Source organism: Chroicocephalus ridibundus, chromosome 1, assembly GCF_963924245.1.
Source record: "Chroicocephalus ridibundus chromosome 1, bChrRid1.1, whole genome shotgun sequence".
NCBI classification, from domain to species: Eukaryota; Metazoa; Chordata; class Aves; order Charadriiformes; family Laridae; genus Chroicocephalus; species Chroicocephalus ridibundus.
This window is the reverse complement of record NC_086284.1, coordinates 85486135-85556942: the sequence shown is the minus strand read 5'-3', so window position 1 is coordinate 85556942 and position 70808 is coordinate 85486135. Positions and strand designations below refer to the sequence as shown.

The 70808-nt window shown below is 48.5% G+C and overlaps 2 protein-coding genes across 2 annotated transcripts in view; both read left to right on the top strand.

Moving 5' to 3' along the window:
• Positions 1 to 13266, top strand: part of ASB11 (ankyrin repeat and SOCS box containing 11) — a 19411-nt gene extending 6145 nt beyond the window's left edge. The window contains exons 3-7 of the mRNA XM_063342177.1: positions 191 to 298; positions 3286 to 3436; positions 3637 to 3771; positions 4682 to 4873; positions 7893 to 13266. Coding sequence (XP_063198247.1) covers positions 191 to 298; positions 3286 to 3436; positions 3637 to 3771; positions 4682 to 4873; positions 7893 to 8017 — 711 coding nt within the window. The 3' untranslated portion in view covers positions 8018 to 13266. The remainder of the gene's footprint in view (positions 1 to 190; positions 299 to 3285; positions 3437 to 3636; positions 3772 to 4681; positions 4874 to 7892) is intronic.
• A 10349-nt stretch (positions 13267 to 23615) lies between these two features.
• On the top strand, positions 23616 to 44430 carry ASB9 (ankyrin repeat and SOCS box containing 9). Its single transcript, XM_063342164.1, has 8 exons — positions 23616 to 24478; positions 31818 to 31897; positions 33070 to 33177; positions 34097 to 34247; positions 34808 to 34942; positions 36321 to 36512; positions 39944 to 40109; positions 41349 to 44430. The coding sequence occupies exons 1-7, from the start codon at positions 24385 to 24387 to the stop codon at positions 40066 to 40068; spliced, it is 885 nt and encodes a 294-aa protein (XP_063198234.1). The 5' UTR covers positions 23616 to 24384; the 3' UTR covers positions 40069 to 40109; positions 41349 to 44430.
• The last annotated feature ends 26378 nt before the right edge of the window (positions 44431 to 70808 follow it).

The window sequence follows — 70808 nt, the reverse complement described above, 5'->3', positions numbered from 1 at the left end:
AAGGCACAACTTGTCCTTGCTTCCTCTTTAATGCCATGACCAGCTGCCGTCTTTGGGGACGAGCATTAGTCCAGCCTGTGACCTCCGCTGGACACGCACCCAGCGGCACGGCTCTCCCCCACCACGGTCCTGGGGGAGACGCGTTGTTCGGGCAGGGCTTTTCCCTCATGCCTGTCACCCTGCGTTTCAGGGTTTCAATGTGAACCTGGTGACGACGGACCGTGTGTCGGCTCTCCACGAGGCCTGCCTGGGTGGCCACGTCGCCTGCGCGAAGGTGCTGCTGGAGAACGGTGCTCAGGTGAGTCCTGGGGACGCCGGCGGGGACGTGGGCGCCTGGAGCATGGGTGGTCCCTGCATCAGCGGGGATGTTGGATGGGCTGCTCTTGTGGCATGGCCAGGCTGCGGATGGACAGGAGCATCTCAGGCAGAAACGGGGAGAAATAAAATGGTGCTTTGTTTCCGTGGGTGATGGATTTGCCTTCCCCCAGGGGGTGGTTGGGTCACCCCATTATTCTGTTTTGTTTTCCCTCTGGATGTGTAATGTAGTCATGATTGATGGAAAAGGAATGAGAGACGCTAGGTGAAAGTGACCTTGAAGAAAATGATTTATCCCTTTCCCCCACCACCACAATGATCACTGGAATTGCCCCTGGTTTTCCATGGCATAGTTTGTGAGTCTCACATAAGTAAAAATAGATGTGCTTGAAGCAATGAAACATTTTATATCCTAATAAAATAGCATTTTCCCCAGTCGGACCTAAGGTAGAATACATGTTAAAAATGGAAATACAGGAATGGATTAAATGTATAAGAATATATTTAATTCAGCTGGGTTTTCAAGTACAATTTATATGGCAAGAAGCTGAGAAACATCAAAACAGGAATTCAGGCTATTGTCTGCAGAAGAAAAAGCTTTTGTTAACTTCCTAAACTGTATGCCAAACTTAAATCCCTTAGAAAGATGAAAATAAAACCCCTTTCTGCTCAGTTTTACTTGATTTTGCTCTATTAATGGCATTGCCTTTTATAACTCAGAGAATCATCGCTGAACTACCTGTTGCTTTCCTAAGAAATCAACCTATAGGTATACTATATAGCTCCGATGTTTTCTGTTTTTTTCTTTCCCCCCACTTTCTGTTCATACATAAACTCAATAGGCTGTTGTCTAACTTCTGGGAGAAAAAGCGTCACTCTGCTGCCCTCTTTTATTACTGTGCTCTTCTTTATTTCCTTTTTTTACCAAACCATTTACTCCACAACAGCTGTTTTAGAATTCTTTCCTCTTTTACCAGTTAAACCAATGCCCAGTGGAGAGGGAAACCAACTAAGTCATTTTTCTTCTTCGCTTATCTCCTTGCTTACCCTTGTTTATCAGCTTGCCTGAATCGCTGGCCCTGTTGTGAAATGATGCAGATTGATAGACCCCCAGTGCCTCCAGCAGCTCCAGCCACCTCTGCCCGATGAGACTGGGGAGGGGCGGAGGGCAAGCGCCGGGCTGCAGGGCTGCACCATGTGCTCTGTCTGAAATACAGATACCTCCAAAGTATCTCTATTTCTTTCCTTTTGCTGTTTTGGAAGCTGTGCAGGATGAAGGATAATTTAGCTCAGCAATTAAGCAGGAGGGGAGGCAGACTGAGGAAGAGGCTGGGATCTGTAGTGATGCTACTGTTGAAACAGAGTCTTAGTTGGAGCCTTGCAATTTCAGGAAGATCAAGCTGCATTTTGGGCTCCAAAATCTGAGCACACAGATGTCCCCCATGCTGCGGTACCTGGTACGTCCCCGTACCATGCTGGCTTGCCCACCTTCTGGCCCTGTCATGATTATTTTCCATCCAGCTCTGTTCCCCTCACTGGTTTTCCACGAAGGTGAGCAAGCAGAGGAGGCACCAAGCAGCAGGGGCTGCCTCCTCCAGTGTACCTGCCTAATCTGCGAGTGTGGCTTCACGTGGGGGAGCGTGGCCTTGCACTGGCTGCTGCACGGTTGGAGCCTGCTGAAGGCTGCAAGGACTGAAACACTGGAAATGACAAGGACTGGCTTGTAATGGTGGGAAAAGCACCTTGTGAGAAAAGGAGTTAACTCATACAGCATCGTAAACAAGTCAAATCATAGAATCAAAGAATGGTTAGAGTTGGAAGGGATCTTAAAGATCACCTAGTTGCAACCCCCCTGCCATGGGCAGGGACACCTCCCACTAGACCAGGCTGCTCAAAGCCCCATCCAGCCTGGCCTTGAACACTGAACAAGGACAAATGATATCTCGGAAGGTATCAACTGCAGATGATCTGCTGCTGAATTACCCAGAATAAATCAATAGGTTCTTAAACATCACTGCCTTTCTCCACTTTAAAGGCAAAATATCTTGCAGCTTAAGTTGTGTGAGCTAAGGCATTTCTATCCTGGTGCTCCGACCCTTGGCGATGCAGTTCCTGTGCTTGAACTGGTGGCTGTCCTCCAACTTCCCCAGTGTCCTGGGACTTCTCCAGCCCTTTCCCTCCCATCTCTTTCCTCTTCTCGATGATTTGGAAATCACACAAGTTACCATGTGCTTGCATAATCCATTACTCTTCTCCAGTGTGCCACAGAACTAAAGACATGCAGATCTGCTGCATAAATTGCCTCTGAGTGTTTGCTGTGTGGTTAAATGTAGCAGCTCCGGCGCTGTGCACAACACAAGCCAGGGGCTGTGCTGTCCCCGTGGAGAATGATGGACGGGGGTTCTTGCCAGGTCTTTACATTGGAGACGGAGGAAGGAAACTCTATCTTATACACATACACACACATGCATATGAACACAAACTCTTTCAAGCTCCTTTTCTGTTTGGGATTAAGACTGTATTTCCATGAAAATTTCTTTTGCTGGAAATGTGTTTTCATGTGAAAGTATTAAACATGAAGTAAATGGTTTTTTTAAAAGCAAAGCTGTTTTCATCTGTGTGTATTGTGGCTTTGGGTTGGTGCAAACTAGGCGGTCATGAAGACACTCAAGTTCTCCCCATAAAAAGAATAAATAAAATCTGCATTTTCTGAGCAACTCTAGGAGGAGCATTCATAGCAGGCAGCGTCACTGCCTTATGGCACTAGCTATCTGGGAAAGAGGGCACACCTCAAAGGAGAATGTTATATATGCTGTGCCACAACATATAACTCTGAAAATTGTTAAAATCAATTCTGAAATTAAACAAGACAACCGTCTTTTTCTGGTGCATTTCTGGTGTGCACATGAGGCATGCTGCAAGGGCGTTCCTCTTAAATCTGATTATGCTGAGCATGTCTTGCTGTTCCAGGTCAATGCAGTCACCATCGATGGGATCACTCCTCTATTTAACGCCTGCTGCAGCGGCAGTGTGGCCTGTGTCAACATGCTGCTCGAATTTGGAGCCAAACCGCAGCTCAGGAACCACCTTGCTTCGCCCATTCATGAAGCGGTCAAGAGAGGTAACGTTCAGGCTGTGAGTGAAGCTAACAATAACTGAGGAATACATCTTCTATTGAAGTTAAAATAGTTAAAAAAAAACCCAAACTTGTCTGTACTGGTACGGATAAATAGCTTATTCCCAGCTCTTCTGCCTCTTTGGTCGTACCTGGGTGTATTCTGCTCTGCAGCACTTCGGTGACAGCTTTTCTTCTCTTCACAGGTCACAGGGAGTGCATGGAGATCCTTCTAGCCCATGAGGTTGACATTGACCAAGAAGACCTGCAGCACGGGACCCCGCTCTACGTGGCTTGCATGTACCAGAGGACAGACTGTGTCAAAAAGCTTTTGGAGCTAGGTACACCTGGAAAAAGGGGCCGGGGGAGAGCTGTGGTGGTGTGAGCCAGCTGGTCTGTTTGGGCTACCTCTCCACTCCAAAAATCATGGGTTATTTCCACAAGAGGTGTTTGGGCACACCGAGTCTGTGACATTCGTTTCAGACTATTAAAAATTTCACCTGCATTCATGAAGAACTTATGATTTCCTCAGTAAAAAAAAAGACCTAATGACAGAGACCTCCCTGAGACAGTCTGAGTGTGAAAATAAAATATTTTTAGTTTTCTAGAATCATGACAGGAAGCGCAGACAATGCCAGCTAATATTGGTGACCGAAATCAACTCTTGATTATGATAAACTGCCATACTAAGCATTAACTTCAGCTGCTTCTCAGTGGATGATGAAGACAGCAGTAAAGCTGCTTGTAAGAATAATCACTGCAGGGCTAGCATAAATTTTTGCTGTCAGTGTATATTAGCTGACTTACACCTGCTCGAAGTGTGGCCCTGCTGTGCCTGGTCAGCCCAGGGCAAGCCTTTGGCTTGCGGTGCTCCCAGAGTTATTACAATGAGATACCTGAAGGGTTTGTTTTTTCATGCCGGTAATTGAATTAACATAATCTAGGTCAGATTCTACATTATTAAGACATTTACAGAGCATATGGTAGGCTTTGAACGTTTATTGGGCTGAAGGTCAAGCAGCTCAGTTCTGCCCATCGCAGACAGGGTTCGGTGGCTCAGAGGACGTTGACACAGGAGGTATTTGACCTGCTGAGTTTCACGCTGCTGCTATTGAGAGAAATGAGGGAGGCCTGCGTGCTATCCATCCCCTTCATTTATTGAGGCTACTGGTGGAAACCAGCCTATGTGGTATGGGTTCAGCCCGTTCCTGCTGCCCCCCAGATCTAACCGTGCACTCTTGTTCACTCAAGGAGCCAACGTTAACATAGGGAAACGATTAGACACCCCGCTCCATGCGGCAGCAAGGAAATCCAGCGTGGAGGTAGTCGTCTTGCTGACAGACTATGGTGCTAACACGAAATGCAGAAATGCTGAACTCAAATGTCCCCTGGATCTCGCCGTACCCAAAAGCAAAGTGGAGCAGGCGCTTCTGCTTCGGGAAGGTAATGGATTCCTTTCTTCTTCTCTTTTTTTAAGTATTTGTTTCCCTTAGCTAAGTACGTTTTCTTAACTGCTTTTATAAGTAATGCTCGATATAAATTCCCTTGGCTTCTCTACTGATTTCAAGCCTGCAGCACATGACACAGAAATGAGTGAGAGGTCTCTGTTTTTTTGCTAGATATGCCACCAAGTGATAAGGTTTTAGTGGGTAAATTGGTCAGTTGTTGTGCTTTCTTTTCCTGTCTAGTGAAGGAAAACTATACATATTTACTTATCACGACGCTAAGGATTAAAAACTGGTGTGTGAGTTTATTCATAAATAATAAATAATAGTTTGTGTTCAAGCTAGCACCATGGCTCAATGTCCCGCTTCCTGCAGAAAAAGCAACACCAGTGTCTGTGCCCTTGGTCCCCAGGAGAAAGCAGAGCTATTTGCCGGGTGGCTATTCAGCTCCATGGCACGCAGCTCTTCCATGTGGTTCATGGGGCTGTGATCCCAGCACAGACCAGCAGTGTCCTTTGCAGTTTACTTTCAGCCTTCCTACAATTAATTATCTTTCCAGTTGACTGGAAGAAACTACTGAGCAGAAATGAACCTAGATCCTCTTGTGCCATTTTCACCTGCAATACATACAGCCAAAACTCGATGCATCCAGCAACAATATCGCTGGCATATGGACAGGCTGAATTAAGTCCCCCCTCTCCTCTAACCAGTGTGTTCTCAGCTCACTGGTACCCTGTTAGTCGGCCTATACTCCCCGGGGCCTTGCTGAGACAGAGGGTGAATGGTGGTCCTCCATGCAGGCAGCCTGCCCCCTTCCCAAGCCTGCTCGCTCCTTACCAAGGAGCAAAGCATGATGCGCGCAGAGAGCCCGCTCCCAGCTGCAAAATAGCTCTTGGATGGTAAATTAATATTGTCAATGCTGCACACAGGCTTTGTGCTGGCCCTCTGCACAGAGGTGAGTTTTATGGAGGAAATGAAACATTGGCTTAATATCCTTCTGTCCTGCTTCCTTTCTCCATGGCTTTTCATGCAGAGCTTTAATTTGTCATGTCTAAAACCTTCTGGGAGGATGTTTGCTTGAATGCTTCTCACCTCTTGTGACTTCTGTCCCCGCATCTGAGAAGTTCAGGGCTCAGCAGCAGCAGGCTGTGTGAGCAAAGGCACTGCTCGCAGTTGTCCTGCTCCAGTAGCCCTGTATGAATAAGAGTTTGCATACAAAAAGAAATATCCCAATATTAATAATTTTTTCTTCCTGAACTTTCTTTTTAATTTCCACTTTCGGCTTGTCACCGTCTCCTCCCTTACAGTCAGAGGGACTATAGGGGCACTTCAGTTCCTGCTGGCTCTTCGCTTTTAAGAAATGAAGTTTCCTCAGTTTCCTCACCTTTCCATTTAGTCCCGCTTTCAGATATTTTGCTGTATTTAAAATCTACAACTGCCCTTTTCACCTACTTCTTCTGTGTTTTCTGAGGTCCTTCTGTTTGAAATAAGCACCCCAGGGAACTATCCTAACGAGTTTTCTTTATACTCCCTGACATTTCTGCTGTGGTTACTTAGATGTCTCCCTTTAATTGCTCCTTTTCCTAGCTCTTAAGTCATGTGAAATATAAAATATTTCTGTTTTCCTAACTGTATGGGGAGATGGGAGCGTCTTTCTTCACTTCCAGTGACAGTAGTACAAGTGCTCTTTTCTATATATCCCATATTTTTCTATTAATTTCGTCTCAGAGGGGACATTATCAGGCTGTTTAGGCTCCTAAATTTTCATCTAGTAAAAGCACAGTTTATGAAGCTTACCTGGAAGATATAAGGATGGGCTTTTAAGCACACATCTCTACCCATTGCTTGCCAAACGTTGCTACTCATCGTTACAGTTTGGCTGGGAACTGCTCCTGGCCAGGGGCAGGGCTGAGACAGGGCTCAAAAACTGAGCACCTCTGAGCAGGTGTGAAGGTTCAACCTGGAGCAGCTCCAGCAAGAGGAGAGCGAAGGGGAGGCAGGGGCACGTTCACTAGCAAGCTGCTTTTGCATGTGCAAGGATGCGGTTGCAGAGGCTATGGAGCCTCATTTCCAGTGGTTTTGTGCCTGGTGTGCCCTTCACCTGACCCGTGGTGGGGTGGGCTGGGGGCATCTGGATGGTCACCCTGTGGGGAAACCATTGGGGCAGCATCACCCTGTGCGTTCCCCTGCAAGCCACTGCCCAAGCGGGCCTCACTATTTTCCCAGTGAGTCCTCCAACAGCTTTCCTATCAGTGGACTCTGATATTTAACGAGAATTTTTTACATGCAGCAACCTTTCCCCCAAGGCAAGAGAAGGGCAAGAAGGCCGCTCATCTTTTTATTCTTTTTATTTTTTTTTATTTTATTTTTTAACCTCGATGCCTTTTCGTGCAAAACTTTTGGAGACTTTCTATCTTTGAGATGTTTTCCTTTCAGTCAGACTTAATTAAAATTGGATGACACACATTAAGAAATTCTTTTGAGGAGCACTGATAGACTGACTGGCATATGTAAATATCCAGAGACAGTGTGGTAGGTGCCTGTGCAGGTACCTGCTGAGACACCAGTGGAACAGCTGACTGTATTTGCCATATCCACCCAATTATGGCTGGTCTACACTGAGCATCTCTGCAGCTCCCCGTAATCCCTTTTGCCTTTATCCTCGCAACACCTCTGGGAGCTGTCTTATATCCTGAGCAAGGACTATATGTCCCGACGCTCTCTCTCCAGTGAAGACACCTTTATAGTATTTTAAGTATATGCTCAAGAAAAGATGTAGAAAAGTCTAACTGTGCATGCAGAAAAAGGTTTTTAGTGCTCATAGTTTTCAAATCACCGAACCAACTTTGACAAAGTAAATGAAATACGAAGAATAATGTATGTAGCTCTCCCTGACTGCAGCAAGTCATTGTGTAGTGCTTGATCTGATTTGCAAATCTTGCGTGGTGTTTGCTGCTTTCTGACTTACACCAGTGGTGGGGTTGGGGGTGCTTGTTCTTGCCTTTTTTTCCCCCCAGGTCCTGCTAGCCTTGCCCAGCTGTGCCGGTTGTGCATCAGAAAGCATCTGGGTCGGTCGTGCCTATATGCAGTCCACAAGCTGCACCTGCCTGAGCCACTTGAGAACTTTCTTCTTTATCGATAAGTCTGTGACTATCTTTACACTGGAAAAGAAAGAGGAACAAATGGTTTTTTTACTCCAAAATTATTATATCACATAAAAAAAATCAAAGACATCATTTACTGTCTACTGTGGATAACAAACATTAGCTGCTACGTGACAGTGCAAATTCAAAACGCCTTTTCATTGTGAATGATATTATGGATACAGTTCCTTCAGTCTATTTCCAAATCCACTTACGCCATCTTGAGAAGCTGTAGTACGTGAACAGCACACTTGACTTGTGTTTGCAGGTGCACAAGCAACATCCACCCCCACACAGATACACAGAGATTTCCCCTGCATTTAGTGTTGTATTTATTGGTGTAGTATCTCTGCAGCTTCTTCCTCTTGTCTGTCCGATCTCACTGTCAAAGTCAAGGCAGCGGCTGTTATTCTTCCACTGGTGTGAGAATGAAAGCCTTCAGTGCCCAGCATCGGTCCTGTATAGTATATTGCACGTCTTTTGTCAGCTTTGACTTTGCACCCTGCCATCTCTTTCCTATAGCCTAGTGGAGTCATAGCAACTTCCATCAGTCTCTGGCTGTCCAGCCACTCTATGTCCCCTCAGCCCCGCTGCCCCCAGCGCTAGCAAATCTTGTCCTCTGAAGTGCAAGTGATGTTACCAACGCAGGTGCAGGAGTTTGGAGTAAGCCTACAAAAATGTGTGAAAGTCTTAAAAAAACCTTCATCTCTTCTAAAAAAAAAATCCCTCCTAAGCTATATCACGTGAGGTCTGGCTGTGTTCATTACATGAATAATTTTTCTTAGCTTAATTCCAGGACAGAACTGCGAATGTTTTGATGGGCACAGGAGGTCAGCTTTCAATGTCTGTCCTTTGCAAGGTTTAAAGAAAAGCAAAGGAAGGAGTTGCTGCTTTTTTGGGCTTTGCATGCTTTGATATTTCTCGAGGTAAGTCCTCGCACTGTAGAGCTGGAGAGAAGCAGGGCCCCTAAGGATGGCTGTGCATCACCCAAATGTTCTCCTGGTCGGATATTGCTCACCGGGAGAAGTTTGCAGGCTGGTCGGCTCCCTCGTCCCGTACTCTAGAGGCTTTCATTACCTCCCTGGGAGAAGGGATTTTTAGAATGATATGACTTTGCCCGTTGTGGTATTAGTTTAAATATCATCAGGGTTATTCGCTTGGACACAGAAGACCTAAAAAATATGCACCTCTTTTTGCTGAGAAACGTGGGACACAGTGGCTAGTGCCATGCCTGCGTGGCTCCGTAAAGGCTTGTTTGTTTTTCCTGTGGCATTTGTTCTGAGGCAAGAAATGTTTCTTCAGAGCTGAGTTTTGGTAAACTTCTGCCGTGAGACAGGCAATGGTGTTTCACTAGTTGTAGAGAAATGGGAAGCAGAGTTAAAAGGGGGAGTCTGTCTCCATTTATCTCAACTTCACAGGTCCAAGAGGCTGATGACGCAATTTCAGGCTATGAGGTGTAGTGGTTTCCTCATGAGCTATGCATGCTGGTACCAATTTTCACGGCTCACACATCTTAAGTCAGGGGTAACTGACCTGCTGGAGCCTGAATATGGGACTGGCTTCCAGCAGCCTTTGAGCTCCTGTTCCTGCTCCAGCAGCAGCAGCCTCTCTGGTTCAATGCTAATCCCTTAATTTCAGCATGACAGCTTCCCTCTCGGAGACAGAGGTCTAACATTTCCCGCACTTTCTTAAGATTTATTCAGTACAAGTAAGATAAATTGTGCTCCCAGCACTTCATGAGACTGGACCTGCAATGTTACAGCCAAAAATTAATGTAGCTGTCAGCCTGTGTTTGCACATATTGAATGCTATCTGACGGCAAGAGCTATTGCCCATAAAGTCGTTAGTGACATGAATGACCTTGTATAGTACGGTACATCATGAATCTCAGAGATTTGAACTCCATATTCCCAAGAGCCTCTGAAAATCAAATACTAGCAAGAAAGAAATGTCTATATCAATCTGATGTCAGGAGATCTGTCTCAGTCTTATCTTTTCTGCCAGCTCACCTGCTCTGTTTATAAGGTGGCAGTCAGAATACCATCCACTATCTAAACAGAGAGACAGAGCCTCAGCTGTGGGGGTTGTCAGAACTTGCATTGCAATCAAGGAGCTAAGGCAATTTATGGGATCTATTTCAGAATGTGTAACACTGAATTGATTTCCTACTGCGATCATGAATGAAAGCAGTATTTCACTTGCATAGGACTTTAAATTGAAAAAATGTATCTCCATTAAGGAAAAGCAGAGTCTGTGCAGCCTCTCAGAAAGGTTTATGTTAAGAAGCAGCAGAAGTTGCCCTATATTTATTGCTGATATTAGCTTCCCATCAAAAAATCACTTCACCTTTGCTTCCTCCTGGAGACATCATTCTTCCTGAAATTCTGTATATCAGAGAGTCTGTAGGGAACAGAGCCTTAATAAATCAGAAGAGAAGCTCAGAAGTCCTGATGGTAAGAAATTTCATTAGAAATTTTCTTGCTCTTATCTCAAAAGATTAAGCTACCCATTTAATTTTCATTGACTGTGCTTTGTGTTCTAACAATGCACGGAAATATTACTGAGGAAATAACTGGAGGAGTTATTTCTTTTATTTTTTTTGCAAATATGCTGTCTCATGTGACGATAGAGAAAGACTGGGACAATTTTCTAGGAGACTACTGAATCTTGTTGGTGATTTTTCAGGATGAGTTTGAAAATCATCTCTCAGATGTGGATACAACAGCTTTTCCCTAGGCAGGAGGAGGCCTGACTAAGCTCTGAAGGTCTCTTTCCTTCAAATAGGTGGCATCTTCTCTGTTGTTCTATGATCATGGACAGAAAGCAGTTATTTGGGTAAAAAATGGTTTTCCTGGGAACAAAGACATTTTTGTGTGCTGCAATGTCCATTGCTATACCACATTTGTATGAGTTTACTCCCAGCAACTGCCGGTACTATCTGCTTCAGTGAGAAGTGCTGCAAGTCTCAACAGGAATAATTACACAATATCCTGGCTATTGGAAAAGTTTTTCTGAACCACAAACACTTACGGATTCTGGGTACAGACACTGACTTGCAGCATAAAGTGTGAGCTTGGGCTCTGACCACCCGCTAGCCATAAAGTCCTTCGTCCTGGGTATATTTTGCAGGAGTGGCTTATATGGGTTACTGATGTACAGTATAAAACTAAAATACTTCCTTTTATCATTCTCAATCTGTCGATTCACTTTTCTTTTTTCTTTTCCATCTATTATGAGAGATCCAGTGTGGACTCAGAAATGCCAGTGATGAGGACTTCACAGATCTCAGCCTAATGAAATGTTGACTTCAAGGCATCATTCATTACTCAGTATATCTCTATCATTGCTCATGATCCAAAGTGAAACAAAATTAAATGGGCTTCGTGTCAGCTCTGTCTTTATCTTTACTCTAAAATAAGCAGTCTTCATATCTACATTCCTTTTACCAGTAGATGCATTCCCATGTCTCAAAACATCTTTGCAATCCTTTTTTATTGCCCCCACTGTATCTTTTCTCACACCACTAAGGTCCTGTTCATAGGCATGTCTTTCCTGATCATCTTTGTCCTGCATTCACATATTTCTCCTCTGTCACTAAGAAAATAGTTTTTAGTTTCCTCTTTGAGGAGCCTATCTCTTCAATAGCAGGCCTTTTAGCCAAGGTCAACCTGTCTCCTTGTTGTCTGTGTTATTTCTCTTGCTCACCAGGCTGCTGTGTTGGGATGTCCCCCCTCTGAATTTGCACATCTCAGCTCCGCCAAGCCCCAGGGAGGGCACTGGTGTTCAGAGAGCTGTCACACAGTGGCACGTGTCCTGCTCATAGGCTTCTCAGCTGGCTTCATCCTTGTGGGAGCAGGACTGTACGGGCCACTGTGTTCACGCCGAGCTGGAGCAAGTCATTTTGACATGCCAGGTGCTGTCTGGGCTATCTCCAGGCATGGCAACTCTACTTGCTGGATGGCTGGAGATAGTCACTTTTTTCTGTGTCTGATCACAGCAGGAGACATGCCGCTGTTGTTCACAGTTTGCACTAATTTGTAAAGAGAGACATGATGATGCTCTTCTTGCTCCCCCCTTGTTGCTGTCTCAGCACCCTGGCCCAAAACCTGGCTCCACAGGTTTCCTCGTAGCTTGAGATCACTTTTTCCCAGACTCTTATGTGCAAGCAGTCTGGCTAATGGACCACCTCCTCAGGGACAGACAACAGTGAAAATTAATAGACCAACATGTTTTGAAAGGGTTTAAAAAATGTTTCTCATGGTAGGTAGGAAAAGAAAAGTTACGTTCTTATTTGTCCTCTAAAAGATCTCTGTTTTGACCTCCTGAACAACCTTTTGGGTTCAAGGTGACCTCTGTCTCCTACGGCGCAACTCTGCTGTTGGCATTTAACAACCCTCCATGCTCTCTAGGACTCAACTTTTCATAGCAGATGTCCTAGTCCCTCATTTTCTCTCTGTCTGTCTGAATCTCCCATTCACAGAATGAAATTTAAAAAAGGGGGAAAATGCTAAGCTGCTGAAACTTGTGGTCATAGTGTAGAGGCTGAAATTCCCCACATCTGCCTTGAGGTGCTGACATCCTACCTTCCCGGGCAGATGCAGGCTCTGAGGGAGTCTGCCCACCCATCCACTTGTGCGCTCCGCTCCCTCTTCTTGTGACAGGACATGCCCGTGCCACTTTGGACATCGGGACCAGGGGCTCATCTCCTCCTGACTCTGTCTTCCCCCAGGGAACTCAAGCCTGGTCAACATCCATCTCATGGCATTTAGACGACTTCTTGCCACCCGTGCTAGAAATTAGTGTTGTGCTGCCCGTGTGCAAACCCATGCGAAGGGGGTCAGTGTCCCCTCTGTGCCACTCTCTCCTCCACTTGCTGTCTGCTCAGGACAGGGCAGGAGGTACAAGGGCTGCCTGACACCTTTCTATCCCAAACCTGACCTCCGTCTTCTGCAGCACAACTCTGCTATTGGCATTTAACAACCTTCCAGTCATTGGATTGAAAACTCTGGTGGTGTGTCCCAGCAGGGTGTCAGGGCAAGTCTGATACTAATAAAAATGAAACACATTCACTGACTCTTAGTTTAAAAATCTGGCTGACCTATATGCTGGACTGACAGTTCATGATGCCTTTGTGTATTTTTTTTTCCAGAAATTAACTTTTTTCACACACCAATTGCTCCTCACTGTGTTTTTTGTAATGTTCCACGAAAGATGTATAATATGTTAATGTCAAATACAGATTATTCCACACAGACCTTCTGTCTAAGTTGATTTCTATTTCTTGAAAATTCCTTTGTCCTTAAATTTTATACCATTTGTAGGAAGTCACGATGCATATTGCAAGCAAACAGAAAACTTTTTGAGGTTTGGAAGTGAAAAAATCTTCAACAAAAGGTACCGGGAATTGTGGAAGAAAGCACAATTTACATATTCAGTTGAGAATAACATCTGGAAGGGTGGAGAGAGATGAATCAGCAAAGCATGCCATTCTAGCATTTTGTTTAACAAGTCAGCCGAAGCAACACATTAGTCAGCAAACCATTAATCATGAAATCTAATATATATACTTACTATCAATGGATGAAGTTTCACATGGATGAAAGATTTTGAACTTATTTTTCAGTGAATTAAACATATAACCAGAATTTTCATTCACAGCAATCAGAACAAAACCATTGTAAATGGCAAAAGCCGGCACACAGTCAATATAGCAATTTTTGTCATTATGCTCCTAGTCTGTAGTATTATCTTTTAAAAATTTGGGTTACGAGAATCACAAACACTTGCCTCACTTTCGTTCAAGTGCAAACATGAGGTCTGAGAAATACAATTGTGTTCCAGCTATGTAAAAAAATTAAGTGATTTTGGTATTCATGGTAACGAGGTATTTAATGCTTTCAGCTAGAAGATGTACCAAACTCTGTGGTGACTAGAAACGGGGGAAAAAAAGAAACTCCCAAACCAGTCTTTGTGGGGAAGGGAGGGTTTGGGTTTAAACCTGTCTTTTCTTGAAATAGCGTAATGGACTAATATACACGGCTTTCTAGTTTTGGCCTTTCCCTCAAACTAGAGATTCAGTGGAAGAGATCTGAAGATGGTGAGAGAAGAAATATCCTGCCCTTTAATATCTTTTCAGGCCTGGAGGCTGAGGCTACTTCATCTGATCTCCACCATAATGCAAGCCACAGGACCTCACCCAGTAATTGTGCTAACCAAGATTGTGCCTTGGGCTACGATGTGTTTTACAAAATGTGTAGGTCAAGCAGGCTCCCCCGCCCTGGGGAGGTGGTGAGATGAGGGTTGTCTTGTCCTTTGCAAACATCTGTTCTTGCCCAGAGCCAGGAGCTGCTGCCGCTGCCAGCAAGACGATGTGCTGAGCCAGAGGGTGGTGCCTGGCCAAAGCCTGCTGAGTTAGTGCCTGCCATTCTAGTAGCCTAAACTTATAGAAAATAAGATAAAAAATAAGGTCACTAAGGACAAAAATTGCTATATTGACTATGTTCCGTGGTTCTTTGGCAGGTGGTAGGTGAATTTTGCAACATCCTGCCATATTTTTAGCTGTATGTTACCAGAGACTCGCTAGCAGTATGTTTTTCTGGTGGATGGCTCATTTTCTGCCAGGTCTACCTGCTGGCTATAGAGGTTAACATGCCGTAACAGTGTAGAAATTAGACAAGATGGGAAGGGAAGGAGATATAGAGATTTCCAGAGAAAACTTGTTCTAACATTTATTTTCTATTCTAGGAGTGCTTACGAGTAAAATGTGCTTTTTTTCTCTTAGGAAGAAAAGAATTAAAGACTCCCCAGATCTTATGACTTACTCATTTTGCGATGCCTGTGTAGTGCTCCAACAACTTCACAAACATTAATCCCAACTTCTTTTTTTTCTGTGGTGGTGAGGAGCATGCATTATACTTTGTATTTGGAGAAGGGAGATGTATGAACTTACTGAATCCTGAAGGAAGTTTGTTTAGAGCTAGGAGGTTAACAACTTTTGTTCCCTGCACTTTTCTTGCACTAGATGCTGACTAAATACCTATTTAACTCTAGTCACAATAAGAAAATAATTATAGGTAGTGAAAATGGCCCTGTGTTTCTCTGAAGGCTGATGTAGCAATACCCCATGAGGGTGATGGGGTTTATTGACAGTGGAAACAAGGCATATTTTTTCACATTTTATGCATTAACAAAAGAAAAAAAGGATACTGACTAGTTATGACAACTAGTCAGTACAGAAGTATTAAATGAAGAATATTAATAGTAGTGCAACACTGGCTGAGGACAGGGGAGATGATGGGGGCACAGAACATGCAGTGATTAAAAAGTTCAGAATTTTACTGCATTTTCAAATATTAAATCGGGGTATAGCTATCCCCAAATATGGTTCAAAGAATATGCCCACTTTTCAGATGGACCTTTGTGAATTCCCAACTGCTTAAAGATCATCCTCAAACTCTGAGCCAACACTGTTCTCTTATCGTGATGTCTCCATCATAATGTACGCTGAAATATTTTTAAGGACACTGGCACAGAGGCACATCCTAGAATCACAGAATCATAGAATACCAGGTTGGAAGGCACCTCAAGGATCCAACCTTTCCTTTGCTTATGATCTGTATCTCATTATCCTGCAGAGAGATGCTTACTTTTAACACTTTCAGAAGGTGAGTTTCTGCCGCCTTTGGCCTGAGATGTGTATAAAGATACTTTGGCTCTGTCCCAGGAACTTTGTGCCTTTCATCACTGAGTACCTGTCAAAGACCACTCATCCTCAAACATCCCAGAATGGCTCCCAGTTAATGAGCGAGGTAATTTTGGTTTGCGACTTTTGCTTTCAGTGTGACTACAGATTAAGAGCAAGACATATATATGAAACATGGCATCCTGAATAACTAGAGTGACTGAGGAACAGATTTTTGGGTCGGGGTTTTCCGAGACTTCAGTGAAAAGTTTCCTCTAAAACGATGCCAAGAAGTAACGCCAGCTTGTTTCCACAAGCAGGTTCCCACAGGCTGTTGGTGCAGATAGGGCAAGAAATTTCACTCTAAGCCTGACACTGCTTTTTTGCAGAACTGCTTTCCAGTTCTGCCCCTGAAGCTCTCCCCTTCCACCCACTGCAGGCAGCCGTGGTGGCAAAGTACCACAGCTGCTCTGCTGGGTGTCTGGGGGGACAGCAGCTCGTTTGACATCTATTAAAGTCTTTGAGCTGGAATGACTCATTCTGTGCAGAAAATTTCCCTGCCTGCTACTCAGCCATTGTAAATGGATGAGAAATACCTAGGCTTGTCACGCTTGCAGCAGCTTGGGAAGAAATATGTTTTTGCCACTGACCATGAAATCGCTTGTTAGCAATTTTTTTTTTTTCTTGTGTCTTCATGTGTCTTCGGTGTAGCAACTAAAAGGGTTTATCCTAGTGACATTTTAACAGACAATTCTCTTTATCAATACAAATCTTTAGCAAACTTAGTTGTCAGAAGAAACAGAAGAAACTCACAGCTGAGTGAGGAGATTGCTCCAGATCTTCAGATGCCTGCCCCAACAGTGTCAAGAGAGGTGATGAGAAAATAATATCTGGGTGCAACCCGCTCACCTTTTCAAGATGGAGAATGATTTAGAGAACTCTCATTTTGGGGTCTGCAGCTGCAGGCGACTTCCAGGTGTGCCCTGAAGAGGGTGGGTGTGTGGAGAACTGGCCCCTCCAAGCAGCTTGAGTGGGTACTAAGGCTGGGAGGACACCGGAGCATGTGGGTCCAGTTCCCACCGTCTCCCTGCACCACTGCCAGGGCAAGGGCTGGGTGCAGCCCTTTTCACGCCCGCCACCAGCCAAAGAGCAGTCAGGGTCCTGAGGAGGCTCTGTTGTTCCTCATCTGGGACATGGGGGACAACCCCAGGACCTGGTGTGCATTTTTGAGACAGAAAATATGGATAGCTCCTGATCTGAGCAGCTAATCTGTCTGATAACAGGTGTGTGAAACCATGGAAGAGAGGCACCAGAGAAGAGGAGCCTCTTAATTAGATACCTCTGTGGTGCTGAGCTTGCTTGTGATACATTTGGGTTTTCTTCACACTGGTCTAATCACTGGGATTGGTGGAAAATGATCGTAACTTTTTTTTTTTTAAAATAGAAATTGTTTTTCTGATAAAATTAATGTCTTCATGGAAATTATTTTGCTTTCTTCAGAAATGGCTATTTTACACTGGAAAGTTTGGGAACCAAAAAGATTTGCTAGCAAGCCAAAGAATTCCCACTGTTTTGCAAAATTAATAATGAGAAGTTAGAAAAGAGGAGGAGAGAGAAATTGAAATGTGCTCTATGCCTGGATTTGGATTCCACTTAAATTTGGTATTGGACAAGACTACCTTACAGTTAGCCAGATTCTAGGAGACTAGTAAAAAAACACCACAACTCTCAAGTACTAGGTTGAGATTTTAGCTATCATTACACCTACTGTCTGCTTACTGGTACGTACTTGTCACATGAGAGCATTTCACCACACTAGTAACCTGGCAGTGTTGACAAACCATGAATACAACCCACGAGACAGGGCAAAAAAATCCCAAGAAAGGGTTGGAATCATGATGATTTGAAAGAAAAAAAAAAAAAGCTTTCAAGGTTTGGATTGTTTTTGCATGGATGGTGATTGGTGATGTACAAGTTTTAAAGACAGCTCTGAAAGCAATGTCAAGATTTATTTTGTAGTATATGAAGACGCTTACGCAGGTGTTCACCGAGAGACATTTGGCACCAGATGGTGAAAAATGGAGTATTGCTGCTTTTCTCTCTGTGGGGAGGATTCCCCTAATCCCCTCTTTGCCCCGTAGAAAATACAAGAAACTTGTATGCAAGCTCTCATCCTACGTTTGTCCTGCTTCCTGGGAAATCTTGGGGCTTCTCTAGGTCTGTAATGACTTAAAGCACAGATCCAGGTGCTACTGACACCAAGATGTGTCTGCTACTTCCTTCAAGGTTTGTTGGCTTTGATTTAGAGACTCTCTTGTTAAGCAAAACTGCCAGCCTGTATAAGGGAACAACAGTTACTTGCCGAAATCTGTCTGGCCTCCAACCAGGGACTGACGGGATGTTTGCAAAGGGAAGTTGCTGTGAGGGTGAGAGGAAGGGAAAATGAAAACATTGGCACGCTCAGAACAACTGTAAGAGAAGGAAAGCCTCTGGAGGACAGACTCGATTTGAGGAAAGGAAGTTAAGGATACAAGAACTGGACAATATTACAAATTTCTCCAAGGGAGAACTTTTTCGCTCTGTGTCTGCTCAGAGATTTCACAGCAGCTTTCCAAAGAAAACCCAGGTACCTCCGGAAATGGCGCCAGTGATTTAGTACTCCTGTGGAGAAGCTCTGGCAGATTTAACTGCTGTGATTTAAAATGTGGCTATCCCAGATGTTTGCCTTGCTTGTCAGCTGGAAATTACTGCCTTAGAGGAGACTGTGACATGTGCTGGTGTCTCTGGGCAAAAGTTTACAGGCTGGAGAAGAAAACTTCCTTTATGGTGTTTTGAGCTAACACAATGGACTAAGACAGTCGCGGCACCAGGTTGTGCTGCCAACCCAAGTAAGGGTGTGGGGAATGGGGCAGAGGGCAACAGCTTAGACCACTGCAGCTAAATCTACCTGAGCTGTCTGTCAAAATCCTCTTTTCTGAGGTGTAGGTGCCCCAAAGTCAAGGTTTTGTGGTTCAGGCATTGGAGAATCCTGGCCTTCTGCTGGAGTGAAGACCTCTCACCCCGAGCTGTTGTAACCAGAGGCCGGGCAGCACAAAGTGCATAACAGTGCCGACGGGTGGTCAGACCCGGGTCACTTGGCTGTGATTTTAACCATATTTTTAAGGTGTGTTTCAGCTGATTAAATGTACACACCTACATCTCTGCTCATCATTTAGGGCTCCCTTTTAGAGTCCGTGAAGGCTGACTCTAAAGGCCCAAAGCATGTCCTCTCAGAGCAGACATCTAAAATAGGTCAGATGAATCATGGTCTTAAAATGCCTGTTTCTTTTCATTAGCTCTAAAGGAAAGCTAGGATTTCTGGCTCTGATTCTGAAGTTAAATTGAACAAATCCCATGTTTTGTGTCCAATTTTCCAATCATTTTCTGTAATTTTGTGGTTTGTATCTTCAGAAACCAATGCTAAATTTGCATGCCAAGATAGGTTTACCAGCAGTGAGTTTTTACTGTTTGTAGCAATATTTGTGCTTATAATATTAAAAAAGTGTTATACTTGTCCAAAATAATGAAGTATTTTCTGTGATGAATAACTGATATGCACTCTTTAAAAAATGATTAATGAGTGCGAGAAAAAATCAAGATAGTAGAACATTTCATTGAATTACTTACAAAAGTTTATTTTTTTGAAGGAGAAAAAAATGTGATTCCATTTAGAAGATACGCTGTAAACAGAAAAAGTAATATTGAGTGTTGTAGGCTCAACTTTACCATGCATTTTTATCTACTGAGGGTGGTTGCATTTGAATAACAATGAAATGATTTCTGTAGCTAGCTCTTTATGTAGAACTTAGGGATGTAGATGCTATTTAAATGGAAAACAGTATTGTAATGACTAAAAGCTCTGGTGTGTCTCTGTGTTGTGTAAGCTGTTTCTGATCTGTATTTGAAGTTGTGCGCTGTTTATCTTGAGATCCAGGTTGGTGTTAAAACATGTTCCCTTGTTACTGGAGAATTTTCTGCTTGCTTCCAAAAAAGATTTGGAATTTAAATGGATCAAAGCTTTATTGTGTATTCCTGGCAGCCAGCAAGGCTGTATAGACCCTATACATCCCTGACTTTGGGATGTTTTATTTGAGGAGTTCCATTTAGCTCGATGATGCCATTCATAATGAAATGATGCTTAAGAAACAAATAGCTTTAGATGGTAAAATAATATTATGGTAAATAATACTATTTGCCACACCAGACCAAAGCTAGCACACTGCCTCTGTAGTTCTGTCTGAATTACTAGCTGAAGCAAGAGCTCAAGAGACAATTAGTGTCCCTCAATCTCTTGACCTTTGTGTTTTCTAGCTACTCCCTGCTGTAATCAGGCTGCATATCAGCATAAGAGCATCTACAGTATAATTCAGAGGAGCACAACTCTTGGTCAGCAGAGAAGGCGTCTACATTCTCAGCTCTGAGCACGCCCCACACTTGCAAATGAGGCGAAGGAGTGCTTGTGCTCACACTGAAGCAATATTTCAGGGCTTGAACCTTCCCTCTGAAGCTCCCTAGAGCTCACTGCTCCAGGGACTCGCACTTCATGGCCAATGCAGGTATAACCAATAAGGCTATTTAATCTTGGGAGATAATGGCACATGTCTTATAATAGGGGCTTTAGGAACCCCACATGCTGATTTCCTGGCTGTCCATACTGTTGTTGGGAAAATCACAGCAAAGAGAAAGGAATGCAATTTTGCAGTTGGGATGAAGAGTGGTGTTTCTTTCTTTCTCACTCTGTTCTTTGTGTTGCTAATTCAGTCTTTTTACTTATTGTGCCTCTACTACAAACTCAGCAGAATTTAAAACTAGACTTACAACTGTAAAAAGTACCAACCTTGTTAATGTATGTGACAGAAAATTGTTGGAAGGTGAAATCTGGCCAAATAGAAAATAATTGTTTGAGGAGAAGGTGTGCCTGTGCTGGAGAGAGGCTGTAGTGGACACCACATGGGACAAATGAAAAGGGTGGGTAAACCCAGGAACCTGCATTTTCACAAACTGCATGAAAAATATTTATGGACCTATGATTTAAAAATAAAATCTCATTCATCATGGGTGAGGACCACAAAGCATTTTCAGAAGTGGCAAAACCTGGAAACCGCCACCGCAACTGCCAGTTGAAGAGAGAGAGCATGAGCCAATGTTTCCTTCAGTTCTTTGGGGTCAGCTTGTAAATCCAAGTAGACCATCGTGTCTCTTAATAACTCCAGAGGAAACTGCACTGTTCTGGATGTTGGCTAAGGCATTCACTTCTAATAGGTCCCTGAGCAGGTACTTTTCCTGCTCTCCCACCATGTGATGGGAGAAACTTGGTTTTAAATAAAATGACTAGAAGATGTAATTTGGTTATACATGTGTAGACAGACCTAGACACACACACACAAATATACATATATATCTGTCTGTATATATGTATGTACACAAACACACACACATATACATATACAAATACTCACACACACATATTTATAGTATGAAAATAATCCCAAATCTGGGCAGATCTCCATGCCCCACCTAAATCCTAATGGACAAAGGGACCTGTGCTGGCCTCCCTCTGCACAGTCCTAACCCTGCAAACATTGGTGTGCAAGATAGCGATGTAGATGGGTCAACAGGGCTTGGGGGAGACTGAACCACGTGGTTCCAGGGATTCCAGCAAATCTATCAAATGGAGGCTTTACCCCAGTGTGTGCATAGAGGTAAAAATGTCATCTTGTCACTTACCGATTCCCTGATTTCCCCACCAAAGGGCTCAACACAGCCTATGCCTGCAGGCCCTTTAGGATGCAAAGATAGGATAAAATGTATTTTGAAATAAAAGCAGTATCCTCATGTGAAGATTTTGTGTGAAAATTTGTTTAATTTTATGAACTTTTTGTAGATTTGAAGTAATTTACTCTGCTGTCTTCTAACCTCGTACTCTTACCAGAAAGAGCCAGAGCCAGCTGAATGCTTAATTTTGGGTAGAATTATTGCTAAGACTATTAACACCTGAAGAAATTCTGCTTGCACCAAAAAATGGGATGGCTACATCCCGGGTAAGGGTCACTTTTCTCCAGTGTGTTAGCAGACAGGTAGGATTTTGTAATGTAAGACATTTCCAAGCTGGAACAAAGATGGGGGAATCATTGCAGGAACTCTGACTAAGCAAAGACTTCAGGACCAGCCCAGGGGACAGTTATTTGGGAAGATATCATGATCCAAAGAAGAAATCATGCCCAAAGAGTGAAATTATAGAGTGTGGTCCTGTAGCCCTGAAAGGAACCCCAGTTCTGAGGAATGGATGTGGCAACTGGATCCTGTGCTTGCTGTGGTGTTGCCGTGGTCTCTGCCTCCCCGGTGCTGGCAGAAGACAAGTGTGATCAAACCAGAAACTCCTTTTGTGAATCCTGTGTCTATTGACTCCATGAGATACAAATACATGTGGACTAGGACACCAACAACCCAGGATAAAGGATGCCAGTGGGCTACCAACCTGCTGTGGGCATCTCAGAGGCCTCCCTTTCAGAAAGGGTGGTGGAGAACAGGGATGTCCACCCCCATGGGGAGGGCTGCAGGCTTATTGGTTCTGATAGGTGCTCTGTGCAAACTTACCAGCCTCCAGGAGGACCAGGCTACAGCTCATCTGTCCAGGCGGAGCTTTACGTAACACAACATGACCAAAATATATATAACTAATAGCTATTTAAACTATTTAAATGATTACTCTATCAGTCATCATGTCTTCTGGTCAAAAGATCAAATGGCCAAAGTCTCCCTGTCCGTGAGTGGCTAGGGACTAAGGGATTTCTGTCTTGCAGGCTCCTTTTTACTATGGTTGAATTTAAAGCTCTTTCTTAGCTCATGCTTCATTGCTTATAACCCCTATCATTGCCTATTTGGATGCATACACTGGTTCCTTTTAGTGGTGGAACTGCTGACATGTTTGCTAATACTGTTAAAGATATGATTATACATAAGATGTGGCAACCTAGCCACTAAACTCAAGCAATTCTGAAGGGGAAATACTGTTTTTCCGTTCCTCATTTTACGTGTTAATCATCAAAACCAGTATTTATACCACTTTCTCCATTTACACATTTTTTCCCACAACATTTTTAATGTGGAAATTTCAATGGCTAAGACACAAATGTAATTTCCAGTCAGACCAAAGTGTCAGCTTGCATCCAGCATGCAGGGCCAAACCCAAGAGCCAGACGGCATCCAGCGGGGAGAGCCCTGGAAGGGGCAGACCCTGTCCTCGTCCGTGTTTCGTCAGCAGTTGTGCACCCGTGTGTGCCCACAGTTGCCTTCACAGATTCCCTGCTGCTGGGGTTCGTGGATGACTTTCAGCTGCTGTTTGTATTTTTTAATGTAACTGATTATTTTGAATGACATGGACAAAGGAACCCTAAATATGATTCCGTATCTCTTGGATGTGTTGTAGGTAGGAACACAAGTAAAATCCAGTTGCTTAGGCTCAGCTCAGTTAGGATCAGAATTAGCCCAGGGTTAGCAGCTTTGTATCTCCAAATACCCAAATGCAAATTCTGCTCTAGTAGACAAATTGAAAACAACCCCAACTTAATTTTTATTTACACAGTTTAGACTTTTGCATGGGAGTTCTGCTTACTTGCACTTGTAGACAAATGAGCAAATATTCAGGGACAGAAAAAGGTCTTGCGCTTGTAAATTATACTAATTTGGGTAAAAAAAACAGTGCAAATGGCGTGATCTGTGAGAACAGAACTTTTGCAAACAACTCCAGAGAAATGAGACGGAGGTCCTCCAGAAAAGACATTGCGATTTGTTCACTGGTACGTTCATGACGTTTGTTTTAGACGGAGAAATTGCTTAAAAATAAAAGGGCGCTGCTCAGATATGAAACTCCTGGTGTGACTGTGGCTCAGTGAAATCAACTGAGCCGGGGGGGAAGGAAATAAGCCCGTGGGGTGCTGTGATTTCCACGCCACGCGGACAGCACAGGGCCTCCAGCGGGAAGCGCAGCTCCCCGGACATGTGGTTTCAATATCCATAGGGTGTGCGGCGACCATTGCTGCACAGCAGGCGTTGGGCTCTCCGTTCCTTGCATACCGCCGGGGCTTGGCAGATAAGAGGGGTGGTTTTGCACAGCGTCCAACATCCAAGGGAGGCGCGCGGCAAAGTTGCCGGCAAACAACTTGCTGGGGAGCGGTGCAGATCCGCGCCCACTCCTATCTCTGTGGGTTTTCTTTGCAAATCCCCTGCAGGCAGAGTTTGCTCAACGGGTTGAACTGGCTCTTTCTGTCTCGGTTTGTTTTTGCTTTTTTTTTTGGCAAACTAAGAATTTCCTTCCTGATAAAAACGGATGGCGGGCGCCCCGATTGGGCGCCGCGTTGGAGAGGATGTGACATCAGGCACATCTCTCGCTTCGCCGGATCGCTGGCTGCCTCCCAGGGCAGCCGGGGAGCTGCTTCGTTAAATCCCAACCCAGGTACTCGAGTTTCTGCACAAAGTGCTCCCAACACCGCATCCCGGTCTGCTGCAAGGTCTGTCTGACTCGTGCGCGCAGAGTCTGCTTAATAAATTACTCCCACCGCCGGGGGCTCGACGGGGACGATGGAATTTGAACTCTCGAGACCGACCGCCAAGTGAAAAAACAGAAATTGGGCAGACGGGGCTGAGATGGATGATGAGGGAACAAATCAAAATGCCAGCAAATTGCAAGGAGCCGGGGGCCAGGCGTCTGCAACATCTCTATCAAACCCGCTGATGAGGGGTAAGTAACACTCCTGCTCCGCCGCAAGCCCTTGCCTCTGCCAGCAGCGGCAAGGGGCAGGGTCAGGCTGCGGTGGTGTGCTCCTCCTGAGGTCCTGCTCCCAGGGCAGGTCTGCAGTCAGCCCCACGCAACGTCCCCATGCCCTCACACTTCAGAATGGGGTTTTAATAAGCTATTCTTATTTAATGTGGAATTTTTAGTTTGTTTTTTTTTTTTTTTGGTGTATCACAGAAAAGAGTGTCTGATTCTGTGCTGCAGTTTGTACAAGCAGAAGCAAATGCAGTACTTGAACCACAGCATGCTGAAAAAGAAGTTGCAATGTGGCATGTTTGACTTAGATTAGTGCCAGCTGGAAACTCGGCACTGGCTCAGTTCCTCTTTTCTTTCTTTTCCTCCCCTTCCTCCTTCCTTTCCTCCTTTTTTCCCCATCTTTTTTTCTCTTGTCTTTTTCTTCTCCCATCTTTTTCTTCTCCCGTCTTTTTCTTTTTTTCCTTTTCTTTTTCTTTTTCTTTTCTTTTTCTTTTTCTTTTTCTTTTTCTTTTTCTTTTTCTTTTTCTTTTTCTTTTTCTTTTTCTTTTTCTTTTTCTTTTTCTTTTTCTTTTTCTTTTTCTTTTTCTTTTCTTTTTCTTTTTCTTTTTCTTTTTCTTTTTCTTTTTCTTTTTCTTTTTCTTTTTCTTTTTCTTTTTCTTTTTCTTTTTCTTTTTCTTTTTCTTTTTCTTTTTCTTTTTCTTTTTCTTTTTCTTTTTCCTTTTCCTTTTTTCTTTTTCCTTTTCTTTTCCTTTTTTCTTTTCCTTTTTCCTTTTCCTTTTCTTTTTTCTTTCAGATGAGCAGACCCAAGTGCTGTCGCCCAGGCTGGGCCACCAGCCCTAGCAGGTTCTTCTGCAACACCCAGGGAGTTGTTGTCAGTCCAGACCAATGCTGTTATGGTCACTGGTGAACAGTTATTTAGACAAACGGCCTCACTGTGATCATTGCTCTGTTGTCTGGCCCAGAGCCACTGAAAATATGACATGGTGACAAAAGACAAGTATTTAACTTCACATAACTGTTTAGCTGGACATGTTCCCTGTAGCTCTGTTTTCTGAGAAGCTACTCCTTCAGCTTATGGTGAGTGGAGAGAGAATGAGGTAAATTAAGATAATATGACTTTACACTGTCCTCACACCTTTTTTGGGCTTTTCAGGGTGCTTCCTTTCATACCAAATAATAGAAAATTAAGACCCTAAAGCCACAATGCAAAGATCAGTATATCTGCTGTGTTGTCTGCCTTCTGCCTCTCCTCACACATGCCACGTATGTACGTCCTGAGGCTGGGGTGGGAGGGAAGGGACGGCAATGTTATCAACAGTATGAATGGAACCAGGTCCGCACTGGAGATGAGCTCCAGCAAGATGGTGGCTGGAAGGAGGGGAGGCCACACGCCGCACTGCTGCACACAGATCATTTGGTCCTTTGAATATCAGAATTCAGTCCCTTCCTCTTGTGTCTGCCTAACCCTTAGTACAGTCGATAAGTTCTGCTGGCAACTTACAGCAGGAATGCATTTGTCTCAGGCTACATATATCACAAACTTTAGGGAAAAGCAGCCTTAGAATATGAAAAATACCATTTGTAATACTATTATACATAATGCCATAGGCATATGTGTATACAATATGTATGCAAGAGCATACCTCTGCCGAGAGGATTTCAAAGCCCCTTGCGAGCTGCACTGTGCGTGACCACCATGGCAGGAAACCAGCCTGGGGACAGGCACGGAGTGTGCAACACCCTCCACGTGGCCAGAGGCTGGAAAAAGATACTCTCAGCCATCACCACAAAAACGAGTGCTCTTCTAGAAAGGTCCTGTGAATGCTCTGTTGTCCACAGGCAGCAGTCAGGGTTTGCCTGTTTGTGTGGTTATTGCTATAAGGTTCCCTCTGTATACACCACCCTGCCAGAATTTATGTGCCCAAGCGACGGCACCGCAATCAAATATGACCAGAGGTTTAATGTAACCCCTGGGCTTGCTGGGATTTTCAGCGGTGAAAGTGGAGCTAGGTGATCCAATGCCACTGAAAGCCAGTGTGGTTTTGGATGTCTAGATGTTGAAGGTCCTGAGGCCTGTCTCAGCTTGCCTGTGGACTAAAGTGTGGGTAAATTTCAAATTTGGAAAAACAGTCTTGTTCCTCTGTGAGAAGGCAGTTGTACATAATTTTGGCAATCAGAAAACCTTGTTGCTGTGGCGGTACATACAGTGAACACAGCTGTGCCACCCACGTACACCAGCCTTGCTCCTTCACGGGCAGCTCTGGTGGGCAAAGTGTTTTGAGGACTTTCCTGAAAGCCACTGTTCTGGGATTTTAAAAGTCCATGGCCAGTTAGCACTGACCTTTGCTTAGGCTTTAATCAAAAGCCTGTGTATGGTATAAATACTGACCATTTATATTACTGACAGTGTGCCTCCTGTGCTGTACAGAAGGCGGGATTTAGACCCCAACACCCAGTGCGGACTCCCTCCTTGTCCAGGTGAGAAACACAAACTCTGTTCTGGAGCAGGCAGAAAAGAGAAACTTTGTGGTCTGCTGGAGGGTGATGCCCTGGGTGCAGAAACTGGGGAAATCTGCCCAGCATTGCTTCAGGGTAGAGGTGTTTGCTGCAGTCGGAGCTAGGGCAGGAGAGGTGGCAGCTTGGGGCCATGCTTTTCGCGGCAGCAGATTTGGAAGTACACCATGGAAGTAAGTCATCAGACAGGCCTTTAAACCTCCTCTTCCCAATGTATCCAAGGCTTGTGTGAAGCTACTGTAGGCCTCCACTTCCATTTAGGACAAAAGTCTTGGGTCATCTCAGTACAGAATTCCCAACTGGATTATGACATGTTGGCACATACCTCTTTTTATTTTCCACTGACTTTTATTTTTGATGCTTATGTGGACAATCCTTTAATTCACTGCTAAGACTTGGCAAAATTGCTAGCTAATGGCCAGTCCATAGGTGACTGTGGTCTGGCCTGGCTCTTTTTTAGAGTCTCAGTAGAAGCCTGCCTTTTCTCAAGCAAGCACTGAAGGGATAAATTCTGCACATGGATGTGATGGCATGACTGTACACCTCCCTTTTTGTCACCGGAATACTGACACGGTGATATAACAACTTGGTAGTTTGTACAAAACCCCGCCTGTATTTGTGTAGCTAAAAAAAGATCAAGCAGCAGCTCAGAAAACTTGTTCTTCTGTCTAGATTTTTAGAATTTCTATAAACATGTTTCTCTTGCAACTCGTGTAGATTGGGCAATGGCATTGATTTCTAAATGGGAAAATCAAAAGCTTTTTACAGTGCCTGGATACACAACCAATGGTAACACAGGCAGGATCAGCAAGAACAACAGCATGGTCAGATAAAAATCATTTGATACGCATCACTTAAAGTGAAGCTATTTTGGTCAATTAACAATACAGTGCTTTAATAATTATAGCATAGTTTGGTTATCCTTATGAGACCAGAACCATAGCTTTGGGAAATGGCTGTCTATTTGCTAAATCTAAAGGATATTTGTGAACTTACTGGAACTACGTGTTTGTTGTGCAATATGGCCCATGGAACATAGAAGGAGGCAGGCAGAGCTCAAGTGATGCCAATAATGAAGAATACAATTTTCTTTAAAAACTAAATGATGTACATTACCCAGTTTTCCTGACTTCATTCCTCTTTTCACTTCATGTACTCGGTACCACCCATAAAGCTATATTGAGGTTAAATCTCTTCCATGCTTGGGCCTTCTAATTTTGAAGCTTCTCCCAAATTTGAATCACATCTGAGTTGATGAATCTATCTGTGCCTGTGAAGTTTGAGTTGTTCCTCAGTTTCTCATTTTTTCCCCTGTGACTTTCATAGTGTAAGTAATACAAGACTGGAAATGATCACTTGACTCATGAAGTCTCTTGTCTTGTTAGCTGTTTCTATACTGCTAAATATAAGAGATGATTGGGACCATTTCTGTCTTTGAGACCTAATGGTGCAGACTGACTTGCCTTCACATCTTCACCTGCTTAAAATTCAATGCTGAATTATCCTCCTGCCTTTTTTTACTCGGCAGTGCAGATTTACCTACCAAGTCTACACAGTCTCTGACAGTCTCGTAGTCACAGGCAGCAGCAGAATAGATGGCAGGTTTCAAAGTGTCCACCAAACACCTAGTCTGTAGGCCATGGTCAATAAATCACCTAACACCTTCCTAGTTCCCTGGCAACAAATTTATGATCTGAAGGAAAAGACACAAACCCACAGCTATAACAAATACATGCCAAGAGGACGAGAAGGCACCAAGCTTTCTCCTGGGGAGAGGGCAGGAAGGAGACTGTGCCCAGTGCTCAGAGGAAGCACAGCCCCTGGGCTGATGGTCCCTCCCAGCCTGCTCTCCAAAGCATCTCTCCTTCAGCTTTCAAAGCTGATAGTCATTTTAACTGCACCTATGATCAGGATATACCAACCAGGTAACAGAAGGTCCAGCCACCAGGTCTGCGTCCTATCTCTAGTTATGGTCAGTCTCCGGTGGACACAAAATAAACCTTATTTCTGGCCCCAAGGGGTGCCCAGTGATAGCTTAGATCTAGTAAATATAAACCTAGCATAAACTAACAAATTATCTACTATTTTATACAAGTCCTCCACCTTTGCCTTCCCCTAACAAGGTAGCAGTCATAACCAGAGACAGGGAAATGAGGAGAAATTGTGAAAATCCTGAATCAGCTGCTTGTCCAGCCATCCCTGATGAGATCCCTGTTCCCAAGGGCCTTGTTCCACCCACAGCTCACCCTCCTCCAAACCCACCCTGAGGTTATTTCCAGGATGTCACTAGGATTGTCCTGTGAGACAGAAGCATGCTGGAACACTGTTAGGGAAGGATTCTCACAAGAGAAGGTGAAGTCTTGATTATTCCACTAGATTTTTTTTAATTACTTCATTCAAACAAGAACTATCACAGGGACCACTTGAGTTCCCTCCTGTGACGTGTGTGTGACTACTACTAATTTGACTAGCTGCTTGTTACAGAGACTCACATTTTTGGTGTCCAAGAAAGGAAACAAAAAAATTCACCCTAGCTTAGTCCATCAATGAGCCATTATTCAGAGACAGTAACATGCAATATGTACATATTTCCAAGTTGTGATGGACATGAAGTTGCTTAAAAAATGGTGTGTTGTAGTAACAGAAATATCCTTTTGCCTATATGAACAACTCTAGAAAAATGTGTTGCAGAGTCATAAAAGCACGACTAAAAGCATTGCAAGAATGACTATAAATCTATAGCAGACCTTTTGCAGACACTATGCCAGCAAAAAGTCACACCCCTGCCCAAAACAGCTATGCAGGCAAAGATCTTTTGTATGTGATAGACAACACATTTCAGATATCACCATCTTCAGGTTACAATTTTCTCAGTGCAGAATTTTTCAATCGCAAAACTATTATAAGTCTTGCTATACTAGATCTTATCTTGTTTAAATTTTATGTCCATTACAGAGCATGCTTGAAGGTGAGACAGCGATAGTCCAACAGGCTGGGAGATGGCTGACACGGTTATCATCCTATTCCAGCACACCGTGGCATACCCAGACAGGATAGGACATCGGCCATGAGGGGTTCAGCTCTCCCATGCACATGTGCCCTACTTGAGAAAAGATCTGTGGATCTTGCATAAGCACTGACATCATCAGCTAGTCTGTAAACATTATTTTAAAAAATGATGGTGGCTTATTAGGTTTTGTTGCTGAAGGAGGACTTCTCACTGTTAAGCATCCCATTCTACGCATGTGATCTAATATAGTCCCTGAGAACCTCGGCAACTCGTCCAATAGGTCATTGGGGTTTTCTTGTAGTTAGTGGAAGGAGAGTGGGACATCTCCAGAGAGCAGCAAAAAGTATTTCCAAAAGAAGCTGGGTGAAATACGCTCTGGAAATGCTTTTCTTCCTTTCCAGGGGGAACCTGGGCCATTGACATACACCAGACGTTGGGTTTTGAGGCAATGAATACTGAAGGCGGTAAACGTCTCCCAGAGGGATTAGCTGGCTCTGAGCCATAAAATCTGTAATACTGAAGATCCCCTTCTATTAATATTTGTATGGTTCTCAGCATAAAGGTGATTTGTTTCCCTATATTAAAATAAAGAACAGATACAGCAACTAGAGAAGTGAAACATAAAAGTCATTAGCAGTAAGTATTTCCTCAGACCTTTATGTTACGCAGCGTAACTGAGGAAAAATAGGCTTGTCTTGTAAAGTGCATCAAATAATGCTTGTGCTTGGCAAAAAGATCTTTCAGAAAAGCACTCTACATGACTTGACAGTTTGGTACCAACTTTAACCCTCAGAATTCCCTCTCATACCTCCTTGAACCAGCCTGAACTATGGTGACTCATTTCCGTGCCATTTGGCATGTGGTATTATTCTGAACATAAGGCTTTATGTACCAAGATTATTTGGGAACACTAGTTAAGATTCAGTTTCTGACATGGACTTTTCGTGCCTCCTCAGTTGTCTGGCAAGGTGGCCTGAAGTCAGTCTTTCACATAAGACCTTATAAGAGCAAATATGAATCTGTTTGCTTTATATGGACACTTAAAATATCAGTGCGTTTATCACAGTAGTAAGAGCAGTTTCTTTATGACCTAATTCACCCCTCACACGCTGGGCCTGTGTCCTTACTGCCATGCAGCATGCACCCTGTCCCATCCCTTCGGCTGTCCCTACAAGCTGAGGCAGATTCTTCCTTTGAGTTTCCCTCCATATGGGCTGTATTTCACTTGGTGGTTTCAACAACACAAAGAATATAGCTATTACTTAAAATGCACCGCTGCACAGGCTAACACCAAACACTGAAAACTGAGAGGCAAAATCAACAGTTAACACAACTTATCTCCTTGTACTTTGGTACCTTCTTTCATTAGATATTGTTGGCTGTAGCCCATCTCTGCGCAGGGGTAAATGACTGAGCAGCCATTCCTTCTTCAAAACATAGTCCTTTCGTGCTAATTGGTAAAGTGTAATGAGCTTGTGAAAACAGAAGCACTGGAAATAATTCAAAGGAAGGGACAAGCTCAGTCAGAGCAAGGTAATGTTCTGCAAATCCTTCTCTCATCTTCTGGAGGGGAGTGCAGCTGCTCAGCGCCAATGCGGTATGAGTTAAAAACACACCCAGAGAGAAACCATCCTCTTGTTTCACTCCCTCCCGGCAGCTGCTCCAAGGAAAGCTTGGCAGCTCATGTAATAAATTAGAGAGGTTTACTGGGGTCATATAGCTGAAGTAAAAAACACTGATGAAACAGTCCATGGAGTTGTTAACCTTTTTCCTGTCTTTCTACAGACTTTGTTTCAGACTGGTCTCCTTTACACGATGCCTCCATCCATGGGCGTCTGCTTACTCTGAAGAAACTCATCAAACAGGTACCCCTGGGCTGGGTTGAGAAGGTCTCTGCTGGGTTTGTTCAGTTGTTGAATGCTGTCTCTGCTCTACTGTGAAACCTCAGGGTGAGAAAATGGTGTTGCCCAGAATGCAGTGAAATCTGCGTGTAACACATAATTTTTCTTTTTCTACAAGCAGTTCCTTGACTAGCGCAAGCTCTGTGCACTAAGCTGGTGATGTATCAAAAGATATGGGTCATACTTTAATTCTGGCACAGGTAATGGGACCCTGGTCTTTGGGATCTCTGTGCGTCTGGGGGATTCCTTCTGCAGCTCCCGCCCCTGCGAGCAGCGTTTGGTGCGGTGGGTGGGGGGCAGCTCCGGACCCAGGCAAGGCTCCAGTTGAGGGTTCAATTAGCCACCCGTGCATCTGTTTCTGAAGTGCCTGAGGGTATCCGGGGCCCCTGCTCCTGCTGCAGAAGGCACGGCTAGGGAGAGGCAATTTCTGAACCTCACTGCTCCATTTCTTAAAAATGCTTGGATTTAGCCTATGGACGAGTTTACAGAAAGGGAAGGGTTATTGGAAAGACAGAGACTCTTCCAGCTTAACCTTGTGGAGCACCAAGATCGCTAGAAACAAAAGATCCTGCAGAATCAAACCAGTGGTTCCTAATGCAGGGGCTGGCTTTCCTTCAGAGCGTGCCATGCTCTGACTAGAGGCCAGAAAACACCTCAAAAGCATTTCAGGATTCGATCCAGTCAAATGACCGCAGACTCAGCAGGCAGGAGGTCAGAATGCTTGAGCGATGATGTGAAAAGGCGGCAGTCACGGCCTTGCCAAGAACTCTAATAGCAATTTTTTATCTTTTTTTTTTTTTTATTTCAGAGTTTGTTATTCATCGTGTAGTAGAAATAAAATTATGCTCAATTTTTAAAAGGATGTCTGTATTGTCCCTTTGGGCAGATCGCTGCCTACAGCACCAATTAGCAGTGTGTAGAAGGCATGACTTCTGGTACGCTGTGCCAGTATGCACTCCAGCCAAAGCACCGCAGACTCTTTCTCTGCTTACCTAGTGAGATGAGCAGCTCCTGACAGTTGTGGAAGGTGTGGTTACATAAAGCTTTAGAGGTCGTAATAGAAAGGGTCGGGGGTTTTTTGTTTGTACGGGGGTTTTGGTAGTTGGTTGTAATGATATGTTCTATTAATTCATTAGGGGAGTGATGTGAATCTTGTTACAGCAGACCACGTGTCTCCTCTCCATGAAGCCTGCCTAGGGGGTCATGCTGCTTGTGCCAGTGTCCTGTTAAAACATGGTGCTCAGGTGAGTGCATGATGGACAGACCAGTGTCTCCAGTGTTTCTATGTTGTATTATCACATTTTAATGCTAGGGGATGTACTATTTCAGAACAGCATATCACCATGACATACACTCTGTACTCAGCTCTGCTTAAAGTACATAGGTTATAAAATGCACTTAATAAAGTAATCCAAAAAGCACAGATATAAAAACCAGTTACTATTGTTCTTTAGATGAAGGTGCAGTGCTTTTGTCATTTACTGAAAGAATAAATGGAAGTTCCTCTTGCAAAGGGTTTGTAATCCTGCAATGGTTAATGGTGCATTTTATTTTCTGGACTTACCAATCCTGTTGGTGTCAACACGCAGAGTCTTAAGTAGAGGTGTAGGACTGGTAGCATCAACTGACAATAAAATGGGAAGAAAATGGAAACAACGTGCAAATATGATGGTGAAATGGGCCTATCTCATGGCCTCTACTTTATGAGATAATGTTGAGGTTATAGTGAATAAGAAAATTAACTCATTATATGTATATTGCCTTTCAGTTTAATTTTTTTTAAAAAAGAGGGGGCTGCATGCTTTCAGCTAAAAATGGATCATTTCAGAACAGGGCAATGGGCAGGTGTGTTTCAGCTGAAATAACCAAAAATGGGCACACATTTAACTCGGTAACTTGATAACTCCCAAGAGACCCCAAAATGGCACTGGTTAGACATTCATTTGCAGGAGGAGAGACTTGGGGGCAATTTTTGAAAAGATTTTTTTATTGATCTTTTTAATAAAAAACTTGTAATCCTCAGAAGCAGTAGGCAGCTTTTGCAAGGAATTAAATAAAAAGTATTGACAATATTATTTTCTGTTGAGAAACAGGATAATTTTAATCTACTTTGAAATACCGAGAAGGCAAACAGAAAGCCCGATTGTTTTATTTTTCCCCCAGGTGAACGGAGTTACTGTGGACTGGCACACTCCCTTGTTCAGCGCTTGTGTCAGTGGCAGTGTGGCTTGCTTGAATTTATTGCTGCAGCACGGAGCCAGCTTACACCCGCCCTGTGACTTGGCATCCCCCATCCATGAAGCTGCTAAGAGAGGTAACCCCATGGGCATCAGCACCCCTTTCCATGTCACTAGCAACGTGTTGAGGTAGAGAAGAGAGATGAAGAAGATGATAGTTTCCTTGATTTGGGTCATGTGAAATACCTTCCTAGTTGGTCTCATCACGAGTGGTGCAGTTCCTTCCACCTCTGGCGCTCACTGAGAGCAGCTTGGCTGGGCTCTCGGGGCCTTTGAGTTCATGTGGCGACACCTGGAAGGGGCTGCGTTGTCTGAGTCAGTTGCCTACAATGCTGACATCTGAGGGAGTCATCTGGCTATCTTCAAAAGCAGTGGAGAGAAACACAGTGCGATGTGTCTCATCTTTGGTAGACATCTCAAATGAGTCGGATAAAATGCGAGGGCTTTAGCCTGTTTTGCTAACCATGGCTTTGCAGCTCCTGTTTTCCAGGTCGGAAACACTGGAGTGGATGAAAATATTACACTACCATCTCTTGACAAAACATTGAATCTTTGCCAAATTACACCACTGCAATAGAGAGTTTGCTGAAAAAATGCCCGATCTCTGTGAGTTGACTCTTCCTTTATCCCTTTTAAGGTCATGTGCAATGTGTCGAATTCCTTGCATCCCGTGGGGTAAATATAGATCACAACATCAAGCATCTGGGTACTCCGCTTTATGTAGCTTGTGAGAACCAGCAAGTGAACTGTGCCAAGAAGCTGCTTGAGTCAGGTAAAAGAAAAATAATGGATGGTGTACTTTCATTTCCTGCAACATCTATCTTTGGATTCTCTTTGCATCAAAGATTTAGAGGAGCTCCTGCTCTGGGACCTGGAGGTGTTTCACTCTTAATGGCAGCCCTGGGTTAAATGGGGTAGCAGGGTAACCAGCGTCTTCCTGACCCAAGAACCCAGCTTCACAGCTCCCAACAAAATGATGGGTGGTCCTGGATTTCACACGGCTGGTGGCGCCTGGAACAAACATCATCCTTTCCAGTGTCTGTGTGTGTGATGCTGCATTTATCTGAAATTAAAAAAAATCCTTCTTTACTTTTTCTCCCTCTTTAGCCAAAACAATTGCCTCAATAATTTTTACATAATATTTCTGTAAACATGTTTTACTTCCCACCGAGTTCATAAAAAGTTTGAAACATTTCCAACACAGGAAAGCATTCAGCACTATATACTTTGCATCAATCAAACCTAGCTCCAAGTTTAAGCACTTGGATAATTACATAAGACCATTTCTTGTTATCTATGGCAGTGCATCTCTTCTAACCAAAGGGGCCATACAACCTAAAGTAGCCACATAGCTAGCACAAAAATTATGGACTAACAAAGCCAGTTTGGAAAAAACAAACAAACATCATGTAGATCACCTTATGCACTATTTAGCACAGTGATCTTTTCTTGGAAGAATTCAAATACAAATTAATCTAAATATTAAATGTGAGTATTATTTTCTGTTTTCTGCCACTTTCTTTTTGTGCTGCTTTCTACGTATGAGAATGTATACTATAAGAACATGATAGTAGTTCAAATACTTTTGAAAGCTATGCAAATATCTTTGAATTAGTTCTGCAGTTCACCTTTCTCAGGGTGTTTTAGGAGCCATTACCCGAGCACAACGGATGAGGGAACACTCATATCCTCCTCTACCAACAGCCTCTAGAACTTTTCCATCCTCACATTTTTTTTTTCCCCAACAGATACTTTGACATTTGGAAATCCCACTGGCTTAAGCCTCTGGTACAGAGCAGGTTGAAACCCTGATGTATTTTAAGGGAATGGGCACTGGGATGGGGAGCAAAGGTGGGCCATAGGTGGAACTACATCTTTGTCCTGCTTCAAGATATCCGTGGGCTGGGCTGTGGATGGACTTCCTCATGCACCTTTCCTCTGGGATCATTTTCTTAGTCACAACCCCACTCCTCCTCAACCAGTGTGAGTTGTGCAGGTGCAAATTGTAGTACCAAGCCCCAGCGTAAGGAAATCCACCTCTTGGTGGCTGCTACAGCATTTACGGGTATCTCGGAGAAATAGCAGATAGCGCAGGAAATGGAAATAGGCTACTCTGTAGTCATTATTCTTTGTCATCTCTTGGTGTTCAGGAGCAAATGTGAACAGTGGCAAGGGCCTGGACTCCCCTCTGCACGCGGCTGCCAGGAATCGCAGTGCGGAGCTGGTGACGCTGCTGATTGACTTTGGAGCAGACATTTGGGTGAAGAACGCCGAAAACAAGAGGCCAATGGAGCTGGTCTCACCCAGCAGCCCTGTGGGCCGACTCTTCCTGCAGAAAGAAGGTGCCTCTTAGCACTTGTTTTATTCGTTCACTCGGGATTTGTTAGGGAAAAAACCATAGGAACTGCTGCAAAAGACTACGCTTTTCCATGCTACAAGCACTACAAAACTGAGGATAACTAAGCTTGCCTCCATTTGGTGAGCATTAGGACTGGATCTTTGGTTATACACTGTGCTGAAGGTCAGGTACATGCCAGATACTGGTCTCAGCATAAATGCAAAATTGCAACCAAAAATTTTTTAATGCATGTGATACTGAAAAAAAAAAAAAAAAGGTATACTGAAAGACTCTTCTTCTAGTTCTTTGCCCTTTACATTTATTGTTGGGCCAAATTTTTATGTAGGTGAAAAAGTATCTTTAAAATGAAAGACTCTGTATTAGGGGTTTTGTGGGGATTAAGGAAAATTGCACAAGAATGATACAATGAATAAATATATACATATAATGAATAAATATATACATATATGTATACACATTTATAAATTAGGCTTTTTTTAAAGGCCAACATTATGTGCTGAAAAATCAAGCGGTATCAAATTGTAGGCTTAACTTTAGGAAGTGCTTATTTTGTACCTGTAAATGAAATAGTTCTGGATCTCTTTTATCTTATTTTTTATTAATACTTTAATGAATCACAGAGAGAAATCTTACTTACCCATCTTCAGGAAAATTAGAGTAAGGTCTCTCGTGTCTAATCATTGGTGTACTTGTGTTCTTTAGATATTCTCATTCAGTCAGTAAACTATACACATTACTAAATAATCTGGATTTTCATTATTTTAAACAAGTTGCTGATGGCGTGGTCCATGACTCTTATTATTCCAGTTACATGTTGATGTTATTGCTGTCACAAACAGATTTATACCAACGTAAAGCTGGAATAATAAAGTGATGAATCAGGCCCTGCTTGAAATAGTAACACAAGAATAATAGCATGAAAACATCTGTGCTGTGCATGTTATGTATGAAGGACAGATATTTGGTTTCCTAGCCTAATCTATGCTGCACAGAACGGTGATCTTTTTGAGCTCCAATCCCTTCTGCGTTAGATTCCTGAATTCTGTGGCATTGCGTGTGTCCCGTTTGAGATTAAAAAAACCCAACATTTCAGGCACATCCTATGGAGCTGGCCCAAGAAGCGCTGCTTGGGCTCAGCTGACAGATCAGGCAGTAAGGAACTTTTCTCTAAGTAAAATTCAGCAATTAAAATCAGAAGGGGTAAATGTCTGAAGGGCATTTTGTGGCTGAATAGTGTTTGTCCCATGTTCTCTAGCATGCCCTTCTCCAAGTAAGATCATGCCTGATGGGCAGCTGATGTCTAACTTCGTTGGCCAGCTGAATGGTTGCAACCTGGGAGAGCGGTGCAAACATCACCCCTCTGGTTTCATGCAGAGGTTTGGCAATGTACTGCAGAGATCAGAGTCACCCCACTAAGCCCATGGCACCTCAGCATCAGTATGGCTGACCCACTGCTCTCCTGCCCTGTTCCCACGCACGGCTCCTCTCCCCCAACACCACAAATACTGGGGGGCAGCAGCCCTGTGCCCACGGCCAGGGCAGGCTGGAGGGAACATGTTTTTCTACCAGAGATGAGTTGGTGGGCATGCTGACCCAGAGTTGCCCCAAGACTAGCCCAGAGCAGGTATGCTGCGTATGGTGGTGTCCCTTCCCAGAACTTCACCGTGCTGATGGACCACTGCATACCCTGCTTGCATTGCAAGGAGAGTCCTACGTGCGGGTGGGAGAATTAGCTGATGATCCAGAAATGCACTGTGTTTTTGAAGAGTTTGCTTGCCCTTGCTAAATATTCGAAGTGTAGTGACACTGCTTGTGTTTTGATAAGTCTTTAGTTTTTCTTTTTCTTTTTGGATGGAAGTGTTTTTAGATTATGTGTTTACCAGCAGGGCATTTATCTGTGGGATCAGAATGGCCAAATGCACCTGCAGTGTGACACTGCAATAGCCAGTCTCACTTGCCCCGTATCAGCCTGCTTTGTCTTCTGGTACCCAATCATAGAGTAACTCATCCGCTGACTCCTAGCAGGAGGGGACAGCCCTTTGCACAGCCCTTTGAATAGTGCAGCGGTGTTCAGCCCTGCAGAGCTGCTGGAAATGTGGTGTCCTGCACGAGGAAAGGCTCAAAAGTTTGTTAAAGCTGTCACCTCACTGCGTTTTGCTGCAAACCCTGTTCCTTCCCACAGCGCTGCACTCACAGAATCACACAATCACAGACCGGTAGGGGTTGGCAGGGACCTCTGGAGATCATCTAGTCCAACCCCCCTGCCAGTGCAGGGTCACCCACAGCAGGTTACACAGGAACGCGTCCAGGCGGGTTTGGAATGTCTCCAGAGACGGAGACTCCACCACCGCTCTGGGCAGCCTGTGCCAGTGCTCTGCCACCCTCAAAGGAAAGAAGTTCCTCCTCATGTTGAGGTGGAACTTCCTATGGTCAAGTTTGTGCCTGTTACCTCTTGTCCTCCTCCACCAGCACTAACATTTCAGCTCTCTGCTGACTACTGTCTCACCCACCCAGCAGGCAGCCATGGCGGGTGGCACCCAAACTGTCCCCTCCCAGCTCACTTACCTCCCTCTGGCTTTCTACAGTGTCTCTTCTTATCTCCTACCCGCTTCCAGAACCCAACTCCCATGTCCATGCTTGCTGCTGCCCCGCCTTCTTATCTGCCCTCCCACAGCCCCCCCACAATCCTCCACACTTGTCACCCCTGCGCCCTGCACACCGGGCCACAAATGACATGTTGTGGGGCTGAATGTTGGAAGGCACCACAGTTAAAAGCATCACACAAGATCTACCTCTCTGGGAAAAGGATAAGCCCCACATATAAGTGTATAATGCCATTATACTTAAATAAGAAAAAAAGGCACCACGGATTCTTCATCAGGGCTTGGGACCAATTAATCTGTAAGGTTTAAATAAGGAATTATGTAGCATTGCTTTTGCTATGTGTTTGTCACTATTATGAAATACATCTCAAGAAAGCAATGGATGGCAAACTTGAATCTCACTAGGGGAGTGTGTGTGGGGGAAAGGATTTTGAAGGAAGCATTGATCATCTCTTCTCAGACAACAAAAACTGCTTCACGCCTACCTGTGCAGCTTAGAAGGGGAAGAACGATGTGGCTGTGTAATGACAGAGAGTGACTAGCCTTGAATTGAAACGCGGGCAGGCTGATGTTCTTTGGTGGGCGCAGGTCTGGCTTTTCACTGCTGAGCGTCTTGGGGTGGCTGCACGCCTGAGGTGGGTTGCAGGAGGTGGGAAGATGTGTGCTCTGCTAGAGGTTAAAGTCAGATAAGAGCAAGAGTCGGGGGCCACGCACAGCTGAGAGGTGCCATGATGCTCAGCTGCCATTTCAGCTTGACTCTCTTGGGATGATAAAGGCACATGCATAACCTCTTCCCTGGCTCTTTCTCCAGGACCACTGTCCTTGATGCAGTTGTGCCGCCTGTGCATCCGGAAGTGCTTTGGACACAAGCAACATCAAAAAATAGCTGGACTTCTCCTCCCGGATGAACTGAAACATTTCCTTCTTCACGTTTAAGGCTTTCGTTTTCAAAATGATGCCTTTAATAACACAGCAAGGTTTGTTGAGAAGACTCTTTTCTCATCAGTCGTGTTGCCAATGCCTGCAATGTTAATTTATGATAGTTGATGGTTTCTAGTAAAGCCCTGGGTCCAAGAAGCACAGGACTGAACAGCTAGCTCAGTCCTTGCTGCCACCACCCCCAGAAAACTCGTCATTTGGAAAGGAACAGTTCTGCACGGTTGCATGGTGAAGCTTGGAAATATGACTTGAGAGCCTCGTAGAAAGTGTAGAAAATGAGCATAGCATTTTCAAATAGATCTCTTGATTCTCTGCATTCTGGTACAGGTTTAGAGGACTCAAGGTTGACAGCCCCTTACAGAGAAAACACATATCCCAGCCCAGCACTTACAGCACTTCATGTATATATTAAGGATACTAAGGATAGCTACACTTTCTCTGCAAGCAGCGCTCATGTGGCTGTCACCTGTGAGGACTGTACCCACACCACTGTACGGATAAGGAAAGGGAACCCAACTGAACCTACTTGCGAAGCAAATGAGGCCCTCTGGAAGATGTTATTTATTTTCTAAGTATATCACGCTTCAGATAGGTGAGCACCAACCAACAATCATCTGCCTTTAGGCCAGCATCTGAAACATGCGTTTGTGCCATGACAGCAAATACGTCACTGCTGATGGCAGCTCCCTACAGTGCAATAATAGTGGGGGGAAAGTTTTTAATCATCCATTAAAATCACTCATTCCTGATGCTTTGAGACATAAGGGAGGCACACTTCACAACTACACATTTTCTCCTTGTAGCATATTATTTTTCCAGGACACAGGCTAACAGGCTATCAGTTGTAGGCATTGAGTGCTCCCCCTTTCTGGCCTGAAAATTAAGTGATATTTCCTAAGCATTTCTCAGCATGCATTGGAAAAACAAGAGCTTCCATCCCCTTTCCCCACCCAAGAAAAGAGATCATCTTAAGACTGAGATAATTTTTTTTCATGGAGAGGTGTTACCTCATTCATAGGATTTTCCATGGGAGTGGTAATAATAACACCTCTAATGTGGGGTCATAAAATAAACAATGAAAATACTGAAATTAAGGTCCATTCCAAATTGAAAAGATAATGGATAATTTCTGCCCCCAACTCGGTTGTGAGCTGCTGGCTCAGCATGTGTGTCTCTAAAACAAACATGACATGTGTGGTTCTTATTCCACCGAGGTCATAAGAACAAATATTTCCTCTAACTAAACTTCAACACTGGTGTTTTTCTTTCCCTCCTAGAAACACATCCTGCTGCCACAAACTAAAGTTTGGCTATGACCACTCTGTGCTCTCCTGGGAGCTTCCCCTGGGAATATCGCTGCCCGATACGTGTGGCAGCAAGGATGATGAAGCTCTGGCTCCTCTGCCCGCCGCCCTGTCCTCTCTCCACCTCTGAACCACGGTGCATCTGCATCACCTGGGAGCAACAGCCGTCTCCCCTGTAGGGCTACCACCACATCACTCCTGTGTCGGAGGGGCAGACCAAGCACTTCAGTACTTTTGGAGATACTTTTCTTCTTGAATTCACTGTGAAAACTCCTGCAAGAGTGGGCTTAGTGTGTGAAAACTGTGACAATATCATTAACACCAGCAATGAGATATGCCAAGTCCTCATCTTGTAAGCGGAGAGACCAGCAGCCTTCAAATCACAAACTTGTTTTGATGTTTCCTAGTGTGCCGGTGTGCACAGTCCAAGCCTTCCTTTCTCATACAGGAAGTTAAAGAGGATGAATCAAATGCTACCTGGATGCTCACATTTGATGTAAATTACAATTCAAATCCTCAGCTGAACAACATGACTGATGGCTATGGATATCCAGTATGATGGCTTGATTTTTTTGTGCTGACCAAACAAAGCAAGAGAAGTTCAAGTTCTGCTGGTTTTGTGGGACATTAATTGTACCCTAACAGGACAAAATGACAAACAGAGTTAGAGACATAACTGCCCTTATGATGGAGACACCTAGAGATCTTCACTGATCTGACTCAATCCATCACACATAATTTGAGACATGTAAAAATTCACTGGCTGGTTTTAGATGGCCTTCTATATTGTTTCCTTCCTGATGGGCAAGAAAAATAGACACCTGTCTTTACACATGGAATAGAAACAGACATCTTGGTTAGGTGGATCCTTCTAATATCAGTATCTTGGTTAAGCTGAATCTGCATTGAACAGGCAGGGAACAGACAACTACACTAGTTCTTAACTTTTAAAGATTAAAGTATGAAGAATCACAGCTTTGGTGACACATCTGAAAGCTGAAGATCCAGCTTTTTATATTTTAGATGATGAAGAAACATTTTTTTTATCTACTAGTTTTATTATTTAAACATCTTGTTTTGTAACTTCAGCCAATGGGTTTATAGGAGTTTGGCTAATACCAGAAGAAAATTGCTCAGATAAAGTGGTGAGAGTGTTGCTTCTAGATTGCATTTCTTCTGGAAATTTCATAGTGTGACTGTTTACTTGAATCCCTCTGATCAAGTGTAATTAGGATGAATTCTGTATGCTCAGCTTGTACCATTTCAGTATATTTGTTTATTTATTTTAATATAAAATGTGATCAACACTGGTAAATTACAGCTTTATGCATCAACACTCATCCAGTTATAAACTGTAAAGGCTGTACAAGATGCAACTGAATAAGCTCATTATAGGTGAGGTCTGGACCTTTTTCTATATTTGAAACCATTCCAAATGTAATGCAGGACTTGAAAGTTTTTCAGGAATATATTCTGTCAGATTCTTTGCTATTATTTTGTTAGCAGTTTAATGGTAGTCAAGCCACAATTGTATAGGACAATTGCTCAAAAATAAATGGTTTATACTCTTTTTTTTTTATTTTCATTAATTTTTTTAATGATAACACTAATTTTGTGGGTTGTCTGATACTATAGAGTTTTGGACTGAACTCTAATTGTTTGTGATGCTGACTACAGGTGAGTAGTGTACAGAATAATGGCTTTAAATAGACCTATAGTAAAGATAAGACTAAACTGCAAGTATTGTGCAAACCTTGCCTTTTGCTTATGTTTTAAGGTAGAGTTGGACTCTTGTAATTATTTTTCTACTCACTTGAAGGTTAGTGAAAATCATGGAATCATGGAATCATAGAATCATAGAATGTGCTGGGATAGAAGGGACATTTAAAGGCCATCTAGTCCAACCCCCCTGCAGTAAGCAGGGACATCTTCAACTAGATCAGGTTGCTCAGAGGCTCATCCAGCCTGGCCTTGAATGTCTCCAGGGGTGGGGCCTCCACCACCTCTCTGGGCAACCTGTGCCAGTGTCTCACCACCCTCATTGTAAAGAACTTCTTCCTAATGTCTAATCTAAACCTACCCTGCTCTAGTTTAAAACCATTGCCCCTCGTCCTATCGCTACATGCCCTTGCAAACAGCCCCTCCACAGCTTTCTTATAGGCCTAATAGGTAATTCATTCCTAATGAATTACAAAGGGATTCTTTGAGGAGTGCTATTAACAAGTGCAAATTTTGGAGACAAACTCCCTTCTGCCTTTGACTTAGTGGGCATTATCTAATATATGTCCCTCAGGAAAAGAAAGAAAAGAAGTCATCCCACCTTTTTGAAAAACCTCCGTGCATCTCACTTGCCTAAACAACAGATCGCATCTGCAAAGCTTCTTATCTTAGCAGAGGAACAAATGTGGCTCACAATCTGTCTTTGGGGAGGCTTTCTGCAAGATTCTCTTGCATGAATGGACATCTTCGTACACAATCACAGTCATTTTCTTAGAAAGGATGCCCCTCAGAGAAGGCATTACTCAGCAAGGTCTTCATCCCATTGAATGACTCAGATCTCAAACTGCTTACAGATCCCAAACCTCCCAGCAGTAATGAAGTCACCCTATTGCCAAGGACAGGATGGATGGTAGCAGGGCTACTACGACAATCAATATATTTTTGTGTTCTACCTCCTCAGCCACTAAAGAACCTCCCCATGCAATTTCAGGTAACATCAAGGACAGTAATTTGGGGGAAGAAGGACATACCAATTCTGCTGTTGTCCAGATCGTATTTTTCTGCTTATTGAAGATAGATGCAGTGTCAGCAATTCTCCAGTTAAATGACTTGAACGTGATAAAGTCCTTGATAGAAGTCTTGCAACTTCCTACAGTGAGTCTTTCAGTCTATTACGGCAGAGGTGATGTGCCCCCTTGACATGAGGGCATTATTCTCTTGGAGTGTTCAGGTCAATGCAGAGATGGCAATTTTGATTTCTATGTTTTTGTTCTATTAGTTGTTCCACCTTAGCCCCAGTTTTCTTCCTTGTCATTCCAGGAGAAAAAACAAAAGGAAACCTATGAAAAAATTTTCAGGTTTCTGCATTAAACTCTTTCAAAGCCTGCCTGCTTGAGAAGTCTTAGCGTAAAACAGCCTTGCTGGGTTTACAGACCATCTCTTGCTCCTTTCTGACAGCTCAGCAAAGTGACAGAATGGTACAGAAACATAAGTAATGCTTTTGAAGATTTAGAAAATGAGTTAACCTTTCCAGCAATCATCAAAACATCCTTTATTGTGAATGACTTAAATGTTAACTGCTAGATGAAATAGCCTCTGAGATGTAAACTGGACTCAGTTTGAATCAAGAAGGCCGTCTCACAGTTATGTTCTTACAACATTTGCAGTAGACCTATAGAAGCTGCATCGGTGGAGCACTTCACAGAAATACCATGGCCTGGGTTACAGTTGGTTGGAGTCATGGAAATCATGATAGTTGTAAGATCATCCACTGTCTGTGGATTTCTTGGTCATTATCAAGTGACATGCTACAATATATGGATCTTAAAAACCATTAATTGTTATGCTCAAAATTTTGCTCACAGACAAAGAGGAAACAAACTTTACATATAAAGCAAAGAATTTATTCTCAGTATAATTGAAATGTTAACAGGATAATCATTATTAGTTGAGATTTAATTATTACAGGTAAAGAATAACAATACAAGCATAACCGATACAAATAGTTCTTATTTTCCATCCTTTTTGAGGGTGCTGACCCTCTCCCTGCTCCTCTGGGCCCCAGTGTAGGTGGTTTCATGCTGGTGATGGCAGGAGGTTGTTACAGCAAGTCATCATCATTTGAAGGCTTTTTCTGGGAAGAACATGATGTTGACATTGACGGTTTCTTCTTCTTCATCCCAGGATCCACCTGGGGGCATTTCAGTATTTGCTAGCATGCTTTTACACCTTTACTCTTTAGCCACAGACACCCCGTCAATTAGAAAAATTGCTATTACAACTAAACCAAGTCAAACAAAGCTGCAGAAGACAGGTCACAAAATATTCATAAAGAGCAAGCCTGAAAAGCTGCAGTCCTGAGGCCTTGCAAACTCAGTACAAAGCGTGTGGCCTATTACTAGCAGTCACAATACCATATTACATGCTTACAAACTAACAAAACTCATATAAACATATTTTTGAAATGAAACCTTCAACGATGAACAGTTTACCTCTGCTGTTGCTATGAGAGGCCTGCTTGTCACTAGAAATCTCTCAGGTAGGTAGAAGAGTTTCCTTAAAATCTGTTGCCTTGCACACTACATCTCCAACTCTCCATCCTGCAAAATGTTATTCTGTACTAGTTTTAATGCTGGCAAAAGAAAGAAAAATGTGGAGGAGTTGAATGGTGTTGCCTGTTCTAGGAAGAGTTTGTGCATCCCTACTCAAAAAACCCCAACAGCATTCCCTTCAATCTCCGTGAGAAAGCTTTTCAGGGCCAGAAACAGAGGTCGTAAATGCACTCATAAATCTGCTTCCAATTAGTGCAGGTGTGAAATGAAGGTGACATGCAGGTAACTGAATGTTGTGGTTGTATGGAGAAATGGAAGCAACCTGTGGACTGTGAACCAAGCTCGTTGCCCTCTGGAAGCTACCTGTACTAGCAGAATAAATGACAGAATAATTGAGGCTGGAGGGCACCCCTGGAGATCGTCTGGCCCAAACCCATGCTCAGAGCAGGGTCGACTAGAGCAGGTTGCTCAGGACTCCATCCAGTTGAGTTTTTAATGTCTCCGGGGGTGGAGACTCCACAGCTTCTCTGGGCAACCTGTGCCAGTGCCCAGTCACACCAACAGTAAGAAGCTTTTCTTATGTTGAAGTGCAGCCTCCTGTGTTTCAGTTTGTGCCCACTGCCTCTTGTCCCGTTACCGGGCACCCCTGAGAAGAGCCAGGCTCTGTCTTCTTTCTTACCGCTCCATCAGGTATTTATATACATGGATAGGATCCCCCTGAGCCTTCTCCTCTCCAGGTTAAGCAGACTCAGCTCTCTCAGCCTCTCCTCGTACGAGACGTATTCCAGTCCCTTAATTATCTTTGTGGTCCTGTGCTCGACTCACTGTGGTAGTGCTGGGGAGCCCAGAGCTGGACACAGCACTCCAGGTGTGGCCTCACCAGCACTGAGCAGAGGGGAAGGGTCACCTCCCTCGACCTGCTGGCAACACTCTGCCAAGGAGAAGCCGCGCTGGGCTGCAGAGCCCAGAGGCTGCCCCACAAGAGCCCAGGGGCATCCTCACCAAGGCCTCTCCAATTCTCCATGTCTGTTTGGTCTGGACCAGTTGCTCGAGCTTTTTCCTCTTCAGGAATCTGGCACAGGTGAGGAGGGTTTCCTCAGAGGCCTGCAAAGTAGCAGAAGCTGGGAGATGGCACCCCAGCTCGGAGAAGGAGACCTCTCAGTCCCCTGCTATGGCAAGGCTGCGAGCTGTTGCCAGCTTGTTATGCGAAAAGGCAGCTGGGGACAGAGTCTCCAGTTTCAGCTGGGTTTAATGCCCAAAGCGCGGGCACGGGGCATCCACCATCTTGGGGATCGCACTCCACCAGCCAGCAGAACAGAGATCCGCAAGAGGCACTGAGCTGCTCCTGGGGCTGGGGGCAGAAGGATGGGTGAAGGAGGTGTGGGCCCACGGCTGCTGGTGGTGAGAGCAGCAGTGGCAGAGACACCAAGGCAGGAGGGAGCCAACAGCACCTCCCATGGGAATCCCCAAGCAGAATGCTTGGCTCCCCAGCTCCTTTACGCTGAAGCTCCGGGGGGGCAGAGCGTTGATCCTGGGATGCGTGACCAGGATGCCTCTGACTGCATCTCTCTTCCCACCGCTCTCCCCAGCCCGGGTTGGGGAACAAGCCGGCTCTCCATTCCTTGCACCCCTCTGCCCAGAGCAAATTCACTGGCCTGGTGCAGGATGATCTTGGTGAGCAGGGCTTTCATCCCATCCTGCTTTTAGCAAGCTTCCCAAAAGACCCGGGGGGCTCTTGGGCACAGACCCTGGGGGGACAGGGTTGGGACTGGAAACCCTGGCCTCTGACACCTGCAGGGACGGCTGGGAAGCCTCTAGGGACTTGCCTGTTTGGTGGCCGTGGGCTTGCTGCCCAGCCCTGCTGGGCCACGCCAGGCAGGTCTGGAAAATGTCCGTGCCGCTTCTCTGCCCCTGCTCGTGCGCGGGGTGCAGGGACCTTGCCTCTGGGCTGAATGGGGGGAGTGGGGCTGGGAGGGGACCCCAGAACCCCCTCCACCTCTGCAGCAGGAGGCTTGGGAGGAGGAGGCAGGCAGTGACGGGAGTGGGGCAGGGAAGGAGGGCAGCTCTGCCCTGTCCTCAGTGACTCGGGCCCTGAGGTTACAACCATTCCCAGAGTGCGACTGCCAGCAGCCCTCATCCCTGATGTCCAGGCCACTGCCGTGGCATCGGCACACCCTTCCGCACAGCTCTGTTCAGCTTTGAACTCTGTACCTTGGCCACACTCTCAGTCTGGTCCTTCATATGGAAGAATAGCAGCACCAGAACCCTCTGGATTTCCTCCTTCATCTGACTCTTGTCTGATCTCACCACAGTCTCCACCATGTCTCTGAAGAGGCAGATGATGAGCTCTCGCACTTGGCTGGACTTCTGGAAGGAAGGAAGGAAGGAAGGAAGGAAGGAAGGAAGGAAGGAAGATGGGGGGACATCAGCAAGAGCCTCTCCCTGCCCAGGGTGATGGAGGACGTTCACGTGGTCGATGGGAGGGGAGATGCTGCAAGGTCGGTTTCTGCACAGAGGCGTCGGGGGCCAGATCTGCATCTGTGGCTGAAGGCCCTGGGCAATGGCTCTGGGCCATGGTCCCCATCAACGGCCTCACGAGAGGTTTGCATTGGGCAGTGCTGTGCCTCCAAGTGCTCTCCCAGCCCTCCGGCGCTCACCACCAGCTCTGTCAGAGCGGCGGTCTCCGGGGATGGGCTGAGGCACGCGCTGCCAGCTCAGACTCGGCATCCCCGCCGCGGCGCATGGGGAGAACGTCTGGTCCTGCCTGAGAGCGCGGCTGGGGCAGCCCTGGGGGCTCAGAGCAGCTCTTGGGCTGCTGGTGCTTTGCACAGGGGTCCCAGCACCAGGGGGCTCGGGTCACCCAGAGGCGTCGAGCTGTCAAGGAGAAGCCGCGCTGGGCTGCAGAGCCCAGAGGCTGCCCCACAAGAGCCCAGGGGCATGAGGAGGGCAGCGGCTGGGCTGAAGGGCGGCTGTTCCTGCAGAGTGCCCATCCGCGGGGCTGGGGCTTCCACAGCAGCCGTACCTCGTCAGCGAGTGGCGGGAGCTTCCCCGCCAGAAGCAGAGCGAAGCTGCTGGCCTCTCTCCTCTCCATATGACGCATCAGGTTCCTGAGGACAAGCAGGGCCTGGATCTTCAAGGCTGCCTTGTGATTTTGCAGGGTGCTCAGCATGTCTTCCTGCAGGAACTGCATTTCTCTTGCCTGTGTGAAGCACGGGATTTCTTTTATGGCGAAGCGGTGGAAAACCTCCCCAGCCAAAATGCTGCGTCCACTGAGAACCAGCCTCCCGTCCGGCTTCCTGGCAGGCGCTACGGGAATGGCTGCAGCAGCCTCCTGTCTGGCGGCAGCCACGCGCGCATGGATGGGGACGAGGGAGAATGGGGGCAGGGAAGGGAGGGCAGGACAGCAAAGGCTCTGTCTCCCCTGACCAGCCACCCCCTTTTCTGACACCCACCTCCTTACTCTCAGCCAGGCCCAAGCCACCGCATTACCCACAGCCCCAGACTGCCCACGTGGCTCCACTTGACTCTGCCTTGCTCACCATCTCGGCTTTTTCCGACAGCGTGACGATGGCTCTCAGTGCCAGCTCCTGGATCACGGGGTACGTATACCGCGAAAGAGATTGGAGGCGGAACGCGTGTTTCAGTTCCTTTGGAAGGTCATCGCAGGCCAGCAGCTGAAACGACGAGGGCAGTGAGAGGCTGGCAGAGCCTGCGGGACTCCCCGCGCTGCTCAGGGCACGGGGGCCTGACCCGGCCCGTCCTGCGGCCAGCCCTGCCTCTGGATGTGCGGGTGGTTATGAGTGCTACCCCCAGCAGAAATGGGTCGGGGCCGGAGGTCCTGAAAACGGACCCCTGCTGTCCCAGCTCTGGCGACTGTCATCCCACCCTGCAGCCACGTGTGCAAAAGGGCCGGGTTCAGAAGCGTCTCAGAGAGGCACTGCTTGCCACCAGGCCTACCTCAACGTAGAAAATCATGGCGACATTTATCCCGCATTCCCCCACATGGGATTGAAGAATCTCGTACGTGTACCACAAGATCCAGGATCGATGATCAACTGGGCCCTTCCGCATCTCTCTGGCAGGGGAAAGAAAAACACCGCTGGGACTGAGCAGGGCAGGCAAAGCCTTGCTGGGATTGCACTGCCAGCCTAACCACGATACCCCAGGCCAGACACGTGTTTGTGCTCAGCCACAGCTTCTCCACAGCTTGTTCACAGCGACCTGGTCTTTCCCCAGGCAAAGAGGGCCCCTTTCCACTCTGGCTGTGCCACCACGAGCGTTGCGGCTGCAGCCTTGTGCCCTGGGGCGCTGGGGACCCTCCCTCAGCCACGAGGGATGGGGTTGCGGAGGCACTGCTGGCTGAAAGGGGCTCTCACCTGGCCAGCACACTGATTCCTTGGAGGTGGGTCTCAGTGCTGAGAAGCATGTCCCAGCCACCCTCCTCCTGGATCCTGACAACATGCTCTTGGTAGCCAGCAGCACAGAGCAGAACTTTAATGGCCTTCGCTGCAAACCTGCGTGCAGAGCAAAGCCCAGTCACACACCGGGCACGCGCCCGAGTGTAGGAATGGCAGGGGAAGGGGATGGAGCACTTGAAAGGGCTGGGTTGCTTGGCCTGATGCTGTCTGCCGGATTTCCAGAAAGCCTCCAGGGGTCTTGGGAACTCTGCAGTGTATGCGATCTGGAAGACCAGTGCCATGAGGAGCTTGGGCAAGTCTGCTGCTTCCAGTTTCTGCTGGCAGACGGGGTGCTGGGCGAACCTGCACAGGACCTTGGTTGCCTGTGGAAAACACACAGCGACAGGTCTGACGGCAAAGACACGGCTCTTGCACTGCCAAAGCCCTTGGGTTGCCCATGGGTTGTGCTCAAGCGCTGGCCCCAGCCACAGAGACTCCGATGGAGACGGCAACCCAGCTGCCAGGCCAAGGCCAAGGCCCAGCAGCCCTGGGGGCTCCGCTCCTGCTTCTGACGTGGCCATGAGGAGCCCTGAAGATGAGGAAGATCTGGGCTGCTCACTCACAGCTATGGAAGGCTCGTACATGGCCTCTGACACGATCAGGAATCCTGGTAAATGCTCCTGGATCACACTGAGCAGCTCCTCGAAGACGGTCTCGGAAGTGCTGGGCAGGGAGACCATCACCTCCCACATGGCCAGGGCAGCACTGCAAGCCAGAGCGCTCTGTTAGCAGGGCTGCCTCAGCCTGTGCGCAGGCTGTCAAACAAGGCCTTGGGGCTGCCAGGGCTGAGACCTGTCACAAGAAGGAGAGATCCACAACAGGCTCATGACCATATCCTTGGGGCACTTCTTGGTCAGCAGGAAAAGGAGTGATTCCAGGCTGTTCCGGGCTGCCTCCGTGCAGATGGCCTCCATGTTTTTGTGGATGCACTCCACGATCTTTAGTGTCTGGAATAAGTAAAGGTGAGGATGGTGCTACTACTGGAGTGCAACCATCTTCTCAGCTGCCGCTGAAAGTGGTGCCCCATCCTTCTCTGCTGGCTTGAAATAGCTTCAGGTGCCCAAGACACCAGCATTTGGGTGGGAGGGAGGGAGGGAAAACGCCAGGCTGCTTACATCCATCAGCCAGGAGGTAGGGTCTGTCATGGCCATGAAGAGCATGCTGCAGGCCACCTCCTTGTCACAGCTGCTGGAGCCTCTCATGGCGTCAACAGCTGTGAGGACCACGTCTGTCCTCTCTGAAGGCTGGAGGTATTTTCCAAACACCTATGGGAAGAAGAAAGGGAGGGAAGACACGTCACGCCGAGTGCCCTCATTGTGCTGCTTTGCCCAGCTGTGACAGCAGCTCCGGAGAGAGATGCCTGGCAGTGCTGGCAGCATTGCCCATGGGAAAGCTGGAAGTGGGCTGCAGTCACTACAGGGCAGAGGACGAGAGCAGAGGGAGCTCAGGGGGAGGGAGGAGGCTTGGGCTGACGGGCACAGCGTGCTGGCCCTACAGAGAACCAGGGCTCGCTGGTGGCCAGGAGGACTGGAGCTGCTGCGGGGATGCTGGAGTGCAACCCTAGGATAGTCCCTTCCTGGGGACAGCAGGTGCCCTTTGTCACTAGGGAGAGCCAGGCCATGCCAGTCCTGCTGCTTCTGCGTCCCTCTGCTCACTTGAGTCCCCTGCTGATGCCACGCACAAGAGTCCCAGCAAGGGAGGAGCTCATTACCATCGCAATGTCAATGGTGTCGCAGTGCAAAGAAAGCCAGGAGGCGCTCTCAGCTTCCCATTCCCTTTGGAGCTCGGGATGCTCTGGACTTCCTTCTGATAGCGTCCTGCCTAAAGTGGGGGGAAGGAAACACAGAACAGTTGGTAGGACAGAGGATCTTTGCCAACAAGCTTACCAGCTGGGGAAAAGAGCTTTTGGCTAAGGAGGGAGTTTGCAACCTACAGTCAAGGGTAGAAGTGGACAGGGGTGTAAAGCAAAGGGTGATGGGAGATGGGAATGAGAGGGACCTCAGGAATGACGCAGAAGGATTAGATGCACCTGCCTAAAAGCGTAGGTATACAAATCACAGAATCGTAGAATGGTTTGGATTGGAAGGGACCTTAAAGCCCATCTCATTCCCCGCCCTGCCCTGGGCAGGGACACCTTCCGCCAGACCAGGTTGTTCCAAGCCCCATCCAACCTGGCCTTGAACCCTCCAGGGACGGGACAGCCACAGCTTCTCTGGGCAACCTGGGCCAGGGGCTCACCGCCCTCACAGCAAAGAACCTGGCCTTTTGCTTTGGCCTTTCTGCCCGGAAGGACCCAACTTGTTGTTGTTTCTCTTACATTTTTGCCGCAGGGTGAACTCGTAGAGGTATCGAAGAGCATCCGCAGCCTCAAAGCGGATCTTCTGGTTGTCGGTAGCACAGCACAGGAGGAGTCGTCCCACCAGTCTGCCCAGGTCCTGGAAATACTCCTCCTCTTCACCAAGGTCAGGGTTGTCAGAGACGCAGAGCTGAGGGAGGGAGGAAGCACTGCGAGCTACAGCGTGAGCGCCGCGCCAAACCCTGGGGGTTGTTACCAAAGCCTATCCCTGAGATATTATTAGGAACTGCTGTTGAAAGGCCCTACGTGTCTTCTCATGAATAGCGAGGATTCTATCCTTGACTTTGTCAGGCACAGGCTAACGAAAGAACTCCTAATCAAGGGAGGTGAGTATTGCATCATTCTCGAGGAAGTGCATCGAGCACGGGGACATTGCGGATGGTCCTAATCTACACTTTTGGAGAAGTTTGGCCAACTTGGCAGGAAAGTGAAAGTTCTTAGTGTCTGAAGCTGAACTACCTTCATTATAATAGTACAAATCACGCCCGTAGGTCAAAAAGCCCCTTGCCCAGGCAAAGACCCTTCCCTTGAGCGCGCGTGGGAGCTATAACTTGATGGTGTAATCGTATGGAAATTACTAACCTACCAAATATAGGTAGGAGGTACTTATATTATAATGACGTTGTAAAATGTGTATAAAAATGGTGTGGAGAGATCTGATGGGTGTGCATGAACGGAGGAGAGATCCCCCACGCAGCTGGCACTGCCAATAAACTGATGTCGGCTTTTCTAAGCTACAAACCTGGTTTGGCGCGTGAGAGTTTCGTTAGGGATTTTGGTAATGGGGTGAGCAGAGGCTGTCTGGGCCTGAGGCCCCTTACCCCTGCAGAGGAGGAGTTGACAAAAGATGCCGTCAGCCAGGCGATGGCGTTCACAGCCTCCTGACGTTCCTCTGGTCTCTGGGAGCCCGTGAAGGGCAGCAGGAGCTGCGAGAAGAAAAAGCTGATGCTGTGCCCCAGGCTCTGGTGGCTGTTCCAGGAGTGGCAGCTCTGCTCAGTGCCTGGCAGGGGTCAGAGCGTTTGCCAAGGCTTCCTGGGAACAGCAGCAAAGCCTGTCACTGGTTTGGTGTCCCTAGAGGCCCTCCAGCCTCAGGGAAGAGTCCCCGCACCAATCTGCCACCTCCAGGGAGGTCAGCAGAGCCCAGTCCCACTGCAGCCTCTGCTCCTTTCTCTGCCAGCCTCCAAACGGGGCCTTCTGTTCCCCTCAAGGTGGAGAGGACATCAGGGCAGAAACCTCCCCGGGGGTAGTCACTGGGGAAGCTGGGATCTGATCTGGAAATGCCAGACCTGCAAGAGATTCCGCCGTTGCGAAAGGCTGAAGGACGACATGTTGACTAGCAAATCCTTCAGCAGCTTGTCCAGAACGCTCTGGTCCTGCAAGGAAAAGAGAAGGTCACAGGGCAACTTTATGGACCCCTCTTACCCACAAGACACTGGTGTCTTGTTGTTTTTTTCGCCAGCTTTGCACGCAGGACGGCCCTTCAGGAGGATGGGAGGAGCTGGAGGGAGAGGCGGGCACAAGACAGACGGCAGTCCCTTAGGTTTTCTGGGCTCCCCAGTTCAAGGAGGACAGGGAACTGCTGCAGAGGGTACAGCAGAGGGCTACCAAGATGATGAGGGGACTGGAACACCTCTCTTATGAAGAAAGGCTGAAGGATTTGGGTCTTTAGTCTGGAAAAAAGATGACTGAGGGGGGATCTTCTCAATGCTTCTAAATACTTAAAGGGTGGGAGTCAGGAGGATGGGGACAGGCTCTTTTCAGTGGTGCCAGTGACAGGACAAGGGGTCATGGGCACAAACTTGACCATAGGAAGTTCCACCTCAACATGAGGAGGAACTTCTTTCCTTTGAGGGTGGCAGAGCACTGGCACAGGCTGCCCAGACAGGGGGTGGAGTCTCCGTCTCTGGAGACATTCCAAACCCGCCTGGACGCGTTCGTGTGTAACCTGCTGTGGGTAACCCTGCTCTGGCAGGGGGGTTGGACTAGATGATCTCCAGAGGTCCCTGCCAACCCCTACCGGTCTGTGATTGTGTGATTCTGTGTACCTCTCCTGAGTCTTTGAGAGAGTCCTTGCTGCTCGCCTGGATGTCCTTCTCCTTGCTTGGTGGCAGATCCAGAAGGCTGCAGGAATCAGAAGACTCGGGATCTAATAAAGCAAGGGGGGAGGGTGAGCTGAGGGAGACGGAACAGCGATACCCTGCATCCAGCCACGCGCCAGCTCCCCAGGACAAAGCCAGCCCTGGGCGCATGGACCGAAAGAGGGGACGCACATGGCGTTTCCCCCATGCTGGTCAGGCCTGGGATGTGCCCAGCAACCCACGGCCATGCAGGAGCATGGCCAGGCAGCAAAACGCCCATCACCCACCACTATGCAGCAACTGGACCACGCGCACCGCGTCATGAGTTGGTGGAGGGCTGTCTTCATCTTCCTTTCCTGCCCAGGCCAGCCAGGGCTGCCCGGGGGTTCTCTGCTCGGTCCTGGAGAAGGAGGAGAGGCCATGTGGGGTGGGCATGGGGGGAGACCACGCTGCCTGGCCCCAACTCGGCACTGCCTGCGCGGAGAGCCTCTGGGGCCAACGGGGCTGTGAGGGAGCAGGGAGATGTGTGTGTGGGACAGGCTTTTCAAGGAGCAGCAAATCTCCTGGGGACGGAGGTTTGTGGGCAGCCAGTGAATATTCACGGCCCCACGGCGGGGCTGGGCAGAGGCTCCTGCTGGAGAAATCCCAAAGGGCTTTCGTGATGCGGCACGTTTCCCCGCAGGGCACCCATTCAGCCCCTGCCTCTTACCCATGCTGGGGACTGGGCAATCTCTGGGAATTGCCTTGCTCCTGTGGGGACACCAGGGGGTGGCGGGGAAAAAAGTGACATCGCTCAGGGCTCCTGGTCAGCCCTGTGCTCCTGCCCTTTCCCGTTGCCGTCCTCTCGGACACTGAAGGGCTGCGGCCCACCAGCACCAGGAATTCTTGGGCCATGTTCACCCAACCAAGCGTTCATAGAATCATAGATAGAACCGTCGAGGTTGGAAAGGACCTTTCAGATCACCAAGTCCAACTGCTGTCCCAAAGCGGGGTCATTTACCTGGTGTGCAGATGCCAATATACACTCAGGGTAGGAATATTATCTATTTATTTAATTTCTGCAGAGATGGGTGCTAGGTGGTAGTCCACAAAGCTAGCACACCAGACTAAAAATCCAATTCAAACTTCAACTGAGTTGGTGGTCGCCATCTCCCACTCCCATTTACCTTTCCCCAATTACTGCTAATTTTTGTTGACTTCATGCCTTACCTTACACTACATCTCCAATTCTCCATCCTGCAAAATGTTATTCTGTACTAGTTTTAATGCTGGGAAAAGAAAGAAAAATGTGGAGGAGTTGAATGGTGTTGCCTGTTCTAGGAAGAGTTTGTGCATCCCTACTCAAAAAAACCCCAACAGCATTCCCTTCAATCTCCGTGAGAAAGCTTTTCAGGGCCAGAAACGGAGGTCGTAAATGCACTCATAAATCTGCTTCCAATTAGTGCAGGTGTGAAATGAAGGTGACATGCAGGTAACTGAATGTTGTGGTTGTATGGAGAAATGGAAGCAACCTGTGGACTGTGAACCAAGCTCGTTCCCCTCTGGAAGCTACCTGTACTAGCAGAATAAATGACAGAATAATTGAGGCTGGAGGGCACCCCTGGAGATCGTCTGGCCCAAACCCATGCTCAGAGCAGGGTCAACTAGAGCAGGTTGCTCAGGACTCCATCCAGTTGAGTTTTTAATGTCTCCGGGGGTGGAGACTCCACAGCTTCTCTGGGCGACCTGTGCCAGTGCCCAGTCACACCAACAGTAAGAAGCTTTTCTTATGTTGAAGTGCAGCCTCCTGTGTTTCAGTTTGTGCCCACTGCCTCTTGTCCCGTTACCGGGCACCCCTGAGAAGAGCCAGGCTCTGTCTTCTTTCTTACCGCTCCATCAGGTATTTATATACATGGATAGGATCCCCCTGAGCCTTCTCCTCTCCAGGTTAAGCAGACTCAGCTCTCTCAGCCTCTCCTCGTACGAGACGTATTCCAGTCCCTTAATTATCTTTGTGGTCCTGTGCTTGACTCACTGTGGTAGTGCTGGGGAGCCCAGAGCTGGACACAGCACTCCAGGTGTGGCCTCACCAGCACTGAGCAGAGGGGAAGGGTCACCTCCCTCGACCTGCTGGCAACACTCTGCCAAGGAGAAGCCGCGCTGGGCTGCAGAGCCCAGAGGCTGTCCCACAAGAGCCCAGGGGCATCCTCACCAAGGCCTCTCCAATTCTCCATGTCTGTTTGGTCTGGACCAGTTGCTCGAGCTTTTTCCTCTTCAGGAATCTGGCACAGGTGAGGAGGGTTTCCTCAGAGGCCTGCAAAGTAGCAGAAGCTGGGAGATGGCACCCCAGCTCGGAGAAGGAGACCTCTCAGTCCCCTGCTATGGCAAGGCTGCGAGCTGTTGCCAGCTTGTTATGCGAAAAGGCAGCTGGGGACAGAGTCTCCAGTTTCAGCTGGGTTTAATGCCCAAAGCGCGGGCACGGGGCATCCACCATCTTGGGGATCGCACTCCACCAGCCAGCAGAACAGAGATCCGCAAGAGGCACTGAGCTGCTCCTGGGGCTGGGGGCAGAAGGATGGGTGAAGGAGGTGTGGGCCCACGGCTGCTGGTGGTGAGAGCAGCAGTGGCAGAGACACCAAGGCAGGAGGGAGCCAACAGCACCTCCCATGGGAATCCCCAAGCAGAATGCTTGGCTCCCCAGCTCCTTTACGCTGAAGCTCCGGGGGGGCAGAGCGTTGATCCTGGGATGCGTGACCAGGATGCCTCTGACTGCATCTCTCTTCCCACCGCTCTCCCCAGCCCGGGTTGGGGAACAAGCCGGCTCTCCATTCCTTGCACCCCTCTGCCCAGAGCAAATTCACTGGCCTGGTGCAGGATGATCTTGGTGAGCAGGGCTTTCATCCCATCCTGCTTTTAGCAAGCTTCCCAAAAGACCCGGGGGGCTCTTGGGCACAGACCCTGGGGGGACAGGGTTGGGACTGGAAACCCTGGCCTCTGACACCTGCAGGGACGGCTGGGAAGCCTCTAGGGACTTGCCTGTTTGGTGGCCGTGGGCTTGCTGCCCAGCCCTGCTGGGCCACGCCAGGCAGGTCTGGAAAATGTCCGTGCCGCTTCTCTGCCCCTGCTCGTGCGCGGGGTGCAGGGACCTTGCCTCTGGGCTGAATGGGGGGAGTGGGGCTGGGAGGGGACCCCAGAACCCCCTCCACCTCTGCAGCAGGAGGCTTGGGAGGAGGAGGCAGGCAGTGACGGGAGTGGGGCAGGGAAGGAGGGCAGCTCTGCCCTGTCCTCAGTGACTCGGGCCCTGAGGTTACAACCATTCCCAGAGTGCGACTGCCAGCAGCCCTCATCCCTGATGTCCAGGCCACTGCCGTGGCATCGGCACACCCTTCCGCACAGCTCTGTTCAGCTTTGAACTCTGTACCTTGGCCACACTCTCAGTCTGGTCCTTCATATGGAAGAATAGCAGCACCAGAACCCTCTGGATTTCCTCCTTCATCTGACTCTTGTCTGATCTCACCACAGTCTCCACCATGTCTCTGAAGAGGCAGATGATGAGCTCTCGCACTTGGCTGGACTTCTGGAAGGAAGGAAGGAAGGAAGGAAGATGGGGGGACATCAGCAAGAGCCTCTCCCTGCCCAGGGTGATGGAGGACGTTCACGTGGTCGATGGGAGGGGAGATGCTGCAAGGTCAGTTTCTGCACAGAGGCGTCGGGGGCCAGATCTGCATCTGTGGCTGAAGGCCCTGGGCAATGGCTCTGGGCCATGGTCCCCATCAACGGCCTCACGAGAGGTTTGCATTGGGCAGTGCTGTGCCTCCAAGTGCTCTCCCAGCCCTCCGGCGCTCACCACCAGCTCTGTCAGAGCGGCGGTCTCCGGGGATGGGCTGAGGCACGCGCTGCCAGCTCAGACTCGGCATCCCCGCCGCGGCGCATGGGGAGAACGTCTGGTCCTGCCTGAGAGCGCGGCTGGGGCAGCCCTGGGGGCTCAGAGCAGCTCTTGGGCTGCTGGTGCTTTGCACAGGGGTCCCAGCACCAGGGGGCTCGGGTCACCCAGAGGCGTCGAGCTGTCAAGGAGAAGCCGCGCTGGGCTGCAGAGCCCAGAGGCTGTCCCACAAGAGCCCAGGGGCATGAGGAGGGCAGCGGCTGGGCTGAAGGGCGGCTGTTCCTGCAGAGTGCCCATCCGCGGGGCTGGGGCTTCCACAGCAGCCGTACCTCGTCAGCGAGTGGCGGGAGCTTCCCCGCCAGAAGCAGAGCGAAGCTGCTGGCCTCTCTCCTCTCCATATGACGCATCAGGTTCCTGAGGACAAGCAGGGCCTGGATCTTCAAGGCTGCCTTGTGATTTTGCAGGGTGCTCAGCATGTCTTCCTGCAGGAACTGCATTTCTCTTGCCTGTGTGAAGCACGGGATTTCTTTTATGGCGAAGCGGTGGAAAACCTCCCCAGCCAAAATGCTGCGTCCACTGAGAACCAGCCTCCCGTCCGGCTTCCTGGCAGGCGCTACGGGAATGGCTGCAGCAGCCTCCTGTCTGGCGGCAGCCACGCGCGCATGGATGGGGACGAGGGAGAATGGGGGCAGGGAAGGGAGGGCAGGACAGCAAAGGCTCTGTCTCCCCTGACCAGCCACCCCCTTTTCTGACACCCACCTCCTTACTCTCAGCCAGGCCCAAGCCACCGCATTACCCACAGCCCCAGACTGCCCACGTGGCTCCACTTGACTCTGCCTTGCTCACCATCTCGGCTTTTTCCGACAGCGTGACGATGGCTCTCAGTGCCAGCTCCTGGATCACGGGGTACGTATACCGCGAAAGAGATTGGAGGCGGAACGCGTGTTTCAGTTCCTTTGGAAGGTCATCGCAGGCCAGCAGCTGAAACGACGAGGGCAGTGAGAGGCTGGCAGAGCCTGCGGGACTCCCCGCGCTGCTCAGGGCACGGGGGCCTGACCCGGCCCGTCCTGCGGCCAGCCCTGCCTCTGGATGTGCGGGTGGTTATGAGTGCTACCCCCAGCAGAAATGGGTCGGGGCCGGAGGTCCTGAAAACGGACCCCTGCTGTCCCAGCTCTGGCGACTGTCATCCCACCCTGCAGCCACGTGTGCAGAAGGGCCGGGTTCAGAAGCGTCTCAGAGAGGCACTGCTTGCCACCAGGCCTACCTCAACGTAGAAAATCATGGCGACATTTATCCCGCATTCCCCCACATGGGATTGAAGAATCTCGTACGTGTACCACAAGATCCAGGATCGATGATCAACTGGGCCCTTCCGCATCTCTCTGGCAGGGGAAAGAAAAACACCGCTGGGACTGAGCAGGGCAGGCAAAGCCTTGCTGGGATTGCACTGCCAGCCTAACCACGATACCCCAGGCCAGACACGTGTTTGTGCTCAGCCACAGCTTCTCCACAGCTTGTTCACAGCGACCTGGTCTTTCCCCAGGCAAAGAGGGCCCCTTTCCACTCTGGCTGTGCCACCACGAGCGTTGCGGCTGCAGCCTTGTGCCCTGGGGCGCTGGGGACCCTCCCTCAGCCACGAGGGATGGGGTTGCGGAGGCACTGCTGGCTGAAAGGGGCTCTCACCTGGCCAGCACACTGATTCCTTGGAGGTGGGTCTCAGTGCTGAGAAGCATGTCCCAGCCACCCTCCTCCTGGATCCTGACAACATGCTCTTGGTAGCCAGCAGCACAGAGCAGAACTTTAATGGCCTTCGCTGCAAACCTGCGTGCAGAGCAAAGCCCAGTCACACACCGGGCACGCGCCCGAGTGTAGGAATGGCAGGGGAAGGGGATGGAGCACTTGAAAGGGCTGGGTTGCTTGGCCTGATGCTGTCTGCCGGATTTCCAGAAAGCCTCCAGGGGTCTTGGGAACTCTGCAGTGTATGCGATCTGGAAGACCAGTGCCATGAGGAGCTTGGGCAAGTCTGCTGCTCCCAGTTTCTGCTGGCAGACGGGGTGCTGGGCGAACCTGCACAGGACCTTGGTTGCCTGTGGAAAACACACAGCGACAGGTCTGACGGCAAAGACACGGCTCTTGCACTGCCAAAGCCCTTGGGTTGCCCATGGGTTGTGCTCAAGCGCTGGCCCCAGCCACAGAGACTCCGATGGAGACGGCAACCCAGCTGCCAGGCCAAGGCCAAGGCCCAGCAGCCCTGGGGGCTCCGCTCCTGCTTCTGACGTGGCCATGAGGAGCCCTGAAGATGAGGAAGATCTGGGCTGGTCACTCACAGCTATGGAAGGCTCGTACATGGCCTCTGACACGATCAGGAATCCTGGTAAATGCTCCTGGATCACACTGAGCAGCTCCTCGAAGACGGTCTCGGAAGTGCTGGGCAGGGAGACCATCACCTCCCACATGGCCAGGGCAGCACTGCAAGCCAGAGCGCTCTGTTAGCAGGGCTGCCTCAGCCTGTGCGCAGGCTGTCAAACAAGGCCTTGGGGCTGCCAGGGCTGAGACCTGTCACAAGAAGGAGAGATCCACAACAGGCTCATGACCATATCCCTGGGGCACTTCTTGGTCAGCAGGAAAAGGAGTGATTCCAGGCTGTTCCGGGCTGCCTCCGTGCAGATGGCCTCCATGTTTTTGTGGATGCACTCCACGATCTTTAGTGTCTGGAATAAGTAAAGGTGAGGATGGTGCTACTACTGGAGTGCAACCATCTTCTCAGCTGCCGCTGAAAGTGGTGCCCCATCCTTCTCTGCTGGCTTGAAATAGCTTCAGGTGCCCAAGACACCAGCATTTGGGTGGGAGGGAGGGAGGGAAAACGCCAGGCTGCTTACATCCATCAGCCAGGAGGTAGGGTCTGTCATGGCCATGAAGAGCATGCTGCAGGCCACCTCCTTGTCACAGCTGCTGGAGCCTCTCATGGCGTCAACAGCTGTGAGGACCACGTCTGTCCTCTCTGAAGGCTGGAGGTATTTTCCAAACACCTATGGGAAGAAGAAAGGGAGGGAAGACACGTCACGCCGAGTGCCCTCATTGTGCTGCTTTGCCCAGCTGTGACAGCAGCTCCGGAGAGAGATGCCTGGCAGTGCTGGCAGCATTGCCCATGGGAAAGCTGGAAGTGGGCTGCAGTCACTACAGGGCAGAGGACGAGAGCAGAGGGAGCTCAGGGGGAGGGAGGAGGCTTGGGCTGACGGGCACAGCGTGCTGGCCCTACAGAGAACCAGGGCTCGCTGGTGGCCAGGAGGACTGGAGCTGCTGCGGGGATGCTGGAGTGCAACCCTAGGATAGTCCCTTCCTGGGGACAGCAGGTGCCCTTTGTCACTAGGGAGAGCCAGGCCATGCCAGTCCTGCTGCTTCTGCGTCCCTCTGCTCACTTGAGTCCCCTGCTGATGCCACGCACAAGAGTCCCAGCAAGGGAGGAGCTCATTACCATCGCAATGTCAATGGTGTCGCAGTGCAAAGAAAGCCAGGAGGCGCTCTCAGCTTCCCATTCCCTTTGGAGCTCGGGATGCTCTGGACTTCCTTCTGATAGCGTCCTGCCTAAAGTGGGGGGAAGGAAACACAGAACAGTTGGTAGGACAGAGGATCTTTGCCAACAAGCTTACCAGCTGGGGAAAAGAGCTTTTGGCTAAGGAGGGAGTTTGCAACCTACAGTCAAGGGTAGAAGTGGACAGGGGTGTAAAGCAAAGGGTGATGGGAGATGGGAATGAGAGGGACCTCAGGAATGACGCAGAAGGATTAGATGCACCTGCCTAAAAGCGTAGGTATACAAATCACAGAATCGTAGAATGGTTTGGATTGGAAGGGACCTTAAAGCCCATCTCATTCCCCGCCCTGCCCTGGGCAGGGACACCTTCCGCCAGACCAGGTTGTTCCAAGCCCCATCCAACCTGGCCTTGAACCCCTCCAGGGACGGGACAGCCACAGCTTCTCTGGGCAACCTGGGCCAGGGGCTCACCGCCCTCACAGCAAAGAACCTGGCCTTTTGCTTTGGCCTTTCTGCCCGGAAGGACCCAACTTGTTGTTGTTTCTCTTACATTTTTGCCGCAGGGTGAACTTGTAGAGGTATCGAAGAGCATCCGCAGCCTCAAAGCGGATCTTCTGGTTGTCGGTAGCACAGCACAGGAGGAGTCGTCCCACCAGTCTGCCCAGGTCCTGGAAATACTCCTCCTCTTCACCAAGGTCAGGGTTGTCAGAGACGCAGAGCTGAGGGAGGGAGGAAGCACTGCGAGCTACAGCGTGAGCGCCGCGCCAAACCCTGGGGGTTGTTACCAAAGCCTATCCCTGAGATATTATTAGGAACTGCTGTTGAAAGGCCCTACGTGTCTTCTCATGAATAGCGAGGATTCTATCCTTGACTTTGTCAGGCACAGGCTAACGAAAGAACTCCTAATCAAGGGAGGTGAGTATTGCATCATTCTCGAGGAAGTGCATCGAGCACGGGGACATTGCGGATGGTCCTAATCTACACTTTTGGAGAAGTTTGGCCAACTTGGCAGGAAAGTGAAAGTTCTTAGTGTCTGAAGCTGAACTACCTTCATTATAATAGTACAAATCGCGCCCGTAGGTCAAAAAGCCCCTTGCCCAGGCAAAGACCCTTCCCTTGAGCGCGCGTGGGAGCTATAACTTGATGGTGTAATCGTATGGAAATTACTAACCTACCAAATATAGGTAGGAGGTACTTATATTATAATGACGTTGTAAAATGTGTATAAAAATGGTGTGGAGAGATCTGATGGGTGTGCATGAACGGAGGAGAGATCCCCCACGCAGCTGGCACTGCCAATAAACTGATGTCGGCTTTTCTAAGCTACAAACCTGGTTTGGCGCGTGAGAGTTTCGTTAGGGATTTTGGTAATGGGGTGAGCAGAGGCTGTCTGGGCCTGAGGCCCCTTACCCCTGCAGAGGAGGAGTTGACAAAAGATGCCGTCAGCCAGGCGATGGCGTTCACAGCCTCCTGACGTTCCTCTGGTCTCTGGGAGCCCGTGAAGGGCAGCAGGAGCTGCGAGAAGAAAAAGCTGATGCTGTGCCCCAGGCTCTGGCGGCTGTTCCAGGAGTGGCAGCTCTGCTCAGTGCCTGGCAGGGGTCAGAGCGTTTGCCAAGGCTTCCTGGGAACAGCAGCAAAGCCTGTCACTGGTTTGGTGTCCCTAGAGGCCCTCCAGCCTCAGGGAAGAGTCCCCGCACCAATCTGCCACCTCCAGGGAGGTCAGCAGAGCCCAGTCCCACTGCAGCCTCTGCTCCTTTCTCTGCCAGCCTCCAAACGGGGCCTTCTGTTCCCCTCAAGGTGGAGAGGACATCAGGGCAGAAACCTCCCCGGGGGTAGTCACTGGGGAAGCTGGGATCTGATCTGGAAATGCCAGACCTGCAAGAGATTCCGCCGTTGCGAAAGGCTGAAGGACGAAATGTTGACTAGCAAATCCTTCAGCAGCTTTTCCAGAACGCTCCGGTCCTGCAAGGAAAAGAGAAGGTCACAGGGCAACTTTATGGACCTCTCTTACCCACAAGACACTGGTGTCTTGTTGTTTTTTTCGCCAGCTTTGCACGCAGGACGGCCCTTCAGGAGGATGGGAGGAGCTGGAGGGAGAGGCGGGCACAAGACAGACGGCAGTCCCTTAGGTTTTCTGGGCTCCCCAGTTCAAGGAGGACAGGGAACTGCTGCAGAGGGTACAGCAGAGGGCTACCAAGATGATGAGGGGACTGGAACACCTCTCTTATGAAGAAAGGCTGAAGGATTTGGGTCTTTAGTCTGGAAAAAAGATGACTGAGGGGGGATCTTCTCAATGCTTCTAAATACTTAAAGGGTGGGAGTCAGGAGGATGGGGACAGGCTCTTTTCAGTGGTGCCAGTGACAGGACAAGGGGTAATGGGCACAAACTTGACCATAGGAAGTTCCACCTCAACATGAGGAGGAACTTCTTTCCTTTGAGGGTGGCAGAGCATTGGCACAGGCTGCCCAGACAGGGGGTGGAGTCTCCGTCTCTGGAGACATTCCAAACCCGCCTGGACGCGTTCCTGTGTAACCTGCTGTGGGTGACCCTGCTCTGGCAGGGGGGTTGGACTAGATGATCTCCAGAGGTCCCTGCCAACCCCTACCGGTCTGTGATTGTGTGATTCTGTGTACCTCTCCTGAGTCTTTGAGAGAGTCCTTGCTGCTCGCCTGGATGTCCTTCTCCTCGCTTGGTGGCGGATCCAGAAGGCTGCAGGAATCAGACTCGGGATCTAATAAAGGAAGGGGGGGGTGTGAGCTGAGGGAGAGGGAACAGCGATACCCTGCATCCAGCCACGCGCCAGCTCCCCAGGACAAAGCCAGCCCTGGGCGCATGGACCGAAAGAGGGGACGCACATGGCGTTTCCCCCATGCTGGTCAGGCCTGGGATGTGCCCAGCAACCCACGGCCATGCAGGAGCATGGCCAGGCAGCAAAACGCCCATCACCCACCACTCTGCAGCAACTGGACCACGCGCACCGCGTCATGGGTCGGTGGAGGGCTGTCTTCATCTTCCTTTCCTGCCCAGGCCAGCCAGGGCTGCCCGGGGGTTCTCTGCTCGGTCCTGGAGAAGGAGGAGAGGCCATGTGGGGTGGGCATGGGGGGAGACCACGCTGCCTGGCCCCAACTCGGCACTGCCTGCGCGGAGAGCCTGTGGGGCCAACGGGGCTGTGAGGGAGCAGGGAGATGTGTGGGACAGGCTTTTCAAGGAGCAGCAAATCTCCTGGGGACGGAGGTTTGTGGGCAGCCAGTGAATATTCACGGCCCCACGGCGGGGCTGGGCAGAGGCTCCCGCTGGAGAAATCCCAAAGGGCTTTCGTGATGCGGCACGTTTCCCCCCAGGGCACCCATTCAGCCCCTGCCTCTTACCCATGCTGGGGACTGGGCAATCTCTGGGAATTGCCTTGCTCCTGTGGGGACACCAGGGGGTGGCGGGGAAAAAAGTGACATCGCTCAGGGCTCCTGGTCAGCCCTGTGCTCCTGCCCTTTCCCGTTGCCGTCCTCTCGGACACTGAAGGGCTGCGGCCCACCAGCACCAGGAATTCTTGGGCCATGTTCACCCAACCAAGCGTTCATAGAATCATAGATAGAACCGTCGAGGTTGGAAAGGACCTTTCAGATCACCAAGTCCAACTGCTGTCCCAAAGCGGGGTCATTTACCTGGTGTGCAGATGCCAATATACACTCAGGGTAGGAATATTATCTATTTATTTAATTTCTGCAGAGATGGGTGCTAGGTGGTAATCCACAAAGCTAGCACACCAGACTAAAAATCCAATTCAAACTTCAACTGAGTTGGTGGTCGCCATCTCCCACTCCCATTTACCTTTCCCCAATTACTGCTAATTTTTGTTGACTTCATGCCTTACCTTACACTACATCTCCAATTCTCCATCCTGCAAAATGTTATTCTGTACTAGTTTTAATGCTGGGAAAAGAAAGAAAATTGTGGAGGAGTTGAATGGTGTTGCCTGTTCTAGGAAGAGTTTGTGCATCCCTACTCAAAAAAACCCCAACAGCATTCCCTTCAATCTCCGTGAGAAAGCTTTTCAGGGCCAGAAACAGAGGTCATAAATGCACTCATAAATCTGCTTCCAATTAGTGCAGGTGTGAAATGAAGGTGACATGCAGGTAACTGAATGTTGTGGTTGTATGGAGAAATGGAAGCAACCTGTGGACTGTGAACCAAGCTCGTTCCCCTCTGGAAGCTACCTGTACTAGCAGAATAAATGACAGAATAATTGAGGCTGGAGGGCACCCCTGGAGATCGTCTGGCCCAAACCCATGCTCAGAGCAGGGTCAACTAGAGCAGGTTGCTCAGGACTCCATCCAGTTGAGTTTTTAATGTCTCCGGGGGTGGAGACTCCACAGCTTCTCTGGGCGACCTGTGCCAGTGCCCAGTCACACCAACAGTAAGAAGCTTTTCTTATGTTGAAGTGCAGCCTCCTGTGTTTCAGTTTGTGCCCACTGCCTCTTGTCCCGTTACCGGGCACCCCTGAGAAGAGCCAGGCTCTGTCTTCTTTCTTACCGCTCCATCAGGTATTTATATACATGGATAGGATCCCCCTGAGCCTTCTCCTCTCCAGGTTAAGCAGACTCAGCTCTCTCAGCCTCTCCTCGTACGAGACGTATTCCAGTCCCTTAATTATCTTTGTGGTCCTGTGCTCGACTCACTATGGTAGTGCTGGGGAGCCCAGAGCTGGACACAGCACTCCAGGTGTGGCCTCACCAGCACTGAGCAGAGGGGAAGGGTCACCTCCCTCGACCTGCTGACAACACTCTGCCTAATGCAGCCCAGGCATCTGTTGACCTTCTTTGCTGTAAGAACACATTCATTGCTGGCTGATGTTTAACTTGGTGTTAAATGATGCCCTGAGCCTTCTCCTGCAAGAGTTTTGTGTCACTTGCAAACTTGCTGAGCGTGCACTTTGCCTTGTCATCCAGATCACACTGGTATCAGTCCCTGGTATACACCATTAGTGACCAGCCTCAAGCTTGGCTTCATGCTGCTGATCACAACCCTTCGAGCCTGGCAGTTCAGCTAGTTTTCAGACCACATCACTGCCCATTTATCTGCCCTTTCTACATCTTGTCTATGAGGATGCCATGGAAGACAGTGTCAAAAGCCTTGCTAAAGTGGAGATAAACAACACCTGCAGCTCTCCTGTCATCCACCAAGTCAGTAATCTTGTTACAAAAGGTTATCAGGTTGGTCAGGCAAGGCTTCCCCTTCATAAATCTGTGGGGACTATTCCCAATCATCTTTTTGTCCTTAAATTCTGCGTTGGTCTGCAGATAGCTGCTAGCAGCTGGAAATTAAAGGCTAGAAGTGAGGGCGAGGGCTTTATTAACCTCAATCCCACTTTTGGGTGAAGATGAATTTCTTTTCAGTTGCTTTTCCTAAACATTGGTGCCCATGGTGTGCAGGCCATTGGAGTAGGGAGCAGCAAGCACCATTCCTTTGTGCTCACTCTGCTGGCTCCCAAGTATGGTACAATAGAAACCCACCCTTTTTAAATGAGGACAAGACTTGTGAGGTAGAGGAGTGAGAATGACTGCAGAACGAGATTAGAGGAGGAAAAATCAATCAGAGAATGGTTGGAGGGAAATCTGGGCTGGAGCTGGGAGCTTGGAGGTGCCAGAGAGAGATGGAAAATCTACGGAGAGAAAGATTGAGTCTGTATGGAGATGGAAGCGGAACACAGGAAAGGTGTGGGTGGACAGGTGGGAGACTACTGACGAAGGGAGGGAAGGAGGAAGAATAAGAGATGAGTTTGTTGATGGGTCAAAGATAGAAGGATTTGAGGACATGCTGGACTGCCAGGGAGGAACCCTTGATCCACGTCAACTATGAAGACATGGTGTGGCCTGAAACAGAGGCCAAACTAATAAAGTCTGCCGGGATTCTTGGTTTGCATTTCACAACGGGTTTGCATTTCTCTGGTCACTCCCAGTTGCAGGGGGAAGGGAGAAACAGAGGGAGGAACAAGGGAAGAGGAGAGAGAAGGGAGAAAGGGAAAAGAGAGGTGGCAGAAGAAGATAGGAAGAAGCAGTGGTGGGGAAGGATGGGGGAAAGCCCAAAGAAGGGGGAAACTTGTTGTAAAGCAAGAGTGGGGCCAGGGCGTGCTGAGGGATGAGCTGTCCTGCAGGCAGGGGCAGAGGCCGGGAATGATGCTGTCGGCCCAGCATGTTCAGGGTGCTTCCCTGCAGGAAGAAGAGCACGGGACTGGGCTGTTGGTTTAAGCTTTATTCACCCACAGCCATTTACCCCAGGAGACATTCACCTCCCCCTGTCTCTACAGAGCCCACAGCACAATGTTCGTAGGGACCATCCTGATGTTGGCTGCTTCCTCAGAGTTCTCAGGATCAGCAAGGTCTGAGCTGCCAGGGACGAGACTGAGGGTTCAGCATCCTTCACCAAGGGCTGGAGGGCTGCGACGGAAAGAAACAGAGCAGTGGTGAAACCCCGCAGTCTGCAGAGACCCTCCCATGCCAGCCCTGTCCATCTCCTTCTCTGGCCAGGAGGAGCAAGTGAGACCCAAGGGATCCACCGGAAGCTGCTGCTGAGGAGTGCCCCGAACGCCCCTGACACATTCCTCTGCCCCAAAGCCCTTCCCTGGAGCGGGGCAAGGCATGGCAATAGCCTGCCCCTGCCCCACCAGCCCCAGCCAGCACATGGCCTCCCCTACTCACCGTTGCAGATACCCTGCAGGTTCTTCTCCTCTGGGTCCCTCAGGTGCCGTGCAACGAGCCCTAGGCACAGAGCTCCTGTCAGACCTCCCGCTCCCCAGTGCGCACCAGCAGCACAGCCCCCGGCCCCGCCAGCTCGGCCGCACGCCTTCTTGCCCCTCAGTAGGGCTGGCCCCAGGGAAGGACAGTCCCCGGGGGCGGTGGCACTGAGCAAGGCGGCCACCAAGCCCACCTGCGTGGGCAGGGGTAAGAGAGGAAGGCACAGAGCTCTCGTGTGCCCAGGCCCTGCGTGGGGCAGCTGGGGCTCTGTCAGCCACAGGGCTGATCCTTGCTGCCGGTCCAGTGGCAGGGACGGGGGACAGGCTCCGGACCGCGGAGGGACCGTGGGGGCAGTGGCTCACCGATGAACCTGATGGCCTCCTCTCTCAAGGTGGCCTGAGCATGCTTCAGGTATGGCAAGCTGTGCTGCAGGTATTCTTCAACCTTCCTCCTGTCCTGCACCAGCTGGAGAGAGAACAAGGTCTGGGAAACTGTGCAGTTCCCAGCACAAGAAAAGGGAAGGGAAGGGAAGGGAAGGGAAGGGAAGGGAAGGGAAGGGAAGGGAAGGGAAGGGAAGGGAAGGGAAGGCAGATGCAGGTGCAGGCTGCAGGCTGGAGCAGGGATGGAAAGCAACAGCAGCACAGTCCACACTCCAGGCACATGGGGCATCCCTTGCCAAGCCTGGGCCCTGGGGCTTGGGGATTGTCCTCACCAAGGCCTCTCCAATTCTCCATGTCTGTTTGGTCTGGACCAGTTGCTCGAGCTTTTTCCTCTTCAGGAATCTGGCACAGGTGAGGAGGGTTTCCTCAGAGGCCTGCAAAGTAGCAGAAGCTGGGAGATGGCACCCCAGCTCGGAGAAGGAGACCTCTCAGTGCCCTGCTATGGCAAGGCTGCGAGCTGTTGCCAGCTTGTTATGCGAAAAGGCAGCTGGGGACAGAGTCTCCAGTTTCAGCTGGGTTTAATGCCCAAAGCGCGGGCACGGGGCATCCACCATCTTGGGGATCGCACTCCACCAGCCAGCAGAATAGAGATCCGCAAGAGGCACTGAGCTGCTCCTGGGGCTGGGGGCAGAAGGATGGGTGAAGGAGGTGTGGGCCCACGGCTGCTGGTGGTGAGAGCAGCAGTGGCAGAGACACCAAGGCAGGAGGGAGCCAACAGCACCTCCCGTGGGAATCCCCAAGCAGAATGCTTGGCTCCCCAGCTCCTTTACGCTGAAGCTCCGGGGGGGCAGAGCGTTGATCCTGGGATGCGTGACCAGGATGCCTCTGACTGCATCTCTCTTCCCACCGCTCTCCCCAGCCCGGGTTGGGGAACAAGCCGGCTCTCCATTCCTTGCACCCCTCTGCCCAGAGCAAATTCACTGGCCTGGTGCAGGATGATCTTGGTGAGCAGGGCTTTCATCCCATCCTGCTTTTAGCAAGCTTCCCAAAAGACCCGGGGGGCTCTTGGGCACAGACCCTGGGGGGACAGGGTTGGGACTGGAAACCCTGGCCTCTGACACCTGCAGGGACGGCTGGGAAGCCTCTAGGGACTTGCCTGTTTGGTGGCCGTGGGCTTGCTGCCCAGCCCTGCTGGGCCACGCCAGGCAGGTCTGGAAAATGTCCGTGCCGCTTCTCTGCCCCTGCTCGTGCGCGGGGTGCAGGGACCTTGCCTCTGGGCTGAATGGGGGGAGTGGGGCTGGGAGGGGACCCCAGAACCCCCTCCACCTCTGCAGCAGGAGGCTTGGGAGGAGGAGGCAGGCAGTGACGGGAGTGGGGCAGGGAAGGAGGGCAGCTCTGCCCTGTCCTCAGTGACTCGGGCCCTGAGGTTACAACCATTCCCAGAGTGCGACTGCCAGCAGCCCTCATCCCTGATGTCCAGGCCACTGCCGTGGCATCGGCACACCCTTCTGCACAGCTCTGTTCAGCTTTGAACTCTGTACCTTGGCCACACTCTCAGTCTGGTCCTTCATATGGAAGAATAGCAGCACCAGAACCCTCTGGATTTCCTCCTTCATCTGACTCTTGTCTGATCTCACCACAGTCTCCACCATGTCTCTGAAGAGGCAGATGATGAGCTCTCGCACTTGGCTGGACTTCTGGAAGGAAGGAAGGAAGGAAGGAAGATGGGGGGACTTCAGCAAGAGCCTCTCCCTGCCCAGGGTGATGG

What these genes read in the sequence shown, in the direction of transcription:
- ASB9 (XM_063342164.1), top strand. Translation starts at nt 24,385, where the DNA reads ATGGATGATGAGGGAACAAATCAAAATGCCAGCAAATTGCAAGGAGCC. An exon ending in ATCAAACCCGCTGATGAGGG is followed by an intron (nt 24,479 to 31,817) that starts GTAAGTAACACT and finishes GTCTTTCTACAG; the next exon opens with ACTTTGTTTCAGACTGGTCT. An exon ending in TGTTAAAACATGGTGCTCAG is followed by an intron (nt 33,178 to 34,096) that starts GTGAGTGCATGA and finishes TTTTTCCCCCAG; the next exon opens with GTGAACGGAGTTACTGTGGA.